This window comes from Desmodus rotundus, chromosome 2, assembly GCF_022682495.2.
Source record: "Desmodus rotundus isolate HL8 chromosome 2, HLdesRot8A.1, whole genome shotgun sequence".
NCBI lineage: Eukaryota > Metazoa > Chordata > Mammalia > Chiroptera > Phyllostomidae > Desmodus > Desmodus rotundus.
The window spans coordinates 24,310,163-24,382,251 of record NC_071388.1 but is presented as its reverse complement, the minus strand read 5'-3'; positions in this window follow the sequence as shown (position 1 = coordinate 24,382,251).

Here is a 72,089-nt window from a genome sequence, read left to right as displayed (position 1 = left end):
TGTAAAATTAATTGCATCAATTAATAAATTCAGTTTTTAATAACTGTGTGCTAAATGAAATGTCCTTTAAAAGCTGACACTACCCACATCATTATTGTCACCCAGGCCTTGAGATCTGGACCATATTTTCAACTGCCCCTGGACATTTCAACTCAGACGCTCTTTCAGGATGACAGAAAGAAGGGAGAAATGGTAAATTAGGAAAGGGTGAAACAGATAATAGAATAAAGCAGCTTGTGGTGGCTCCACAGGTTCACAAATTTCAAGTTGCTATGAATAAGTCTATATGTTTTGTTTTTTTGAAAACCATATGAAAAGCATTCAAGACTTTTCTCTTAAAAAGCAGGGGAGAGGGCTGCAAATGTATAGATTAAAAATGCCAGCAGTGGTTTTTTGGTAGGACAGTAGGGTTTAATGAGTGTGCTTTCATTTACTTTTTCTCAGAAAGTATTTATTACACTTAAATTTTCTTTTTATTGGTCTTCAGGAACATATACATTATCATCATTTGTTCTTATAAGTCCTCTCTCTCTTGTCTACTTGTTCCTGTTCTCTTTTACTCACATTCCTTTCCCAGGGGAAACCACGGTACTATGTGGTAAACGTGTATTATTGCTTTGATATATGTACGTTTAATTACATAAATGGTATTGTGCTATTTCTTTCATGTCATTTTTACTTTTTATCATTCAGAACTATATTAAGATCTCTCTATAATGTTATGTGAAAATGTTGTATGTTGCTTTTAAAACCTTCATAGTGTTTCAAATTTATCACTTCTACAATAAAAAAAACTTAAAAATAGCTTTTAAGAGCTTTCTTTTTAAAGACAATTTGGGGAAACTGGAGTAAAATCAGTGAGAATAGATAACAATTGAAGCCCATTGCATCAGACAGTTTTTTAAATTCTGTCATATATTTATGAACCACTTCTCCACACAAGGAATTAGAGACCCATAGGCAATTGTGGTTTGTTTTACTTTTTTATTTTTATTCGTTTTTTCATTGTTATTCAAGTACAGTTGTGTTTTATCTTAACAAATTGTTTGGGTTGTTCTCCGCTTTTATACAGATCTTGTAGTAACCTGGTCGTTGATGCCCCGGTAGCAAATGTTCCTCCTGGGGAAATTCCACAAATTTTACAAAAAACTTTGGAGAAAAATTATAAAGATCTGAGCAAACATCACATGGGCCAATTCAGTTAAATGCTCAGTCCAGCGTTTTTATTAAACAAACCCACTGAAGGATAGTTTAATTATTTGTGATGTTATGCTGATATCAGATAAATTCCTAAACCACAATATTTTCACTGGTCTATTGGTCATGTAAGATCATGTCCTAATGGAAATTCCAGGCCTCCCTTCTCTTAGTTTAAAAGCTCCACTTAGTTAAACACCTAGAGAAGGAATTTTTTCCTCCTCTCTGAACTGATCAAATGCACTCCTTGTTTCAGCAGGGCAGGATCCTGGGCTGAAACACCTACATTAGGGTGCAGACCCAAGGTATTACGTCAGAGTCAGTCAGACTCAGAAGAAGTTGAGCATCATAAAGCTAGAGAAGGAAGACATGAAAGAGTCAAGTCAGACCACAAAACTGGGATCAGAAACACTGTTTTATGTGAAATTAAAAAAATGCAGCAGAGTACATTTAACCCAGCCCCAAACTGGCATCTTAGTCTCTCTTTTGCCCTTCTTCCTGCATCTCTCCACCTTGAGAGTGTATAATTATTTATATGAGTTTACACGTGTACTTTTGAATGTTGTATATATTTAAAATGTTTATTAATTAGTTTCTCTAATTCCTTATGTGGATAAATGCCTAGGCTTATATTTTTGTCAATGATAAAGAACTTCATTTTTTGGAAAAATTTTTATATTTATTTTCTTTTTTCTTTTTTTTCATGATAACTATAACCCTTTAGAAGTTAGAATTTCTTTCATTTAAAACTTTGTCCCCCAGTGAGGAGAGGGGATTACAGGAACTACTATAAAGGACACATGGACCAAATTAAGGGGGAGGGTGGATGTGGGGGAGGGAGGGGGGTTCAGCTGGGGTGGGGTGGAGGGATGGGGAGAAAAGGCACACAACTGTAATTGAATAACAATAAAAAATTAAAAAAAAAACAAAACAAAACTTTGTCCCCAGCATCTAATTTTTTATAGAGAATGAAATAAATATTTAGGCTGCAAATCACAAATGACCATCTCCTACCTTCAACCTGCACACGAAATTATCAAACAGAATTCATGTGAAAGGAACTAACAATTCAAGTCATTTACATCTAAAAGATTAGAATAGCCAACATCTATTGGATCCTAACAATATGCCAGACACTCTTCTATGGTCTTCACATGCCGTTCACTTATTTAATTCTTACACAACACTAGGAGAGGCGTTCTTGTATTATCCCACTTTACAGGTGAGGCTAAGTACCTTGCCTAAGGTCACCCAGGTCATTCAGTGGGGGATTAGGGTTTGACCAGAGCCCATTTTCTTAACATTACACTTAAGAATGTAAAGGATTCTGTCACAGAAAAACGCTGTGGAGTTGTTATTTCCAGTGAAATTTCCTCTATATCAAGGTGAACTTTACTTCATAACTTTAAGAATGACTAGTGTCTTTCATTATAAAAAGCGGTTAATAGTTTTGCACAAAATATAGTAGAGTGAAACACATGATATACCATGCATGTGAGAACAATATACCTCTCACTGATAAAAATGACAAATTTGGACACTAGAATAAAATGAAACTTTGTAATAGAAATCCTGGAGAGGTTTAGAGGTTGAGGACTAATGAGAAGCAATATTAATCCTATGATGTAAATTTTCTCATGATTTCTAAAACAGGCCAAAAAAAGGATGTTAATCCCAAGAACTAGATTTTTTTCACTTCATATACTGACTGATTGATAGGGAATGAGGATAAAGTAAATCCAATTCTCATCCTCTCTCAGCTGTTTATTATAACCTAAAAACTTCAAGTTTCACTGTTAACGAGGAAACATCAATATAGCTTCTGCTATGGACAGTTTCGAGTTTGGCTCCCAGTGGCTATTTCTCTTTCTAGTAACAACATTCTGGTATGCCTGTGGGAAACACTTTTGTGTCCTTTCATGGGACTCGGGTGGGATTTACCCTACCTGCAGTATCCAGGGGTGGGTACATAGTCAAGTCCTGGCCAATTAGCATAATCCACTTGAAAGTTCACAGTAACTGGTTCAAGGATGGGATATGATTCAAGACAAACCAGTCAGAACCAAAAGACATCAGCCCTAGAACTTCTGCTAGAATTCCAGAGAAACATGCTCTCCTTCCACTGATTTTGCTAATCTAGGTAAAATGCAAGTCAGGAAAATATTTGCTCTCTCTTAAGGAGAATCTGATTGAGAATAAAAACAACACAGAAGAAAGCAGGACTGGGGAAAGTATAAACAGACTCCTGGCAACATCATCTGAGTACATAAATCCAGTCACACCTGAACTCAGATACTCCTGGACTCTTCAGGTGTAGGACATAGATCCACATGCATGCAAAACATATGTGTGCACTCATACATTTTTTTTCTGCACAAGCTAGTTCAATTTGACTTTCTCTTGCAATAGACGTTTTCCTTCTAAATTTATTGTGTTAAAATCATTAAAATTATGGCATGAAAAATAAGACATGGGGCTGTAGGGGAGAAAAAGTAATATTTCCTCTACCATCTTACGTTCTCTGGCTAGGGCCATGTAAATTAGACTGACAAAAGACAGATCACAAAAGAAAAAAGAAACAGATTTTTATTAACACCATGCCTTTATGTGGGAGCACTCAGTGATGAGTAACTCCAAGGTATGGTTAGTTACTAGGGCTTACATAGCATCTTAGCAAAGAACGATAATTATTTATAGAAGTGACAAGACAGAAGAAGAAGACATTGAGCCTCTGGGAACGAGAAATTATGGGATGGCAAATATATGAGGAAACTGACAGAAGATAAGGGCTAGTTAATAAGGTTTGTTTGTGTAGACTGTTTCTGGTGTCATCTCATCTCCAGTGACAAGGTGGTTATCTCGTTCCTGGAGGGGAATGGAGGTGAGGAGACACCTTTACAAGGGGGATTTATGTTCTGCTTTCAGGGCGATGCAGGACAGTAGACAACTCATCCTGTGTATCTTCCTCAATTGCCTTCACTACAAAATAATCCTAAACCAGAATGGCATAGTTTGGGTTGGCATACACTGAACCCCTTCAAGGTAAAAGAGGGGGTGCACAGTGAAGGACCCAGGTCAAAACTCAGTTTGAAACCCAAGAAAATCATGCTGCCAACTATTTCTGCCTTCTCTCCTCAGATGTTTATGCAAACAAAAGTGTTTACAAGGAACAGCAACAGCAGCCCTGCCAGGGGAAAGTAATTACTCAAGGACAGAGCAGCGTATCAGTGATGGTAAGGACAGGGGAAGCCCTGAATGATTCGGATGTGGAAGATGAGCTATTCAGTGTATAAGACCATGATTTCAGAACACCTCAAATATTAGCTGGCAGAACCAACTCCATTTTTGCTAGACTGTCTCCTTGATTTAATGCCCAAGTCAAATAAGCTCCTCTCTATTTCTCATAGATGGTTCTGCTGTAGGAGGTTGGATCTTCTCTGACATAAATTTCGAAAGCGAGTAGATCCCACAGGTTTACATAGGCTGTACTACCTGCAGACACCATGCTGCTGTCCACTCTGCCTCAGTGCTGCTTTTAGAGTTGTAAATAATCACCCACGATAAACTGCAAGAGGAAGGGTCCCTAAATGATTCTATCCCACCAAAAGCAGAACTTGTGGAATCGGTGCAATGCTACTAACTTCACAGGTCTACAATCTCTCTAGTAACTATGAGAAATAATAACTAGCTGGGGTGGATAGAAGAAATGGAATCATTACCTCTACAGAAAACGCTTTTTTTTCTTTTTTATTGTTATTCAGTTACAATTGTCTGCATTTTCTCCCCATCCCTCCACCCTACCCCAGCCAATCCTACCTCCCTCCTCCACCTTTTGTTTCAAAATTTAAAGGAGCAAATTCCTTCTGTGAACTCAGTAAATACCATCTCCAGAGGGCCAAAAATCACTTCCTTTGGTCCACAGAAAATGGTAGTACTCTATCAAAATGTTGAACAACCCCATAATTCTAGATATAAAACAAAGCCCACAAAATGGAGTTAAACACAGCTATCTCCTTAGCCTGGTACTTCACATAGAGTCTACTAAGGTCCCCATGGTCTGCCTTCTACCTCCCTCCCAAATCAATGGTTGAGGGAATTGTCTGCATTTTCCATTTTTACCTCTTCCAATCTATTTCTTCATTGATATTTCCTAATTTTGAACTGTTTTCCAGGTCATCACTTCAATTTCCAAATCATTTACAATCTTTAGAATTCTTATTTGGAAAGTGGTTGGGTATATTAATCACCCCTTTATGTCTTTATCTCTGCTTTATGCAGCCTTGAAAGAGAGCTGGTGAACTTTACATTCATTACACTTACTCCTGCCCTAAATGCCTTTAACCTTTTACTAATATCTGAACATGTCTGACTAGGAGAAATTGAGAAATAATAGCCAGAGTCTTTATAGCATGGTACAGATTTACAACATTTCTTGAAGTGTGGTCCTCTCTCCTGAATCAGAATTACATAAAAAACCTTGAGGTTTGGGGGGGCGTTTTTGTTTTTAAAAAGCAGATTTTTGGAACTCACACCAGATATTCTGAGGTCTGACCCTCTGGAAGTAAGGTACAAGAATCTATAAATCAAACCAACAGAATGTGATTTCAATGTACTCTAAAGCCTGAGAACAAGAGGCCTGTGTGTTGAAAGGGATTAAAAACTAATAAAATGATCCTCTACTTAAAGAATCAAGCAATGTTCAGGTATCAATCACAAGAAACTAAGTTACGCTGTGGTTACAACTAGTCTTCATATCCTAGAGACTTGAAACAAACCCTTATGCTTTGCTCACATTATATGTTCAGCAAGCATTAATGGTGGTTCACGGAAAGAGGGAGAGGGGGCTCTGCTCTTTATCTTCTCACTCGTACCCAGGCTGATGGAGCCTCCACCATCTGGAGTGTCCCTGGTTGCAGCAGCAAAGGCAAGACAATGCTAGAGGTCTCCCACAAGCAATGAAATGCTCTGGTTGGAAATGACACACATCACTTTTGTCCACTACTCCTTGGCCAATACTGGTCTCATGGTGCCACCAAACTGCAAAATGGGTTGGGAAGTACACAATTCCCACATATCCAAAACATGAAAAGAACTAGATATGGATGAGTTAAGCATTTGAGATATCTCCCAAAGGAAAGCATCTTATTTTATTTTTTTTTTTAAAGAAGATAAAAAGTGAGGGTCAGAGAAGTTAAGTGACTTTTGCAAATCTATACTGAAGTCAATACTGGAAACATTCCTCCTCTCCAAATTCTCTCCACCAGTTCAAGGAAGTAAGATGCCCTTACAATCCTTCCTGTTTCAGCAGAGTTTTGGTGAAGTGCCACTTATCACAAGGGACAGACAGTATTGGACTTTAAATGTCATCATTTTCTTTGTGGAGCAGATTGCCTAATGTATAAACACAGAAAAGAAACCAATTTGCACCCTTTTCTCTGAATTAATCATCATAGGAACACAATACATGGATGTGCCCTGCTCAACTGTACTGTATGAAGACTTCAATTAAACTGTTACTTGAGCACCTACTATGTGCCAAGAAGAATGCTAGGCACCTTCTAACTGCATCAGCAGAAGTCTGTCCCACAGATCATCTAATCCAGTTCTTCAGAGAGAAAAGTTGTTCTTGCTTCTCTATTTACCTGCCCCACTGCCATTTTGCTGCTGCCTGGACGCTTGGCCCCAGACACAGCCATCAGGGTTCACAACTACCATAACACCATGTAACCACAGAACCAACTCAACCTCTCTGAAAGCATCAGCTAGAGTTGTATCATCTCCACTTCTGGTGAGCTTCCTGGAATGTAATTCCTCAGCACAAAACGAAGGACGCACAGAGTGCACTTGTGACTCTCTGCCATGTTGGGATTTTTTCCATATAGTTTCTGAGATAGATGAGAGACTAGGACAGATAACAGCTGTGAGGGAGTAAGTGACTTCTAGTTCCATACAGAATAGGTCAAAAGATAGTTGCTGCAGGTTGCAAATGGCAACCCAGGTTTGGCTCCTTCAGATTTATGTATTTTTTTAATGATGAAAAGTATTCTTAATTTTTCCAGTGATTACCACAAGTAAAAGAGTTCTTAAGTTATCTCATTATAGCTATTATCCTTTTCCTTTGAGCACAAACACATCCTTCTTTGTCAGCAGCAGTTTGCTGGTTCGATCTGAGCTCATTTCTTCCCCTGCAAGATCCCATGCTTTTCATTATTATATCAAATGGCTTTTGATGGAAAAATCGACATTACGCATCACTCTAGTAATATCACTGGTAACAAAATTACCAAACAATCACATATCAGGTAAACAATTCTATCTATAAACTCGAAAGCTGCCATCCTGACAGTCACCTCTAAGGGTAAATTTTTAGCATTATTCCATCATGTTTGTCATCATTATTATTTCTTGCTATCAACCCAAGTTCCTGTGATTTGGATTCTAGTACACTTTCAAACCACAGTCAAGCCTTGCTATTGTACTGTCCTTGAGAGCCCAGGACAAGCAATAGTGTTTTAGCTGTGGTGTTCTCAATATTTCCTCTAAGAATTTCCCTCCCTAAAGTCCTTTATAGGAAAGCCTCATGCCTTCCCACAGGGCTCTGCAGCATGGCTCCAGTGAATTTAAAGTAAGTAGCGTGCGATGCGTGCTGCACTTCCTTTTACTTCTAAGACCATTTGACTTATTTCCTTTCTAATATGCTTGTCATTGTAACAGGGACTAGTACTTAAGTGAAAATGGAAATAAATAAATAAATAAACTGAAGCATTTTTATTGATTTTTTTTTGACCTGGGTCCTCAGTCAAAATGCAGGTCTAATGAATGGCTTCTCAATATGCCTTTTGACCCCTGTGTTTTCTCCTCTACCCCCATTCCATGAATCCAGGCTCCTTACTTTTCTCTTCCATTAAAAGACTATTATCTATTCCATGTATTTCTGTAAATAGAGGAGTCAGCAAAATCTCTCAACATAGTTTCATTTGCTTTCCATTAAATTTAGACATGAGATAAACCTTATTATGACTTTGACCTGAAACCACCATGGAACCTGGAAACAAATTTTTAAATTTCTGTTTGTTCTGATATCTATGTTGGTTCCAATTGAAAGACCTAAATTTAATTTTTTCCAAGGAAAAAATTTTTTTCACCAAGTTTTATTCTTAAAGCCCCTCAAAATTTTTAATAGATTTATGAGCAGGAGAGGGCAGTGGAGAGTGGTTAATGATCAAAAACAACAATTCCAGGGTTAAGACAACTAAAACTACATATTCCTTCTCCTACTGCCCACCTCTAATGTGGGGGAAAAAGGCTTCAGGGCAAAATCACAGAATGTGAGAGTGGGTGAGACCTTCAGAAACAGCTGAACCAGTCTCATTTAGCAGATGAGAAAACTGTGGCTCATAATGGACTGGTGTCTTAACAGTAATAAACAACAAAGAAAGAAAGCTAATATTGAGCATTTACTGTTACAAGATGAATACTTTGCCTACATTATCTCCCTAAGCTTCAAAAGAGCTATTAGAAGCAAGTCCTATTATGAACTCCATTTTAAAGATGGAAAACTTGAGCCATAAAGAGGTTAAATAACTTCCCAAGATCGCATTTCTAATAAGTAAGTGGTAGAATTAGGGTTCTGCTTCCAGAGCCAGTGCCCTACTTGCAGTCCCTGACACTGTCGGCCGCCTTCCTGACAGTCCCCAAAGTAAGAGGTGGTAACCTGCCCTTCTTCCTTCCTTTGAAATTAGTGTAAGTGGTGCGTTTCCAGCCTTAATCATAGGCAGTCTGTGAGGTCGGAACTATTCTCATAATACTAAGATGTCATTTGCCTTTTGCACTCAATTCTCTAACAAGTGTACACTGAAGCTTTCCAGGGCCAACTTGATGTTTGAGATCACAACAAACTCAGTTCAGAGGTTGATCTGAGAGTCTAACTATTTTCTATTAAGCCAGAAATTAAAGATATTTCCACAAAAAAGCAAAATGATGCCACTCTTCTTATTTTGTTTTTAAAAGTGTAATTATTTTTGTTAAAAAATATGTAATTTATTTTAATAAGTAATGAGTTTATATGTTATTTTAAGTGAATTCATAAATTTTTAAATTTCTAACATGATAAATCTCAATAGATACAACACATAAACCAAAGCTCTTTGGGGTCCTCGATTTTTTAAGAGCCTAAATGGGTGCTGAGGATTAAGTTTGAAAACTACTGTTTTAGAGGATCTGCCACTACCCTTAGATCTGCTAGGGCCTGGGATCTCCGTCCCTCCAGCACCAGCCTAGACCAACAAGCCAGGGCTTCAACAATCCCGGTGCCAAAGGACAAGGAAGGAACAAGGAGCAGAAGTAATCCAGCCAGGTGTGAACAGTATCATGACCTTCATGACCTTCCCTTACATCCACCTGTTGGCTTGTTGGGGGGTGGGGGGTGAAGTCCTCACTTCTGGATTCCCTCAGCACCTCTGGTTATTGGATGGTAAAACCCTCAAGAACAAGGGGTCCACGATTTGTTCCTATCTGTGTTTTCTCTTTAATGGTAATTAATAAATAGTCCCCACAGAGGTATGCTGACACAAAGTACCTAGCCTAATCTATCCCCTCTCTCACTCCTCACCCCTACACCCCCAATACACATTCATACATCACCTTTCTCAACTGAGATGTACTGCCTGTCTCCTTCACTTCTGATTTCCAGGAAGAAAAACCAAAGAGGGATTGTAGCTGAGGAGCACTTCCCTTTTCCCTGTGAACTGAACGCTATATTATCAAGGACAGGAACTGAGTTCCCTGATACAGACTAGAGTACATAAAAAGTACATCTGGAGCTGCTTTCTACAACTCAAAAAGAAGAATTGGAATTTGCCAACCAGTTCCTACATATATCAGATTTGAGCCTCTTACATCCTTATGCATATTTAAAGAGTTCCATTTACAAACACTGGCAATGTGGGGACAACGTCACTAATTCTGTAGTGCCTCCGCAATTCTTTCCCTAGTCCCTTTCATCATGCATCCTTTCACTTTTCATCAAAGTAATTGTATCTGCAGCAATTTTGCAGGTATCCACACTAGGTGAATAGTGATAGTGGCAGTATCAAGTGATTAATGTGTGCCTGGCCATGTGCTGGGTGCCTGACATGTGTGATGTCATTTATTCATATTAATTCTACAAGATAGCTATGACTATTATGAAAACTGAAGCTTACAGAGTGAAGCTACTTGTCCAAATTCACCCAGCTGGCTAGAGAGAGAGCCAGGAGGACCTGAACTCATTCATGAATAAGCACTCACAGAGAAGTTGATTCTAACGTATGTCATCAGAGGGGTACCAATGCAAAAGAGATAATTAAGATGACATCAACCTTGAAAAGCAACTCTTTTGAGCGATGACCATGATTCCTGAAAACTTTGCAAAAAGTGTCACTGATAAATCTCTGATTGCATTTTCTCCTTAGTGGGTTTTTTTGTGCTTCTGCCCATTTTTCACTAGCACTGCTTCATATTTCTTGATTAGAACAGCACCAGATACTGTAATATCACTTTAAGTTCCACTCAATGCTCCCTCCTTGGCCTTAACTCAATGGAAGAATGATTTACTAGCACATGAAGCATGTGTTCCTGTATATCAATGCCACCCTCACTCGCTCCCAGAAAGATTTAGTAGACACTATATATTAGAATAGCAATTATCACACATGTGAGAACATTAAGCATTTTACATTTTCCAAATGATACATGAATAATTTGAGCCCTGTGTACACACAGCCCTTATAAATCAAACATTTAATTTTCAAACACTTTTGAAAGCTATAAAGGCATCTCTTCTTAACTTTAAAACGGCCCACGAACTTTCCTCCTGTGCTTTGATTTATCCCTCTATGGACATACTACTAATTCCTGATCCACAAACAATTGTGCAAGCACCCCAATTTTTTCATAAATGAGATTTCTTTTAAATCACACCATAAAGTAAGAAAGCACTCAATACTACTAAAGCAGTGAAATTATTTATTAACACCAAAAAGTGAGTCTGCTTTCCTTTCCAGACAAAAAGAAGAGGTGCTGGGCTGACTGCAAAAAACTGGATAATGGAGACTGGCCATCAGCTTTATTTCATGGGTGTAGTTCCTCAAGTTAAAATATAATTAAAGCAAAATGAAACAAATGAAACATAATCTTTAATAGTGCCCAATTTAAGAAATGGATGATTAAATTTGTAGTTTCTAATAACAACATAGCCATGTAGGTTAGAGTTTTTAATTTTATCTGCTTATTCTGATACTCAGCAGAGAAGCTCCCCATCAGGTGACTGGGCTTGCAATCAGCGCTGATGCTACTGTGGTCTTTAGTCCTTCTCCAAAAGACACATATGCCTGGGCATGAATCATTAACAAGAAAGACATAAAAGAGGTCAATTCTGGTGGCTTCTATCTCGTGACCAAGAGTCACAGATTAATCAACACATTTGTTTGGCCAAAAAGAAAGTAAAAGATATCACAAAAATGTCCGTTATCCAAACACTGACTTCTGATTAAGTATATTATTGTACCAAAACACACATCCAGGTGAGCAAAGCAAAGTCAAGAATCAGGTAGGACTTACATGTTTAATCAACTCTATTAAATAGATGAGAACCTAGGTGAAATTGAACAGCCAGGCTTTGTTCAATTTCAACACAGGAAAGCAGTATTATGGGGAAACTGAACTCTGACAAAATGGAAGGTTTGCGTTTCTTGGGGAAAAATAAATGAAAACCAGTCATATAGTTTAACAAAATAATATCCACTTTACCATAAAATGCTGGAGCATAAACAATCACAGATGTTGTCTTGAAAGAAGGCTATTAAACACAACTGTAAAGAGGCTTTTCCCCCCTATTAAGTTCATATAAGAAATTGCCACAAACATCAAAGTAAAAATCATCCCACATCCACTTCAGTAGTCCAAATTTCAATAACTTATTTTAATAAGTTCAATTTTCACAACCTAGGTGTGGCGTGTGCTTAAGCTGCTTTCAAAACCTGAACAAATAAAACACGGGACTTTAGCAAGTCGGGAGTTCCTCAACCAGAATTGTCTCAACGTAAGAGAAAAATTACCTTAAGGAACTCAATGTTCTTTCAAATCCTGGTTTAAAGGTTTCACCTGATGCAGAATGTGACCTCCAAACTAACAACCCTGGGATGACCATCCTGTAATGTGTTCCATCTACAATCAGCTCACAATTGGTGACAGCCGAGGAGGAAAACTCCATCCCTCGGAGCAATCGATCTCCTTGCCCTGACCATTCAGGAAGAACCCGGACTCCACATCTGCTATCCTAGATTGCCAAATCCACTCAAAAATTTGATACACATTTATTACACATTTGTCTAACTGGAACTGGTGCCTCTGGGTGGCCACACAGTGAGTAGTTGAGCTGGAAACCAGAGCACATTGCTGATGCCAGGATGAACCACCACTCCTGAGGATCTGGTGGGAAGAGCAAGCAAACAGGAAGAAGCAAGTCCATTCCTTCACGCTCTTACCTTTCACTCTCCCCTCCTGTGTCCTATTGGTGGAACCAAATAGGAAGACAGCTACAAAAGAGAAATCTAGTTTGCATACTGCCAGCCTGTCACAAGGCAGGATAGAGAAGGATGGGTTTGGAGCTGAAAGAAGATATCTTCATAATCAGCACACGTGGCTAGGATAGTGATACTGGATAGATCACAGCAGGCTGAGTTCACTGAAAAAGATCTCATGGAGGAGATGGCTACCATGTGACTCTGGAAGGATAATTTAGAAAGGCAGCTAATTTAGAAAGGTGGAAGAGAAGAAAAAGGGCAGGCACCATAAGGGTAAATCAGAAAACACACCAGCAGCCAAGTAGACCATTTGGATAAGACTAGTTTTCATGTAAGGTACAAATGGGTATTTGTATTTTCCTCTAAATGTCAACTATTAATTTATCTTTGTATGCTGTATTAGCAAATCAACAATAATTAATTAGTGCTTATTATGGGGTTCGTGACCTCTATACAAAACAAGAGAAAAGAAGGTATAAGAAGATGCTTACAATCTCAATGGCAGAAAAGATATGGAACAAGATGGCATATAACTAACTAGCAGGTTGTATTTTCGAAAAATGGCTGCACCTGTATTTCCCACCCATATGCTCTTAGGTATTATGGCCTCAACACATCCTCATCGAGAACTAGAATCTATCTCTCCACCCTTGAATCTGGTTGGGCCTAGTGACTGCTTTGACCAACCAACCACAGCAGAAGTGATGTTGTGTCAGTTTCAAGGTTAGCCCTTAACTGGCCTAAGAGCTTCTGCTTCCCACTGCTTAGAAGCCAGTCACCAAGTAAGAATAGCAATCACCACGAAACTGCTCTTCTGTGAAGTCCAAGCTGTGTTGGAGAGACCCAGGAGGATGAGATGATGTGGGAAAAAAGGCAGGCTAAGAAGCACTGAGGCATTAGACATGTGGGTGAAGAAGCTGTACTGGAAGTAGACCTTACCCCAGCAATGAGATGAACCACTCGGCTGAATCCTTCCCATATTCCTAAGCCCACAAAACTATAAACTAAATAAACTAAATAAAATGAATGTTTTAAGCCCCTAAATTTTGGGGTGGTTTTACAGCAACAGAAAGCTGAACAATGGCCAAGTGCTAAATGGTAGAAATGGCAATGTCTTCTTATATCTACAAAATATAAGCACTAATTTGTAACTAATTTATAAAGAAAAAAATAAAAAGACTCCCCCTTTTCAAAAACAATCTTTGTCCAGACTAAAGTATCGTATCCAGGGTTGTAATAGTTGGCAAATAATTTTTCAGTTTAAGTATGGAAATGATAGAACTCTATATTCAAAGTGATGGAAAAGACTTCTTTCTAATGGAAAAGCCACTCACAGGCAACTGTGTAGTTTTCTTCCCCTTCCAATTTGATCATTTTGTATAGGAAACAGCCAGGCAGACAAGGAGAGCCCAACAAAGATCTAGTGAGCAGGGCCAGGTGGGTCTGGTAAGGAAGGCCATGCTTCTATTTCTTCCAACAGTCTAAGTAAAGTGAACAAGCCAGCTGTAGACTTGTACCGATCACAGAGAGAAATGGTGCCTGAGGCAGCCCCCTGGAAGGGTTTAACATCAAGCTGGTCTGGAGTCCTAGATTAGGCAGCACACCCCAAGGAGGCTGCCTCCAAGAAAAGATTTAGCAGGAACTGGAAAAATATCTTCTTCCCATGCCTCAGGTGAGTACAGGGTTACATTGACTGAAACTGATAATGATTGAGATTTAATAAGTTGCCTAATAATATCCACGTGTTTCTTAAATCTGCTCTAAAGTGTACCTTGTTAGTAGGCAGCATGCATGTGATTAAGGCCACAGCTTTGGGGCCAAGTGGCCTAGATTTAAATTCCAGATCTGCCACTTGCTAACCAGGACTTTGGGCACCTTGACCATCCTAAATTCCACAGCTCTGCTGGCCAACGCGATAGCCAGTAGCCACATGTGGCTATTGAGCACTAGAAAGGTGGTTATTCTGAGTGAAGATGTGCCAGAATTGTAAAATACACATGGGCTTCAAAGACTTAGTACAAAAAAAGTAAGATATTTTATTAATATTTTATATTGAATACATATTAACATAATATTTTAGATATGTTATAAAATATACCATAAAATTAATTTTACCTGGTGTTTTTACTTTTTTCAAATTAATAAAATTTGAAATTCTATATACCATATTTCTATTGGACGGTGCTGATTTAGAGGGGTAATATTAAATTCAGCTCCTAGGGTTGCTGAAGTGATCCAACAATTAAGTGATCCAGGTTAAGCACCCAGAACAGTGTTTGACCTGTAGAAAGTTGTTCTTTCATGTGTTTGTTCATTCACCTATTCCGTTACTCATTCATCCAACAAACATTTACAAGGGGGGACCCCCCAAAAACAGAATTATCTTCAGGAGGGTGGGCTCCTTGTAGTACAGGCTTCCTCTGCTAGATGAGTGTTCAAGGAACCCATCTGTATCAGTACCAACTGGTGTTGTTGAGAGAGACTGCATTCAGCTTCAGTGAATTTTTTTCAAAGACTCTTTCGAGGCGTTTGCCCATTTCATGCTAATGCACCTGCCCACGCTGGGCTGAGTGTTCCGCAGTTTTTGACAAAAACGGCATAACCCTCATGTGCCAAGCTCCCCATTCACCTGATCTTGCCCCAAGCAACATTTTTTTGTTTCCCTGGATAAAATAAGTCCTCAAAGGGAAACATTTTGCTGATGTGGAAGAGATGAAACTAAAAATGGTAGAAGCACTAAAAGGCATCAAAATCGACCAGTTCAAAAACTGTTTAAACAGTGAAAAAAACATTTTAATAGGTACACTGTATCAAATGGAGAGTATTTTGGAGGTGACTGAAGTTTAAACATGTAAGAATAAATACATATTTTTTATAAATAAATTCTGGGGTTTTTTGGCTCCTCCCTCATATTCAACAACTAGTATGTGCCAGGCACTTTTCTAAGTACTCAGATTACAGCATTGAGAACAGACAAAAAGAAAAAGCCTCTATCTCAAAGGCAGTGGTAATAATCTATTTAAATTTGATAATAATTCACATAACTAACATATATGTTCAGTGATGCTAATATAAGTAATTCTAATGCCCATTGTTCTCTGGTATCATTTAGTGGAACATGGATGCCGCTGTCTCTTGCTATTAACTTTCTCTGTGAAGAACCCAGCTGTTGGAAATATGAGGTCATAAGAAGGTATATTCACTGGGGGCAGAAGGAGGTCCAACTGCGGTACACTCTCAAGCCCTGACCTTGGAAAGTTCAAGCTACAAATAGATTGCAAAATCCAAGAGGAGTTGAGAGAAAGAGAGATCAAAGGGGACAGAGAGCTGGGAAAAGAAATCAAGGAAAAGATGGATGTAAACTCAGGTCCTGCAGGATTCCTGAAGCTAAAATGACCCCAAGAGAAAAGCTGTATCTCAGGCATTCTAAGATTTATAACAGAACAGCATCCAGGAGAGGTTCAGTATTTCCATGTTCAATCTCTGGGTCATATGCATAGGTGTCTGGGAAATTGATTTTTCCTGTCAGATGCCTGCTGGCACCTGGAAGACAGCCTATAGCATGACTCGGAAAACAAATACCCAAGCCTTAGCAACATAAAGCATGCCAGGACAGAGCCATCTGCCTTATTGACTTGGACCTCTCCAACTAGCTCATTTAAGCTTTGTCTATAATGGTGTCCCCAGTCCCCAAAGGTCCCTTCTCTTTTGTTTTCCACACTGCAGCCACAGTAACAGAAACCTGGTCATGTTATCCACCTAATTATAATCCTTTATCACTTCCTACTGCCCACAGAAAAAAGACAAAATCTTTCTTGAGGCTTACATGGCTTTGCCCACTTCATTTCCTCCTCTCTTTCTCTCTGTACATCAGCCACCCTGATCTTTCACTTTCCCTTCCTCACCTTGCTTCCTCCAGCCACAGGACATTTGCTCATGCTCTTCCCTCTGTCATCTCACTCCTCTACCCCAACCAAGGCAATCCTTTCATCTCTCAGCTCAGTTATTACTTCCCCAGAAAAGCAATCCCCCTCCATCATATGTATGCATGGCGCCATGTCCATTCGCCCATGGCTTTGATCTCAGTGTAATTTACAATCATTGGCCAAATTATTTGAGCAGTAACACGTCCCCCTCTGCATTGACTGCAGGCCCTGAAGGTAGAATCTTTGTCCTTTTGGCTCACCATTTGGCTCACTAACATCTAGCACATGGCTTGGCACATGGTAGGAACATAGCAAGTATCTGCTCATTTCATTTATTCCACAGATATTTTGCGTGAAGATTAAATAAGTGTGTGTGTATACATATATGTATGTGTGTGTATATATATAAAAGTGTGTGTGTGTGTATAAAATTCACAGGCCATGGCACACAGTAAGTGCTATGCAAGCAATTGTTCCTATTAGTAGAGTTAGCTATGCTAGGCAGGGCTTTTCTTCCATAACTATAACTGTGACTATGGATTTTGTTCTACTTAACTCTTGAAGTTTCTAGGTATGACATTTCAGTTACAGGCCTTTAACACCATCCTTGTACCATATGGAATCTGAGGTTTACAGACTGCACCTCCAAATGAATTCCCAGGATGTCTCCCATTTCACTTCCATTAATATTTCAGGAAGGGGAGGGTCAATGTCAGCTATCAAGATGGTAGTTGTCAGGAACCAAACAATTCTACTCATTAAGATTTAGCACAGAACATGGATGTAAAATACCAGTGATTACTTTTGTAAATTTGGTATAGTAGGAAAAAGCACAGAATTTCAGGACAATAGAGATGAAGAAGCAGAGATTCAGTGATGTTGTGAATGATGACAATAATTCGAATCATTAATTGAGAGCTGAAAACAAGCTAAATGCTTACATGTACCATTTCATTTAATCTTATTGACAATTAGGCATTACAACCTTGTTTTACAGGTGAATCTTAAGAATAATTGAACATTAAGAATAAAAAACAAATATTTCTATAAGAAAAATATACAATGGCCAATAATATGCACATGAAAAGATGCTTGACCTCATTAATCATTAGAGCAAGGCAAATCAAAACCACAATGAAAGACCAATTAACATCCATATGGATGGATACATTACATTTTTTTAATGGAAAATAAGTTTTGGCAAGAATGTGGAGAAATCAGAATATTCATACATTGCTGTTGGGAATGTAAAATGGTGCAAGCCATTCTGGAAAAGTCTGGCAGTTTCCCAAATATTAAAAAGAGAGTTATCACATGACCCAGCAATTCCATTCCTAATTATATGCCCAATTGAAATAAAAAATATGTCCACACAAAAACTTGTATGAGAATATTTTTAGCAACATTATTCACAGTAGCCAAAAGACAGAAACAACCCCAATAATCCATCAACTAATAATAGAAAAACAAAATGTTATGCTGATGTTATAACGGAATAGTATACAGCTATAAAAGTGAACAAAGTGCTGACACCTGCTGCAACACAGATAAACCTTGAAAACATTATGCCAAGTAAAAGCAGCCAGACACAAAAAAACACATATTGTGTGATTCCAGCCATATTAAGCACCCAAAACAGAAATATCTACAAAGACAGAAGGTAGATTAGTGATTGCTTAGAGCTTGGAAAGAAATTAAAATATGCTAAAGTTGACTGTAGTGATGGTTGCACATATCTATAAATATATCAAAAAAGAATGAACTGGAAATTTAAATGGGTGGGTTGCATGTTATGTGAGTTATATCTCAATAAATCTGTTTTAAAAAAGTGTTTTAGGTAAAAGGACCAATAAGGCTAGAATACCCCATCAATTGATAGGTTTTTTTCTAGCTAAAAATAAATAATTCTTATTTTATAAAGTTAATTAAGTTGATAAACTAAGTTTTGTTAATCACTTTATTATGTTAATTAGGTTTTATAAATCTCTCCCCTCATTGTTCACATCAGTCCCACAACCGGCTGTTATTTCAGTGGTACTTCAGCATCTTGAGAACAAATTAGAGCTATTGTTTCCTAACCTTTTATGCTGTGAAAGAGTTCCTGTTTTGTTTTAATTTTGTCCATTGTTTTTTTCTACATAGCCTGGATTGTTTCAGCAACGACTAAAATGGGCTTTTTAAAAAGAGTTTTCCAAACTAATGCTAACCTGTGCACGGTGGGTATTTACATAAAAACCTTTATCTTCATAGTTCCTTTGGAAGGTTCCTTTGCCAAGCCCTGGGCTGGGCACTGGGGATCCTGATGAGTAAGAGGAGGTTTCTGCTAGTAAGGATCCATCATCAAAGCTCCCTCCTCTAGAAAGGCAGATGTTTAGGATCAGCCTTCGCATCTGGGGGCCAGCATGCTACTACTGTAGCAGGCAGTGAGGTAGTTGCTCAGTGGCCTCCTGAAAACTCTGAGCATCAGGCTTGTGTGAGCTTCCCTACTCCATATGTATTGTCACAAGTTGATGCCAGGAGAGTAACGTTATCCTGACTCCACAGGAAGAGGATGACTGATGTTCCATGTTTGTGTCTTTTCCTGGAATTGGCCCTATGTATCTTTTCCCTTGGCCATATTTAATCTGTAATCTCCCTGTAAAAAACCACCAGTGTGGCTTCAGTGCGTTCTGGTGTGCCTCTAGAAAGTTATCAAATAGAGGGTGATTTTCAAACAGCCTTTAAACTCACAATTAATTCCAGAAATGAAAGTGGCCTTGAGCGAACTTTGTTCCCTCTGACTCTGCAGTTAGCTAAGTTGTATAGCAGATCAGGTCATGGTCAGTGCTATCAACTGATTTGAATTAGGTAGACTTGACTTAATGCCCTAGCTCTCTCATCACTGAATACCCCTCTATTCTCTCTCCTTTCCCATACCCTCCTTCTCAATTCCACTTCCAACTTTATTGGCATCTTTCTTCTCCCCATTTATCAAAACCTATTCTGGAAAAGACAAAGGGAATCTGTTTATACAAATGTGTATAAATTGATAACAGCTCACAGAATATAAACGGACCAACTAGACAGACCAGGTGGTGTAAACAATAGTTACCCTTATCCCCAAGACTTTTGCATTTTAATTGGTAGGCAGTAAATAGTACCCAAGTGCCTGGGTTTGAATTTGTCTTTGACAGCTACCGGCTGTGTGATCTTGGGCAAATTAGTTAATGTCTCTAAGACTCAGTTCCCCTTTTTTGAAATAGGGAACTAATAATAGTGTCTGCCCCCTGGGGTTGTCAGAGTTAAGTAAACATTTAAATACCTAAAATAGTGCCTGAAAAACAATAAGCACTTAAACAGTGACTATTGCAATCATTTTTATCCAGAATCCTATTGTAAGGCAGTTTCTCATATTATCATTCTAGGAACTTCTAAATCAGAAGCACCTGGGATCTACCCATTGATCAGTCTTAGCATCCCTAATAATGGAATAATAGGACATTATGTGCCTCATTATATGGTACAATATATGCTACAATAAGAAGTAGATAACTCCAATTATTAAAAAATTATAGCCAAATTTTAAAGAAATTAAAACTGAATCTAATCAAGCCTCTATATCTAACTTCCATTTATAGGTAACACAGGGGTTAAAACAAATTCTGTAACTCCACGAATGGACTCAGCCAAATTAAGAATGTGAGACATTCTTACAGGCTTGACCTTCAGCAGCTTTAGCATCACCTGTTAGACATGTTAGACATGTAGACTCCCAGGCCTATGTCAGATCTACTGAGTCAGCATCTGGATTTAAGCAAGATCCCCAGGTGATTCATATGCATATGACAGTGGAGAAGGTCTGTTCCCTTCACAAATCAACATCTTAAAAAATGGGGACTCGTATGAAGAGATTTATGACAGAGCATCCAACTGCAAAGTATGACCCTTGTTTGGATAGATTTAAACCAACCACAGAAACACATTATTGAGATAACCTAGAAAATTTGAAAATGGACTGAGTATTAATTGACATTATACAATTATTAATTTTGTTGGTTGTAACATGCCATAGTGATATGTTGAAGCAAAAATATTATTGGGTATGCATACTTAAATATTTACTCATGAAACAAACTGATGTATGGATTCACCTGCCAGAGGTCAAGGAGCTTGGGGGACTGAGTAAAAGAGGTGAAGGGACTGAAAAGCACAAATTGGTAGTTACAAAATAGTCATGGGGATGTATGTAAAGCATAGTCGATAATATTATAGTAACTACATATGGTGCCAGTTGGGTACTGGAAATACCAAAGAGAATACTATGTAAAACATAATATGATTTTCTAACCACTAAGCTGTACACCTGAAACCAATACAAAATAAAATTGAAATTAAAAAATATATAGGGGAAAACATTTAATGGGGACATAGATAAAATGAAAAATATTGATAGTTGATGGAACTGGGTAACGGATACATGGAGGTTCATTACTAAGTTTTACTTTTGTGGTTACTTGAAAATTTCTATAATAAAAAATTTAATAAATAAACAACATCCATTAAAAAATAATCACCTAGGATGTCTGTTTAATATTCATATTTCTGGACCATCAACAAAACAAAAAGGCAACCAACCAAATGCAAGAAGATATTTGCAAACAACAGTTCCAACAAAAGGGTTAATGTCCAAAATACATAAAGAACTCATACAACTCAACAACAAAGAAACAAACAATCCAATTAAAAAATGGGCAAATGACTTGAACAGACACTTCTCCCAAGAAGACATGCAAATGGCCAATATATATATGAAAAATTGCTCAACTTAACTATCCATTAGGGAAATGCACATCAAAACTGCAATGATATACCACCTCACATCTGTTAGAATGACTGTTATCAATACGAGAAGTAATAACAAGTGTTGGAGAGGTTGTGGAGGAAAAAGAACCTTCATTCACTGTTGGTAGGAATGTAAACTAGTACAGTCACTATGGAAAACAGTATAGAGGTTCTTCAAAAAAATGAAGACTGGAGTTATCATACAACCCAATAACACCTCTCCTGGGTATCTACCCAAATTATCTCAAAACATTTATTTATAAAGACATATGTACCCCAATGTTTACTGCAGAATTTTGGCAGTGGCCAAGACATGGAGACAATCAAAGTGTCTTTTGATAGAGGACTGGATAAATGCTATTAACATCTCGACTGGTAGAGGAAGATGTGGTACACATACACATGGAACACTACTCGGCCACAAGAAAAGATGAAATACTGCCATTTGTGACAACATGGATGGATCTTAAGAATCATGCTAGCAAAATAAATCAGAAAAAAACAGTAAAGAACCATATGATTTCATTCATATTTGGGATATAAAACTTAAAGCAACAAACAAGACAAACCAAACAGAAGTTCAGAGACAAAGACAACAGTAGGGTGGTTACCAGAGGAAAACACGGGTATAAGGGAGGTAGTAAAGGGTTAACAGGGTCAAATACATGATAACAAAGGGAGACTTGACTTTGGGTAGTAAACAATGCAATATACAGATGATGTATTATACAATTGTACACTTGAAACCTATGTCATTTTATTGACTAATGTCAGCCCAATAAATTTAATTTAAAAATTTTTTGAAAGAAATACAAATAGTCAATTAAAGAATCAGATTTCCAGGCTTCCCCATCCATGATTATTGAATCCAAATCTCAAGCGTGAGCCCAGGCATGTGAGATTCCAAGATGCTAGGATTCTACGTGAGGGCAGTATGTGCCATGACACCCCATGGGCAATTTCCCACCCTGTTTAGGAAGAAAACAGTGCAGTCTATGAACCTTGGCTTTACAGGCCCACAAAACCATCATTAATTTACATGAATTACAGGGGAGTCCAGCCAAGATGGAGGCATAGGCAAAAATGCTTCGCTTCCTCACACGACCAAAAAAAAGGATAACAATTAATTTAAAAACAAAACACAACCAGAACTGCCACAAAATCAAATTGCATGGAAGTCCAACAACCAAGGAGTTAAAGATACACTCATCCAGACTGGCAGGAGGGGTGGATACTGGGGCAGAGAGGACACCCAGCAAGGCTAGGTGACAGAGCTGAGAGTGGGAGGGAGGTTGGGCGGCAGCATAGGTGATCCCACATTTGTGTGTGGATAAGCCAGGAAGAACAACGAAACAACAAGGGAGTGAGACAGACTGCTGAAACTTTCAGCACGGGGAAACGAAAGACTTAATCCTCTGGATGTAAAAACCTGTGCAGGTTGCGATGGTGGGAGAAACTCCCAGTCTCACAGGAGACTCCACTGGAGAGGCCCATAGGGTCCTATAACATACACACCCACCTGAGAATCAGCACCTGAAAGGGCCCAATCTGCTCATAGGGACTGAGGGAAGTGATGGAAAGTGGGGCAAGAGCTGAGCAAACAGCATTGTTCCCTCTCGGACCCCTCCCCCACATACAGTGCCACAACACAGCAAAGAGGGTTGCCCCTCCCTGGTGAATACCTAAGGCTCTGCCCCTTACAACATAAGAGGTGCGCTGAGACAAAAAATATGGCTCAAATGAAAGAACGGATCAAAACTCCAGAAAAAGAACTAAGCAACGAGGAGATAGACAACCTATCTGATTCAAAACACTGGTAATCAGGATGCTCACAGAATTGATTGAGCTTGGTAACAAAATGAAGGAAGAAATGAAGGCTATACAAAGTGAAATAAAGGAAAATATACAGGGAATCAACACTGAAGGGAAGGAAACCAAGACTCAAATCAACAATTTGGAACAGAAGGAAGAAATAAACATTCAACCAGAACAGAATGAAGAAACAAGAATTCGTAAGAATGAGGAGAGTCTTAGGAACATCTGGGACAACTTTAAACATTCCAACATCTGAATCATAGGGGTGCCAGAAGGAGAAGAGGAAGAACAAGAAATGGAAAACTTATTTGAAAAAGTAATGAAGGAAAACTTCCACAATTTGACGATGGAAATAGATTTCCAAGAATTCCAGGAAGCCCAGAGAGTCCCAAAGAAATTGGACCTAAAGAGGAACACACCAAAACACATCATAATTAAGTTACCCAAGATTGAAAATAAGGAGAGACTCTTAAACAGCAAGAGAAAAAGAGACAGTTACCTACAAAGGAGTTCCCATAAGACTATCAGCTGATTTTTCAAAAGAGACCTTACAGGCAAGAAGGGGCTGGAAAGAAGTATTCAAAGTCATGAAAGGCAAGGACCTACATCCAAGATTACTGTATCCAGCAAAGCTATCATTTAGAATGGGAGGGCAGATAAAGTGCTTCCCAGATAAGGTAAAGTTAACAGAGTTCATCATCACCAAGCCCTTATTATATGACATGTTAAAGGGACTTATCTAAGAAATAGAACAAAATCAAAAACTATGAACAGTAAAATGACAACAAACTCACACAACTATCAACAACAAACCTAAAAAACAAAAACAAACTAACCAAACAACTAGAACAGGAACAGTATCACAGAAATGGAGATCACATGGAGAGTTATTAGTGGGAAGGGGGATGGAGAGAATGGGGGGAAAAGGTACAGGGAATAAGAAGCACAATAGGTAGACACAAAATAGACATGGGGAGGTTAAGAATAGGAAATAGAGAAGTCAAAGAACTCATATGTACAACCCATGGACATGAACTAAGGGTTGGGGGAATGTTGGAGGGTTGGGGGTGTGGGGAGGAGGGCAATAAAAGAGAGACAAAAATGGGACAACAGTGATATCATAATCAATAAAATATACTTTAAAATTTTACATGAATTAGGAATCAGGTCTCTGTTACTCAATTTGATTAATGTTTTTCCTGAAGTGAAGGAGGACAGAAGAAAGGAGAGGAAGTGAGTGGAAAAGAGAAGAAAAAGAAAAAAAAAAAAAACAGCAATACAGTACCTCCTTCTTTATCCTCTAGGCTTCATACTCACCACCATCAATGATGGCAATTAGTCTACCATCTGCCTGTCCTCACCCTAACACTGACAGCACCAGGTCCCCAGCCACCAAGAGGAGAAATCAGCAGGAATGGTAGAGTTAGGGAGAAATTCTGAGGGGAGAGTTTAGGAGCCACTACAATGGGAGAGGATGGATCCACCCTTAAAAATACAGAGTCCGGAAGTATCTCTCATCTCAGCTACATTTGAATGTTCAGGTAAACATTCTAAGTGAAATTTCTTTCTCTGTTGTTATTGTTTGTTTTACTGTTGTTCAAGTATAGTTGTCTCCATTTTCACCCCACCTTGGCCCTCCACCCCACTCATCCTCACCTCCCACCCTCGAACCTACCCCCTTGGGCTTTGTCCATGTGCCCTTTATACATGTTTCTTGATGGATCTTCCCCTATTCTCCCCCATTATCCCTCACCCCTCTCCCACCAGTAAATGAGTGGGTAACAAAAATTATGGTACATTTACACAATGGAATAGTATGCAGCAGAAGTAAAGGAGCTCCTACCCTTCACAACAGCATGGATGGAACTAGAGAGCATTATGCTGAGTGAAATAAGCCAGACAGTGAAAGACAAATACCATGTGATTTCACCTATAAGTGGAACCTAATCAACAAAACAAACAAGTAAGCAAAATATAGCCAGAGACATTGGATCTAAATGAAATTTCAAGTAGGATTCTAAGTGAAATTCCAAACACTGATTTGCAACTTTAATGTAATGACTATTGCCTTTCATAAGGATGTCCTTTTTGAAATCACAGTTACAGACACTTGTTATTTTCAAGGTACAAACATAATAATTCACTCAGGCCACTGCTGGCTGTACCCATCAGCAGAAGAGATTTACAGAAGCTTCGCCACAGTAAATACACCAGGTCAGACTTGAGAGGCTTCAGGATGGTTTCAAGATGAAAATTGTGTAGGTAAAGTGAGACCTGAAAGGATAAATAACCCCCCAGGTGATCTCCAAAAAGAGTAAAACTTGAATGTTTATGTCTTTACTGTTAAATTTTAACCTTTTTGGCTTTACTTCTAAATGGACTACTTGAATCCTAAAACTGTTTTTGGATTTAAACTTACTCTTTCAACCAACATGACAAGTGATAACTCTTTAATTCATTTTTAAGTGAATTTTTTATGCAACAGCAAGAAGAAAACAAAGGGAAAAATGAAACTAACTCCTTGTTTTCCAAGAAAGTGAGTGGCCAAGTGTGGCAGTAGTTCATAACTCTCAAGAGCATCAGGCCTGTCACCTGTGACCATCAATCTATTTTTATTCATCACCTGAGCCCAAGCCAAGAAGATAAGAAATGCCAATTAGACCTTGCTTTTCCCTCTAAGGCCTCTATGGATCTGAAGGCTCCATCTTACTCAACAACTATAATTTATCTTCCTTTTTTTTCAGCCCTCTGTTGATATACAAGTATTGATTAACTAGACAAGCTGAAAGGAAGGAGAGGAGGCAGAGCCTTTCCTGCTCAAGAGTGGTTCATTTACTAGATGACAGCTGCTCACTAGCTTCTCAGGGTGAGTGCGAGTTGGCAGGATGATCCCATATTTATTGTGAGACTGAGGAATGCTATTAACATCTAGACTGATTTAAAGCAGGAAGAGGAGCCTCTGAGAGTTTTAGGTAATAGTTTCCCATTGCCTGGAAGGTCAAGACCCAACCAGTTAGCATATCTTACAGCTGGCTCCTCGCAAACGGCCCTGACTCAGTGCCAACCTTTCCCCTACCAAATCCACCCAGCCTACGCCAAACTCTTACCTCTGTAACTCCATGCACTCCTTTGTCCCACCCTGGAATTCTCTATGATACCCAACACATCTTCCAAGGCCCAGATCCAGCATTATTTCCTCAGGGAAGGAAGCATGCCCTCCTCTTTGCACTCATAGACTTTTTAAAAGATTTTCTTTATTTATTTTTAGAGAGAGAGGAAGACAAGAAGAAGAGAGGGAGAGAAACATCAATGTGTGGTGGCCTCTCACATACCCCCTACTGGGGGCCTGGCCCACAGTCCAGGTGTGTGCCCTGGCTAGGAATTGAACCGGCAACCCTTTGGTTTGCAGGCCAATCCACTGAGCCACAGCAGCCAGGATCTCATAGACTTTTCTATATGCCTCTCCAAAAGCTCATGTAGCTTCTTACCACAATTGTCCATTTATACATATATGTGAACATCAATGTGTTAACCTGTTTTAATAAGGAAATGGAAATGTTCTGTTTTCTTTCCCTCTTTTGATGCAAAGAATGAAAGGAAACACATCCCCTCACTCTCTGAGAGATTTGAAGATTTTATTCCTGACCTCCAGAAACTTTGGGAAAAAATTGAGGTAGGTGAAAACTTGCCAAGAGGTTCCGTTATAAAAGAAAATAAAAGAGAATTTATGTAGAAAAATACAGAGGGTGGGTGAAACTAAAGAGGACTAGGGAAAAGGGCAATCAGTGAAGGGATGGAAGTGAAAAGAGATGGGGGTCCCAGAGGGTTAAGAACTGATAGAAGCCATGTTAGAAATGACTCCTTGCCCAAGGACAGCTCAGCTTTCACCTTCAAGGAGAGCCTTCTGTCTCCTGCACCCAAGGTCTATGCCATATGATCCCCCTTCTCCACTGGAGGATAACCCTCTCCCCTCCTCTCCTGCCTCACTACAACTTGTGATTGCACTCACCCTTGACTGATGAATACTCTCCACACCACCAGATGTTACTTGGTTCTCATCTCATCCAACCTCTCCACACTCCATGAAATCCATAAGGCCAAAAGGGCAAGGATTCATGAACACTCAGTGGTGGGGAAAGCCCAGACTTATCATAGGGAGTAGGGAACATTCATCATCTGAGAAACTAGAGACCTATTAAGTAAGACCGAAGTTGGTGATGGCCCTGTATCTATGTCCATCTCCCTAATTTGACTGAGAGCTCAAAGACCAAGTCATCATTGGTTCCCTAGGAAAAATCTGGAATGTAATCAAATTCATAGTAAAAGTTAGTTAAATGAATATCTAAGAGCAAATCTCCTGTTGCTCCCTTTAAGATATGCCCTTTGTAATAGGTGAAAGTTTGAAAAAGTTTTGTTACCACTTTTTTTTTTAACTAAACATTTATTTATTGAGCACCTACCATTTGCAAGCCACTGTGACAGGTAGAGAGAAGAGGAAGAGTACTATAGGAATGAACAAATAGAAAAATAATATTTAATGTGAGGTGACCCAAAACATGAAAGTAATAATTTTTACAGATGCCAACGTTCATAGCCAAAATGTTAAATGTTAACATAATTCAGTTTCAGTCATAAATTTGTACATATCATCACTTTGTAACAGACACCAAAAAGTGAAGTTTTTAACAGGTATCCCCCTAAGTTTCTCTCAATAGTATCCTAGGCTGTCTAACGTAGAAAAAGACTTGTGACACCACCAACTCTGGGCTCGTGGACATTGAGGAAGGGGGCTCAACATCAGCATGTTGCACATGATAAAATAGTCTGGGGCTTATATCTGCGTCAGAGTACAGAGTTCATGGTTAGATATATAAGTACCCGGAAGAGAATGATGAAGCCTTCTGCTGGTTTCCTTTAAAAACAGGATTTAACTTTGTTATCTGACAATTTAAAACAACTAACATATCAAACTGGGATATTAGGTGTGATCAAATAAATCAAACATACAGGTAACTAACAACCTATGGCTACATCTAAGAGAAAGGTGTACAGTTTAAGGTCTCGAGTTTAAACTCACAGTGAGACTACTCAGATCAACTCAGGAGGACTCATCTCTTTCCTGCTTTCTTTCACTCTAATCCTTTCCCTCTCTCTTCTTCTACCAGACCCCCTTTCGCCTTTACTGTCTTAACCTCATGTATTCTTTCCACTTGCAAGTCTCTAGCTATGAACTAAACTTATGCTCCAAGAAGAAAATGCATTTACACATTCCTACACAGGAAAAATTGTTTTATTTTTTCCTTTCACTTTACCCCTTGATGTTGTACTGGAAGTTTGTTAATATCCATATACCTTCTGTGGCCAGTTTGGCTCCCACATCAGTCCACACAGAGGCAAAGGGTACTCTCCCTGGATGGCCTCCTGCAGGATTTGGGAAAAGCTTCACTGCATTATTATGAGCATACTTCTTGTGCTACCTGTTCTCCTGGACAAAGCCTTCTTAATGTAGCTGTAATGGGGCAATGCACTTAGATGGTACACACCTTGGAACACATTAAAGCTCAGCTTGCAGACATCAGAACCAGCAGCCAATTGACACAAAGAAATTCATTTATTCAAATGAAAACATCAGTTGATCTATAATATTGATGTTAAGTCCACAAGACAGCTGGTTAAGTCAATCTCTTTCACTTTCCAACTAATAATTTAGCAGAAGCAGTCATATCAATAATTAGTGAATCAGGTCTTTGAAAGACCTAAGTAACAGGCAAGCTGCAATGCAAAGCATGTAAACTAAAAAACATTATCATTTGGGAACTAAAATAAAATTACACTTTTTTCTAAAATGCTTGAAACTCCACCTCAGAATAAATCGGTGGTCCTGACATCAAAGTAAACACAAGTCATTGTATAAGAGATTTTGGAGTAGATTCCAGCACTGCGAAAATAATGGGAGCTTATAAAGGAGTCAAACATTACAGTGTTGAAATGTTAGTCTTAGAAAACACCTCCTTGAATCCAAAGCTACCATGCAAACTCCATTGGAGGAGTCATCCACTTATATCAGTTAAAGCCATATACTAAATTATAACTTGTAATTCTCCTTTAACCAATGCTGGACCAAAAACAAAACAAAACACACACACACACACACACACATACACTCATTTTATCTGTATTTCTTTCCTCTAAAAGGGAATTGTAATTTCTGATTTTATATAAGGATTATTTGGACCACGTATTAGTATTAAATTTGCCCATCTCCTCCCCTAGAGGTTTGGATTCAGTTAGTTTGAAGTAGAGTTCAAAAATCATTCTTTCTTTTTTTATATTTTCAAATAATTTTAAACCTGCTGAAAAGGTGTGAAAATAATGCACCCTGCTTGACAAGTATTATACTCTTAGACAATCATAATACAATTATTGAAACCAGGAAATTAACATTTATGCAATTCTTTTAATTAAGCAGAGGGTTGAGTTGTGGCCCCAAAAGACAGCTCCAAGTCTGGACCCCTGGCACCTGTGAATGTGATGTTATTTGGAAAAATGGTCTTTCTAGCTATAATTAACTGAAGGGTCTCAAAATGAGGTCATCTTGGATTAACCAGGTGGACCCTAAATTCAATAACGAGTGTTCTATAAGAAGACACAAGTGGAAGAGGAGAAATGCAGTGCAGAAGTTAAGTAGAGAAAGAGGCAAAGATATGAGTTTTGTTGCCACAAACCAAGGGACACCAGGAGCCAAAAGAAGCTAGAAGAGGCAAAGAAGAATCCTCCCCTAGAATCTTCTGGAAGGAATCAACCCTGCCAACACCTTCAGTTTGGACTTCTGGCCCCCAGAACTGTGAGAGAAAATTTTATGTTGTTTTTACCACCCAGTTTGTGGTACTTTGTTATGGCATCCCTAGAAAACTAATACATCCAGGTAACCAATAATAAATTAAACAAATATTCTTTATCATTTCTGACTACAATCACCTCTGCTTACTGTCAATAATTGCAAAACTATGTTTTACTTTGGCCTATGTATTACAACTACACACTTTCCCCCTCTGTCCTGACCTTACTATTTCTCAAATAGCCTTTAAGAAATCTGAAATTTCTAAATTCTGGGAAAGAGAGTTTCAAAGATATGTAATTGATCAAGAAGGATCCAGTACTCTTCATAAGTAAATTTATTGATTATGGGCACCATATTTTGTGATTATTAAGTTTTGACATGGAAAATGAAGCTTAATTGCTACTGCCAAGGAACTAGGAAAAGCTTTTTTACATAAACAGTAACACAGATGGATTTTAATATGTTAAATAATTTAAGAAAATTTAAATGTGCATGGCATTCTCCTCAACATCTTCCTTTTGGATATTAAGTTAATGTAATATTTTTTACAATGATTTAACTTTTGAATTGCCTAATGGTAGGTGAAGAGTAGATCTTAAGCTTGATATATTTAAACTACATGTTTGGCATAAACAAGCAACTTGAAGTATACTTGCTAAATGATCTGAAGTATGTGGATACTAGAATTGCATGTGATTGGCATCCACTTTTGACATTTCATTGTATGGCTAGCAATGTGTCTCAATGTCATTTGATATAGATTATTGATCAAAGCAAATAAATGCTGTTAAATGATTCTCTTTTAGACATCCTTTGAATCTATCATTTCACCCCTCAACTAAAAGATGAGTTTTGTTCAAGTAAAATCTTTTAACGTTTTCTGTGAAACATAAGAATATGTATTTATCCCTACCAAGTAAATACGCACTGACCCATAGGCCTAGCAATTTAAATAAATCATTCTTTGTCAAATTAAACATTCCAGTGGGAACCCAAAGTGGTTCATAGCCCCTTTCAAGAATAATAAATAGCTACCATATTCCTTTTGTATGTGTGAATGGAGCCCATTGGTATTTGCCTAATGTTGCCAAGTTTGGAAACACTCTGATGAAGTCTCAACAAAGACCTGGAAAACTCACTGGCAGGTCAGAACACTTAAACTGCTTTCAACCTTTCCTTCCACTATAAAGGATCTTCCAATATGATTGACCCTTAGTGATCTTCCTGACACTCCGGTGGGGCAAATAGAAATTTCCACTTAATTCCTCTGTAGATCCAGCAATCTGAGAAATCTAACCAACATCTCTGTCATATAATGCCAAGTAGACCTGCTTTCATTATGAAGTGCAACTGATTTCTCCACATTTCTCTTCACACAGCTCAAAAGAATTAATGTGCATCAGTTAATGTATCCCCATCTATCTCAAGATCTGCATTATAACTCCAATGAAACATAACACAACCAATTACAAGTCAGGTTTTAAAAATCAAAACATGAGGATTACAAATGTAAATGTCATTTCCCTTCTCAATAAATATATTCTGCAGCTGCTTAGAAAATATGGAAAGTTAAATCTGAAAAACAACCCAGATATGCTTCTAAATATTAAAGAAAGAATATCCTTCTATGTCCAAGGATAGGAAGATTCAAAACTGTCAAGATGTCAGCTCTTGCCAACTTGATCTATAAATTCAATGCAAATCCAATAAAAAATTCCAGTAAGTTATTTTGTGGATATTGACAAATTTATTCTAAAATTTATATGGAGAGGCAAAAGACTCAGAACAGCCAACACATACTGAAAAAAAAAAACCAAAGTTGGAAGACTGGCTTTTATTCAATTTCAAGATTTACTATAAATCTATAGTAATAAAGACAATGTGGTATTGATGAAGAAACAGAAAAAAAGATTAATAAACAGAATAGAACCCAGAAATAGAACCCCCCACACAAATATAGTCAACTGATCTTTGATAAATGGATAAAAGACACTCTTTTTAACAAGTTGTGCTGGAACAAGTGGGCATCCACATGCACCCTTCACAAAAACTAGCTCAAAATGGATCATAGACCTAAATGTAAAGTGCAAAATGAATCAGAGACCTAGACAAAAACATAGGAGAAAACCTATATGATTTGGGGTATGGCCATGACTTTTCAGATATCACACCAAAGGCATCATTCATGAAATAAATAATTGTTAAGATGGACTTCATTAAAATTAAAAACTTCTGCCCTGGCTGGTGTGGCTCAGTGGATTGAGTACTGTACTGCAAACCAAAGGGTCACTAGTTCAATTCCCGGTCAGGGCACATGCCTGGGTTACAGGCCAGTTCCCCACTGGAGGGCTTGCAGGAGGCAACCACACATTGATGTTTCTCTCCCTTTCTTTTCCCTCCCCACCCCTTGGTCTAAAAATAAATAAATAAATTCTTTTAAACAAAAACTTCTTCTCTGTGAAAAAATAACATCAAAAGAATAACTGGACAAGTCACAGACTGGGAAAAAATATTTATAACATACAACTTCCTGTCAAAATGGTGGAATAGGTAAACATAGCTTGCCTCTTTGCACAATCACATCAACATTAGAGTTAAATATAGAACAACCATCACTCAGAACTGTCAGAAACTGAGTTGAATTGAAGTCTGACAACTACAGATTTAAAGAAACCACATCAATCCAGACTGGTAGGAGGGGCAGAGATATGAAGCAGGCTGGTCCCACATCCACATATGTTGGATAAAAATTTGGGAGGGATATCTTGGGAGCAAGGAGTCCCAGCCCCACACCAGGTCCCCCCAGCCCAAGGTTCCTGTGTCAGGAAGATAAGTCCTCATAACTTCTGATTGCAAATACCAGCAAGGAATGAGTTCATGGAAGAAACCTCTGGAGTCCCAAGAAGTTCTCCTCAAAGAACCCATACATGGACTTACTCAGATTCACTCCCTCTGAGCTCCAGCACCAGGGTAGCAGCTTGAAAGGCATCTCTGGCATTCAGGGAGGAACTGAAGTATCTGCCATCAAGGCAGGAGCTGAGGGACAGTATTCTCCAGACAGAAATGTGGGTAAAGGCTACTGTCCCTTTTCTGAGCCCTCCCCCCACAGAACCACAGAGCTGGCAGTCAGATGCCACATCTGAGACTCCATCAACCTGGCTAACACTGTTTGCCCTACTCTGAAGATCCCCTGAGACTCCATCCCACCCAAATTACCGATCCACCCAAACTGTTAGCTGTGGCTTTTCCATATGAATGGCTTGTCTTGGCTCATGTTTCACAACTTTCTAAATCAAATCAAACAAGCAACAGCTGGCTTCAGTGATCCCCCAGCCCCTGTATCTCTTGCTAAGGGGCCCCAGGCCCAGCACTAGCAGCAGCCAGCCTAGATTTACAGCTTGGCTTTGCCTGGAAGTCTTTAGCCCAGCCCAGGACAAGTAGCAAACATCTCTGATTGCTTTATAGCTGATGGAGAGTGGCCTTGGGCAAAACACAGGTAGGGGTTGGTATCAGCCTGCACCACCTAGGAAACCCCAGAGCCTGCACAATCAGTGGACAGCTACAGACCATGCTGTAGCACCACCACCCTGCCCCTGCATAGCTGATCCTCCAGAGAGGGCAGAGGTCGGTGGTCAGTGGTCACAGCCAGTCCTTGCAGCTGACTAGCCTGGGTGAATCCCTTCCATTGACAAGCCAACAGAAATCAAGGCTCAGCAACAAAAGGAGGGTGTACTCAATGCACATGAAGGTTGCACCTCAAGTACCCTGCTTGGGTGATAGGGAAGGATGTGCTACTGGACACCACAGAACACCTTCTACATTAGGCCATGTAACCAAGACAGGGAGTCATCGCAGCTCTGCCTAATATATAGAAAAAAAACATAGGGAGGCTGCCAAAATGAGGAGACAAAGAAACATGGCCCAAATGAAAGAACAGATCAAAATGCCAGAAAAAGAGCTAAATGAAATGCAGGAAAGCAATCTAACAGATACAGAGTTCAAAACACTGGTTATAAGGATGCTCAAGGAATTTAGTGAGGACCTCAACAGCATAAAAAAATCCAGTCAGAAATGAAGGATACGCTAGTGAAATAAATAACAATTTACAGAGAAACAACAATAGAGTGCATGAAGCCGAGAATCAAATCAATGATTTGGAACATATAGAAGCAAAAACAACCAATCAGAATGACAATAAGAAAAAGAATCCCCCCAAAATGAGCATAGTGTAAGCAGCCTCTGGGACACTTCAAGTGTTCCATCATTTGCTTCCTAGAAGTGCCAGAAGGTGAAGAGAAAGAGCAAGAAATTGGAAATCTATTTGAAAAAAATGATGAAAGAAAACTTCCCTAATTTGGTGAAGGAAATAAGACATGCAGGTCCAGGAAGTACAGAATCCCAAACAAGATGGATGCAAAGAGGCCCACTCTAAGAAAAATCATAACTAAAATGCCAAAGGTGAAAGATAAAGAGAGAATCTTAAAAGCAGAAAGAGAAAAGAAGTTAGTTATACCTACAGGAGAGTTCCCATAAGACTGTCAGCTGATTTCTCAAAAGAAACTTTGTAGGCTAGAAGGGGTTGGCAAGAAATAGTCAAAGTCATGAAAAGCAGGGACCTACAGCCAAGACTGCTCTAACCAGCAGAGAGATCATTTAGAGTCAAAGGGCCCTTTGAGTCTGTGATATACAGATTCACAGACAAGAAAAAACTAAAGGAGTTAATCATCACCAAATCATTATTACATAAAATGTTAAAGGGACTCATTAAAAAAAATAAAAACAATGAACAATAAATGGCAATAAATATATATCTATTTAACAATCGAATCTAAAGAACAAACTAAGCAAACAGGAAGAACAGAGACAGAACCATGGATATGGAGAGCATTTTGATGGTTGTTAGATGTGAGGGGATTGTGGGGGAATGGGTGAAGACATGATGGGACTAAGAATTACAAATTGGTATTTGCAGAATAGCCATGGGGATGTAAAGTACAGTAAAGGAAACAGAGTAGCCAAAGAACTTATATGCATGGCCCATGGACATGAACAAATGGTGTGTGGTTTGCCTGGGGAGTGGCGGTGCTGGGTGGAGGGACATAGTGGGAAAATTGGGACAACTGTAGTATCATAATCAATAAAATATAATTAAAATTAAAAAATAAAATATTTACAACATATATATCTAATAAAGGACTGTTATGTAAAATATACAGAGAATTCAAACTGAACAGAAGAAAACAGCCTGACTTTAAAAAAATGAGCCAAAGACCTTAATAGACACCTCACCAAAGAAGATACACAGATAGCCAGTAAGCATATAAAAGATGTGCTACATCATATATCACCAGGGAAATGTAAATTAAAAACAACACTGAGATACCACGACACACCTATTAGAAGGCCAATATCCAGAATACTGACAACACCTAATGCTGGCAAGGATGCAGAAAAACAGGAACTCTCATTCAGTGCTGTTGGGAATGCAAAGTGATATAGCCCCCTTGAAAGACAGTTTGGCAGTTTCTTACAAAACTCAGCAAAGTCTTACCATATGACCCAGCAATCACACTCCTTGGTCTTTGCCCAGAGAAGTTGAAAATGAATATCCACATAAAAACCTGCACACACGGAGGTTTGTAGCAGCTTTATTCCAAAATGCCAACACTTGGAAGCAACCAAGATGTACCTCAGTAGGAGAGTGGATAAATAAAACTGTGGAAACTGCAGACAATAAAATATTATTTATCACTAAAACAAAATGAGCTACCAGGTCATGAAAGGACATGGAGGAACCTTAAATGTATATTACTAAATGAAAGAAGTCAATCTGAAAAAGCAACATAATGTATGATTCCAACTATATGACATTCTGGAAAAGACAAAACTGTGCAGACAGTAAAAGATCAGTAGTTTCTAGGGGTTGGTGGAGGAGTGGGGAATGAACAGGCACAACAAAGAGGACTTCTATGGCAGTGAAAATATTCTGAATGATAATGATGTATATATGTCATTATACGTTTATCAAAACCCACAGAATGTATGACAAAAAGAGGGAATTGTAATGTAAACTATTGACTTTGGGTGATTATAATGTGTCAATGTAGTTTCATCAATTGCAACAAATGTACCACTCTGGTGAGGGATGTTGATAATGGTGAAAGTTATGCATGTGTGGGAAGAGACGGTATATGGGAAATCTCTGTATCTTTCTTAATTCTTAAATTTTTCTATGAAGCTAAAACTACTCTAAAAATACAGTCATAACTTTTTTAAGTAAAAGATATCCTGATTTCATATTTCTAAATCTTCCCATCAAACTGCTTCTCCTCCAGGGGCCTCCATTTCAGTAAATAGCTCCTCCACCCAACCTATTACTCAAGCCCACAATCTAGAGTCCTCTATGATCCATCATCTCCTCCAATCCCCAAATGCCCATTTTCTCAACCAGTCTTAGAGACACTTCCTCCAAAATATGTTTCTAATTCCCCCATTTTCTCCACCTTCACCTCTCTCACCCCAACACCATCATCCATTGCTTAATTTACAGTATTAGCCTCCTAATTGGTTACTCTTACCTTACCCAATTTATTCTCCACACCTCCATTAACAAAACCTTTGAAAAATGTAAACTTTAGTCCATGCTGGAACCTTTCAGGAGCTTTTCACTGTACTTAAGATAAAATCACAATGAGATATCACTTCACAGCAGCTAAAATGGCTATTATTAAAAATACGAGACATTAATAAGTGTTGGGGAGAATGTGGTAAAAAGGGAACCATTGTGCACTGTTGGAAACGTAAACAGCCACACCTGAGGCAGGCAGGCAGTTATAAAGGAGGAAATTACAAAGGCATATGCAGCAAAGGCAAAATATGTTAAGGAAAGCTAAGCCAGACATCCTAGGCCAGACAGTCTGAATTCCTGAAATAGTCACTTCAGTCCCCATCCAAGTAGCTGGACTTGAGGCAGGAGACTTGGAGACAGTAGATAAAATAAAAATGAGGGAGTCTGGGAGGCTGACATCAAAGTAAGTAGCTGACATTGACACTTACCAACATCCCAAATTCTGAAAATAGTCTTGTAATAACATAATAATATTTACAATGAGGAGTCCCCAACCCCTGGGCCACAGACCAGTAGCGGTCCATGGACTGTTAGGAACTGCCCAGCAGGAGGTGAGCGGCAAGCAAGCTAAGCTACATGCTTACATTACCACCCGAGCTCTGCCTCCTGTCTCTCCTCCCACCCCATGGAAAAATTGTCTTCCATGAAACCAGTGCCTGGTGCCCAAAAGGTTGAGGACTGCTATTTAAAACAACAGCAGGGCCTACACACTTTTATCCTGAACAACCTATACTACAACTTAGCATTATTATAATCAGATTGTAATAAGTCAGCATTGCAGTTTCCACCCCCTAAGGAGGCAATCAGGGAGAACTATGGGTAATCCCATGCACTGTAGCAGAAAAATTATATTTTTCTCCTAAATATAGGAGTTCTCCTAAAACTCCTAAAGCAAGTGCAATAAAAAGTAAATTAAGAATAGGGAAGTAAAAATGCCTTATAAAATTATAGCCCCTTGGACAACAGGGGGCCTTTCTCCATTCATAGGATTGGCCCACTCCCATGTTCTGTGGTGTACTGTCCTCGATAAAGCTTGATTGCTTCACATTACCCGGTTTGTGGGATTTGTCCAAGTCTTTGTGATCACCAAGAACCTGGTTCCCTATGCACACCTATGACACGCCCACTATGGAAAAACAGTATGGAGATTTCTCAAAAAATTAAAAATGCAACTAATAGAACTACCATGGGATCCAGCGATCTCACTTCTGGAGACTGTATATATGTAATGAGATCAGTGTCGTTGAGAGATATCTGCACCACCATGGTGATAGCAGCACTATTCACAATGGCCAAGACATGGAAACAAACTTAAGTGCCCCCCAAATGGACACACAAATGGATAAGGCAAGTGTGGCGTATGTATACACATGCAACGGAATGTTACCTGGCCATAAAAAGTAATCCTGCCGTTTGCCACAACATGGACAGACCTTCAGGGCATTATGCCAAGTGAATTAAGTCAAAGAGAGAAAGGCAAATACTCAAGAATCTCTCTTACATGTGGAATCCAAAAAAGCCAAACTCATAGAAACAGAGTAGAATGGTGGTTACCAGGGGTTGGGGGTGGAGGAAATGGGGAAACGTTGGTCAAATGGTACTAACCTCCAGATATAAGGTGAATAAGCTCGGGGGATCTAACATATAGCATGGTGACTACAGTTAACAACACTGTTATACACTTGAAAATTGCTAAGAGAGTAGATCCTAAATGTTCTCACCACACACATACATACAGACATATAAAAAAGGTAGCTGCGTGAGGTGATGGATATGTTAACTAAACTTATTGTGGTAATCATTTCACAACATACACATGTATCACATCATCATGTACACCTTAAATGTATATAATGTTATATGTCAATTATATCTCCATAAAACTGAAAAAAAAAATTCAAATCCTTCCTTTGCCTACAAAGCTCTGCATCACATGATCCTGCTTACCTCTCCAGACTTCTACCACCTACCACCTGCTCTCTCTGCTGCATGCCACTTGCAACCTCGGGACCTTTACAATTTCCCCCTGCCTAGAACATTCTCTCTTCACCTCACTCCACTTACTCATCCTTTAGGTCTCAGCTTATCCAACTCTCATAGAAGCCTTCTCTGTCCCCTAATCTAAGTTCTCCTTCCATTATAATTTCTTACTGTACTGTTTCAATTTCCTTCCTAGACTTATTTCTGCAAATATGTGTTTAGTATTTATCCTCCCTCTAGAATCCATGCTTTGTGGAGGCAAGAGTGTCTGTATTGTTCACTGTTCTCTCCCCAGCACCTAGCCCTAGCCTGGCATAGAAGGTACTCAGTATATACGAGCTCTGTCCAGAAAAGGTCCAGTCATTGTTAATATAACAAGAATAGTTTGCATGACATTGATGTGACCTGGCAGCCAAGGAGAGTGGACTGGAAGGTGCATGCATGAACAATGACAACTTCACTGTACTAGTCAGTGAGGGTGGTAGATGCTGTTGAGTGAGCATGGCCATTGCATTCAAAATAACTGAGAAAGTAGAGCAATGAATGTGCATCAAATTTTGCATTAAGCTTGAACATTCTTCAGCAGAAACTACTGGGATGATCCAGAAGGCCACAGCTATGGGCAACTGGTGATTGGCAGCTTTATCACAACATACCCGCCCATACATCATGTCTCGTGCAGAAATTTTTGGCGAAACATCAAATCACCCAGATGACTCAGACCCCCTATAGCCCAGATTTGGTGCCCTGTGACCTCTGCCTTTTCCCAAAATTAAAATCACCTTTGAAAGAGAAGAGATTTTAGACTGTCAGTGAGATTCAAGAAACTATGATAGGGCAGCTGATGGTGATTGGGAGAACGATGTGAAGTCCCAAGGTGCCTACTTTGAAGGTGACTGAGGCATCGCTGTCCTAAGTAGAATGTTTCTTGTATCTTGTATCTTCTTCAGTAAATGTCTCTATTTTTCACATTACATGGCTGGATATCTTCTGGACAGACCTCGTATATTTCTTCAGTATAAATAGACATTTCTTAATATATAAACAGCAAGAATCTCTACCTTCGTATCAATAAGAAATATTACTTTTCTTCCTATGATATCCAAAATTAGTAAGTTGTATATCCTAAAAATTACTCTTTTACCCCCACTATCTCCTGCATGAAACCTTGCGGGGAGCACTTTAACTTTCACATACCTAGCAGCAAACACAAAACAGAAAGTGTAATCTGAGAGGAAAGAAAGTGTGAATTGATCTGGGTCTATCTTATGACAAGTTTCTGGCTAAAATATGGAATGCAGAGTCTAGAGTCTTTAAACTCCTACTTTAATTACCTATATCCAGATAATTTGTGTTAAAAGAAAAATTTAATAATAATATATTTGTATGCCATTTTATAGTTAAGCATGTGTTGACATATTAAACAAGTAATTTCACAAACCAACTACATCTATAATTGTAAAGTCTATATATGCTAGGAATAAGATTTAGAAGTGCAGTAAAAAATGATAACCCTTATTCATTCACTATTCATTCAACATTCATTTATTGAATATTTCTTGAATGCCAGAGAAGCAGCTCTGTGCTGAAGGTACAAGAATATATAAAGACAAGGAACTCAGCCTTCTCAATGGAGTCCTCACATTACTATGGAGGGCTCAGGGCAGATACTGTATTTGTAAATCACATGTAAGAGGCCCAGGCAGTAATGTCTAATTCCAAATTAAGATTCACTGCCCATTACTCAACTAGTCTCATTGTGCTAGGTGTGTGAACTTCATTCTGCAGTTGAAATATTGGGCTCTGTCAAAGGTATCCCCTCTAAGCAGCTAACAAGGTGCAAATTCTAATCTTGATAGGCTTAAGGGGTGAAAAAGGTAACTTTTCCTTTCTGTGATAAGGGAATAGCAAAGAAAACTCTCCATAGGGAGCAGATGAAAATAACTCTACAGTCATGGAATGTAATATTAAATACACGTATAAAGCAGCTTAAGCTTCATTCTCTACCTTGCCAGCCCAGGAATGGCAAAATGTAAGATAGGAACTTGAGGGGCGGGAGGAGGGTTGTATGCCAGTGACTAAGTCCCCTGAAAGCTGCAAGTGCTTTTCACCAAAGCTGATTCTTTGTAGCTGTTTTAGCTGATGCTAATGAAACTCCTTTCTGGCTAATAGGCCATCTGCTCCATTGCATTTCCTGGAGAGGGAGCACATGCATTCTCCCCGAATCTAGCCTCTGCTAGCTCCAGGGAGATAATGGTTCTTCTGGAGCTGACAGTTTAAGCACAGCCTCTGGCTCCAACATTTTTCTGCTTGTCTCTGAGAGAAGCACGGAGAGGTGTAGAGGAGTCGGTGAGAGGTCACTGCTTCATCTGGGGAGATCACTCAGGAGCACGGGGACTTCCCAACATTAGGAAACATGTGCAGCCCCGTCCCTCCAGGCACAGTGGGGTGGGAGGTAGTGAGGTGCCTGTTCCTGAAAGAGGAATGAGCTGGAGATGGTAGTTTACAGAGGGGCTGTGGGTGGCACTCAAAAGTCAGAAACCTTTGGCTTCAACAAAGAACTTGAACGTATCTGATACCATTCTTGCAGGGTTTTCCAAAATGACTTCCATTGAGATTTTATACTAAAAAGACAATGGTTACATCAATAAATGTTATAGTAGAAAAAGAAAGGGGGAGGGGACAAGAACGGGGAGGAGAGAAGCCTTTGTGGTTAAAAATATTTGGGAAACACTGGGGTTAGCAGAACTTCTTAAAGCCTTTGAATTGTTTTTATGCACCAGAATGCTTTTAAAGAAATGATAATATTCAACTTTTCCCTAGTCTATTTAATCACTTTTTGCAAGACATCTATAGAAGTTGGTATGCTGTTGTCTATGAGCGGGAATACTTAGCCAACAATGTCTTAAAGAATATAGAACTTTAAATACCTCACATATCACACTGTGCAGAGGAAGGCTTTCCTTGTTTGTTCCAGGGACTCAAGGAGGTCACACTGCTCGGCGTGAAGCTCAGTGATTCTGTTAGCCTTTCCCCATGGTGGCAGAAAACTAGAGCAGCATCAAGCATCACACCCCAAGAGCAGAAAAGTATCTCCCCTCACTGGCTTGTCTCTCCTTTTACCTGGGAAGAAAATCTTCCCCAGAGGCCACTAGCTGATGTCCCTTTACATCTCATTAGCTGGAACTAGGTCACACAACCAACCCCTAACTGCAAAGGAAGCTGAGAAATTGGGTAATTCTGGTTTTCTCAGCCTCTGTAGTAGGACATGAGCAAGGAAAAGGAGATTGCAAATAACCGTTGAGCACTGAGCACCCAACCAGTGGCCACAGCATATGCACACATGGAGGCCATCATGCGAAGATGAAGGCAGAGATTGGGGTGATGAAGCAGAAGCAAAGGAATGCGCATGGTTGCCAGTGAACCACCAGGCACTAGATGAGAGAGACGGAACAGATTCTTCCTCACATCTCTCAGAAAGAGCCAACCCTGCCAGCATCTTGATCTGGGGCATCTAACCTCCAGAACAGTAAGACAATACATTTCTGTTTTTCTTTCTTTCTTAATATATTTTATTGATTATGCTATTACAGTTGTCCCATTTTTTTCTCCCTTTATTCCCCTCCACTCCGTACCCCTTTTTCCCACCATCATTCCCCTACATTAGTTCATGTCCATGGGTCATACACATAAATTCTTTGACTTCTCCATTTTCCATACTATTCTTAACTTCCCCCTATTTTGTACCTACCATTTATTCTTCTTATTCCCTGTACCTTTCCCTCTATTCTCCCCCCTCAGCCTTCCCACTGATAACCCTCCATGTGATCTCCATTTCTGTGAATCGGTTCCTGTTCCAGTTGCTTGCTTAGTTCATTTTTGGTCTTTTTAGGTTTTGTTGTTGACAGTTGTGAGTTTGTTGTCATTTTACCATTCATATTTTTTACCTTCTTTTTCTTAGACAAATCCCCTTAACATGTCATATAATAAGGGCTTGGTGATGATGAACTCCTTTAACTTGACCTTATCTGGGAAACACTTTGAGCTTTGCTGGATAGAGTAATCTTGGATGTAGGTCCTTGCCTTTAATGACTTTGAATACTTCTTTCCAGCCCCTCCTTACCTGCAAGGTTTCTTTTGAGAAATCAGCTGATAGTCTAATGGGAATTCTTTTGTGGGTAATGCTCTCCCTTTCCCTTGCTGCTTTTAAGATTCTCTCCTTATCTTTAATATTGCGTAACGTAATTATGATGTACCTTGGTTTGTGCTTCCTTGCGTCCAGCTTCTTTGGGACTCTCTGGGATTCCTAGAATTACTGGAAGTCTATTTCCTTTGCCAGATTGGGGAAGTTCTCCTTCATTATATTTTCAAGTAAGTTTTGAATTTCTTGCTCTTCCTCTTCTCCTTCTGGCACCCCTATGATTCAGATGTTGGAACGTTTAAAGATGTCCCAGACGTTCCTAAACCTCTCATTTTTTTTTTGAATTCTTGTTTCTTCACTCTATTCTGGTTGAATATTTATTTCTTCCTTCTGCTCCAAATGGTTCATTTGAGTCCCAATTTCCTTCCAGTCACTGTTGGTTCCCTGTACATTTTCCTTCATTTCACTTTCTATAGCCTTCACTTTTTCCTCTATTTTGTGACCATACTCAACCAATTCTGTGAACATCCTGGTTACCAGTGTTTTGAACTCTGCATCTGATAGGTTGGCTATCTCTTCATTGCTTAGTCATATTTTTTCTGGAGCTTTGATCTGTTCTTTCATTTGGGCCATATTTTTTTTGTCTCAGCATGCCTGTTATTTAGTAAGGGGCAGAGCCTTAGGTATTCACCAGAACAGGGCAACCTACGTCACTGTGTTGTGGCGCTCTATGTGGAGGAGGGGTCTGAGAGGGAACAATGTCACTTGCTCAGCTCTCGGCCAGCTTTCAGTCACTTCCTCTACTACCCACAAGCAAATTTGGCCCCTTCTGGTGCTGATTCCAGGGTGGGTGGTTTTGTGCACATTCTAGGATCCTGTGGGTCTCTCCAACAAACTCTCCTGTGAGGCTGGGAGTTTCTCCTGCAGCCTCAACCCGCACAGGTTTTTTCAGTTAGAGATTTTGAGGCTTTATTTCCCCTGGAACCCGGGGTTGCACGGTCTGTCTCACTCCCCAGTTATTCCTGCCGGTGTATCCACATGCAAATTTGGGACCACCCAATCTGCCAGCTGCCACCTTGCCTGCCCCAGTCCTCCAGCCACCGCCTTGCCACAAATCTTCCCCACCCTGGCTGCTTGTCTCTGCCCCACCTACCAATCTGGATGAATGTTTCCTCTTTAACTCCTTGGTTGTTGGGACTTCCATACAGTTCGATTTTCTGGCAGTTCTGGTTATTTTTTGTTTTTAAATTTGTTGTTGTCCTTCTTTTAGTTGTGTGAGGAGGTAAAGTGTATCTACCTATGCCTCCATCTTGGCTGGAAGTCCTAAATTTCTGTTTTTCAAGCCATCCAGTCTCTGGTGCCTTGTTATAGCTGCCCTAGCAAACTCATGCAAGTCCCACTCTTCTAAACACAGGCACCTCTCCTCTGGGTGACCAGAGAACCTCCTGTGTCTCAGGGCTTACTAGCCTATGAGAACACTGAAGGAGCTCTTGCTGACACACTATAAGTGAGAGGAGGACCACGCCCCTCATGTGAGCACCTCTCCTGCTACATTGCCAACAGCAACACACTGGCTACTGCTGAAGAGAAGTCTCCACTTGATACTGACAAGACAGCAACTCCCACAATTCAGCCATTCAGGCAAAGAATGTGTTCACCCAACTGGATACAGGCCCAGAGCACTTACTCAATCTCCATAAATGGACTGACTGCCCAAGGGAAGCCTGGGAGAGATCAGGATCAACTTAAATCAACTCTGATCCACACATCTCTCTGTGCTCAGACCTTTCATCCCCACCTCTCCCATTTCACATCCTCTCCTTTCACTCCTCCATATGCTTCAAAGAGGTCCAGCATTCCAGTTGTCTTGGGGAAGCTCCAGTCCCAAGACAGTAATCCGGTCAGTTTTCATGAGATAATACGAGATTGGCCTTTGAAAGTGCTGAAATGCTGGTTTGGGTTGACTCTCACTTATGGGGGACATGTGACTTACAATGCGTCACAGCATACCTGTGAACCTGAGCCGCATCTGTGGGCCCCTTCTATGGTTCTCACCTGTGTATGTTCTGACCAGGATACCATTTCCAGTCTACAGCACCCAAGGATGGTGGAGGTGTTAGCAGGGATCTTCTATCCTGTGTGACCCCTGCTGCTGGCTAGCAGGGTGGCCATTCCAACGCCTACCACCATTCCCACTGGCTCTGCACCACCTGCCAGGCGACTAGTCCTTCAGAGATGGCTGTGTCCATCTCTGAGGGTTTTCAAGACAGTTACGCTACAAGGCTAATGGGCCCTTCTGATCTGTGTCCTCACTTGACCTCACTGACATATCAACTTGGTGCTAAGCTGTGCCAGAAGAGAAACAAACATTCCTTGCTCACTTGGGACCCTCTTCTCACTCTTCCCACAGGACCCAGCCTTATCCTCTCCACTGATGGAGGCTTCAGACAGCTTGCAATGGGCCACAGCAACGTGAGAAATAACAGCATGCTACCTTTTCCTCATTGTGGGAGAAATGAAACAAGCCAGGAACAGCATATTTAACAACAACGAGCACAAAGAGATGGTTTCTAAATGCAAACAGGAAGAGCTGGGGCCTGGATGCTCTACTGAGCCTTCACTGGCACTGACTGGACAATAAACCGATACCTAAGTCAGCACCACCTCTAAGCCATCCTCCATGGGCCCATGAATTTTGTAAGACATTTTAAATTTACTTGTTTATATAGTCAGGAGCCCAACAAAATATATTTTCTCAGGTCTCCACACACCCTAGGCTGGCCCTGAACTCTGTGGAACATTGTCAAAGTGGTGGACCTGATGTTTCTGTGTTGCTGGCTTTGGAGCCCAGAAGGCCCAACCATCCCCAAACAAAGTCCACCCACTAAGAACCTTACTGTTCATTAAATGTTCATCCAAACCTCCACCTTTTAAGTCCTACCTAGTCCTCTGAAGTGGGGAAAGTTTCATTACCACCTCATTACCCATATCTTGAGCCATCCTGCTACTCAAGTCTTTCCAAAAATCCTGTGCCAAAATCAAATTCATGTTTCACCCTAGGTCACATCACAAAAGATTCAAAAATACTAAATCCATTCTAAGGAGGAGCCTACCAAATATATACACACACCAACACACTTACACACTGGATGCTGAAGCAGACCAACTTATGTCATTTAAACTGTACTTTTATACCAACTAATAAATATTTTTTCATCATACAAAAATAACTCCATTTTATTCTGTCAAAATGTCTCTTTATTAGGTTATGGTTAATGGTTTAAGGAATAATATGCACTGAAACAAGTCAGTGCATTTTACAGCTATCAAACAGAAGCACAAAGACACTATCTTCAGGGTGTCGATGTCATTATCCTGAGGTCTGCCTTCCTTGTGGAACTGATCGGTGCAAGAAAGTAATTAAGTATCTCTTTTTCCTTTTGGTATTGTTGCCAAGTTCTCAACTTCCTAGGTGTCAGATCTGAGCTTCTGGCCTTTGTGCAAGAGGAGCAGTTACAAGGATACAGGCACAAAGGGAGGTGCCACCACTTAGCGCTTAATAAGGAATCTCTCTTTGTCCTTTTGTAACTCTCAGAAGTTAAAAGGTGCCTGCTTCGGGAAGAGTGGCCAAATTGAGCTCATGTTTATTAATTAGCTCATTATATTTGTTGCAGGAAATAAGCTTGTTAAGGAAAAGATTTAGTCTTTTTATAGCCCAGAATTAACCTTTTTTGAAGTCAATTTTCATGGAGATCAGGCAAACAATATTTCCATCAGATCACCAGAATTATAAAGGTATTTTATAAATCCAATTGGGAAGGAAACTCAAAGACTGGGAATACAAACCATGTACAGCACTCATCTCTATTTCTAAACTGCTGGTAGCATTTGCACTGAATCTGAGATGATTCAAGACCAAGCTCAGAGATCACTTGCACAGCTGCACAAACCACAGCAGAATTAGAACACTGCTTCCAATACACACCACATTGTTGTTTTTGTATTTTGTTTGCCTGGAGCCACTAGAAGAGTTCATATCACAATACTCGGAGGTCCTTACACTTCTCTTTGGGGCCAGTTTTCCCAGGAGTTCTTCCCCTGCACACAGTCAGAAACATGTGACAAATTTGCAAAGAAATTAAAGGACTTGAGATTTGGGATGTCCTAAACCATGTTCCCTGTGGTGTAATCCCTTGCACACTTGGAGTGCATATTCTCTGACAGCCCACCTGAGTTCGGGGCAAAAGAGAACATGGGTAAGTGGAGTCAGAAAGTCTCAAGTTCAAATCCACTATTTATGAAGCAAAGTCTCTTGGGCAGTTTCATAAGCTCCCACTGAAATGAGGATAAAAAGGTAGTTATAAAGATTGAATGACATATTTGTATGTGAAAGGTGTAGAACTTGGTATTTCATAAGTAGAAAGCACCCTTAAGATGCAAACTCTTTTGTCTTTGTGACTGTTTATCATCAGAACATGAAAGGAATGGAGTTGTCTCTTGTAGCCTTGAATTTGGCCGCCCTGAGATTTACAGCTTCTGCGAAAGCAATAAACTACCAGCTCTAAGGTAGGCTTGGTTATAAGGATACCTGTTTCTCCACCCTCCCTCCCTTCTCCCTTCAGCTTTTGGCTCTTCACTCAATAATACTGTATGAAGCATTTTTATGTGCCAAGTACTGGAAGATATAATTTAGTAAGTAAGAAAGGTATGAGATTATGCTATCATTATAATAATAGCCACTTTTGTTTAGTGCTTACTGTGTGCCAGGCAAAGCTTTATTTTTATTATCTCATTTATGATGATGAGATAATAATAACTCTTTGAGAAGGTTACTATTTTTATTTCAGATTTTACACATAAGAAAAATGATGCTCAGAGAGACCAGGTAATTGGTGAAAATGTTGTAAAAGGCAAAACAGCAGGCTTCAAGCTTTTCAACTATGTGTTATTTTGGCCTCCCAAGAAGTTACTATAACATAACAAAAAGATGGCTAACTCTTTAATAATTAGGAAAAGGTAAATTAAAACAAAATGAGTCTCATTTTATTACATATTAGATAGCAAAACTTTAAAAGCAGGGTAAACCAAGCACTGGCAGGACTGTGGGGCACTGAAGGCCTGTGATCTGCAGTTGTGAGTACAGACTGGTACAGCCACACAGGACAGCCGGCTGCTGCTCCTTGCTCATGTGAAGAACACACAAACACGGTGGCCCAGCAGGCCTGTTCCTGGGCATCTGTCCCAAGAAATCCTCCCACATATCCATAAGGCAGAGTTTCTCAGTCTCAGCACTATTTACATTCGGGACCAAATAATTCTTCGTTGTGGGGCTGTCCTATGTATTGCAGGATGTTTAGCCACTGCCCTGGACCCTGCTGGCCTCTACCCACTAGGTGCAAGTAGCATCCTCACCCAGTTACGACAACCAAACATGTCTCCAGACGTTTCCAAACGTCCCAGGAGGTGCCAAATCATCCCCAGTTGAGAACCACTGTCATGAGGACACATGCCTGAGAATGTTCACTGCAGGACCATTTGTGGAAAGAGGAGCTGGGGCCACCCTGTTGTCTGTCATTAGAGAGATGAATAGGTGAACTGTGAGGAATGCCCAGCATGGAAGAGTGTGTAGCTGTCAAATGCAATAAATTAAGTGTACACCATGGCAACATGAATGGTGCTTCAAAATTCAGTCCTGAGAAAAAGGAAAGAAATGATGAGACATAGAACACAGTGTCATTTATGCAATTTAAAAATATATGCTCACATAACAAGACATTTTGCAAGAATACATATGAACAAGAGGATGTACACTAGAACACATGCAATGCTTGCTGGAGGGGTAGGGGCAGGGCACGGGAGGTAGAAGAACAAAAAGACACAAAGCAAGAGGGTGGCCTCACTTGGACTAATAATACAGGGTGTGAGGAGTATGATAAACTCTGTTCTTATAAGACAAAACAAAACAAAACAGCTACCATGTGCCTGGTACAGTTAATAATGCTCCAGCCATTGAGGTAGGAACCACTGCAGGTGGGAGTGGGCAAGGAAGAGGTAGCAACTTCAGCTGACCCATGGAGGATGCTAACAAGCCAAGATGAGGGCAGTGACATTTCAGAACGCTTAGTGGTGGGTTAGCACCCATTGATCCCATTTACATACCTCATGGATGTTGAGGAAACTCTAAATTTCCTCACCATGCATTCTGAAATCTGGAGCAGTTAAGTATTTGTCTCTGACTCCAAAGGCCATTCTGTTTGCATTAAACAGAGAGCTGTTCTCTTTGGATCACAGATTTCTGGACTGGGCTTATTTTTACATAGGATCCAAAATGCCTCAGGTTGGCAGGAGCTTCACATCCCTCTCCAAAAGTCCCAGTGAGTGCGTTTCATTATGTCTAGAATCTATGTCTCCTCTACTTTCCCACCAGCACTACCCTGGTCTAAGCCACCAGGACTTCTTAGCAGGACAACAGCTTTCCATAGACATCTCTTCAGTCCTGTTCATCCACTTAGGTCTATCTAGAACACCAATGTGATCACGTGACTCCCTAATGCTCTCAAATTGAGTCCAAATTTCTAAATATACTTTTATGGTTTGGCCTAGGGGCTTCCAAGACTTTTGTGATCTGGCCCAAAAAATAGTGGGATTTGGTTAGCTGAACTTTTATTCCACACCCTGCACTAAACATTCTATTATTCTTCATCTAGGAGAACTCACAAGCTTTTAAAATATGGCTGGTTACCCCGTTAGCTCCCAAGAATTATCCTGGTTTTATTTTCTAATTAGGGGGAACAACGCCAGATTATTTTAAGTAAATAAAACAATAGGAAAAAAACATTGGAGCAGGTGTCACTCACAGATTAATAGTAGTAGCATTTGTGGCTTCAGAAGAAAGCATTAATTTGTCGATCAGTAAACAAACACTTCGTGTGTACTATATCCTAGATACTGAAAGGGAGCATAACTTAGCTCCTGCCTTCAGGGGTCTCACAGTCCTGCAGGGAGACAGGTACTGTAATGCAGTGGGGTATCGGCTACAAATGGGAGAAATACAGGTTATGACAGGGGAAGGTGGAAAGAGCACAAGTCAAGAAAGGCTTCTCAAAGGACTGTAAGTCTAAACTAAGGTCAGAAAGTTGAACATTAAGTCAAAGTGTTAGGTTTAAGGCATTGTGGGTTGGGAGGAGTCAGGGAAAGCCTTTACAGGCAGAAGAAATGGCCAGCCCAGAGGCTCCGGATGAGGGAGCCGGGCTTCCAGGGAAGTGAGACACTTTAAACAAAACTATGAAGCTACTTTTGATTATTGATCAGAAAACCACTTTGGGTTTGGCCATGTGACTGGCTTTGGCCAATGAAATGTTAGTGAATGTGACATAAGTATAGGCCTTAGATGTAGTTGTACACGTCTGCTTGGTTCTTGAGCACCAGTGAAAAACCATGAGAATCTGCTGCCCTTCAACCTGTTCTCTGGACCAACACACATGGAACAGGCCTGACCATAACCTGCAACCGGGAGCTAAAATCAGTTGAGCCTGGCCTCCATTAGCCATGCCACATATGCCTGCAGACTCATGAGCATGAGAATAAATGCTTTTTATTATAAATTTTCAGTGCATTTTGGGGAGGTTTGTTATATAGCATTGTTGTATCAACTGCTATTTAGTTTCCTATGCTGAGTAATAAATTACTTAGTGCTTAAAACAACACACATCTATTACCTCACAGTTTCTGTGGATCAGAAATCCAGATATGGCTCAGATGGGGTTCTTTGCTTAGTGTCTTACAAGGCTGTTAGTCAAAGTGTCAGACAAGGCTGGATTCTCATCACAAGCTTGACTGAGGAAAGGTCTATTTCCAAGCTTCCTCAGCTTGTTCACAGAATTAATTTCCCTGTGGCTGTAGGATTTCTTGTAGCTTGTTTTTTCAAAGCTAGCCACAGAAAAAGAAAGACTCTAGAGAAGTTTACCAGCAAGATGTAACCTTACTACAAGTGTTTTAAAACTATCACAAGTATTTTAATGTCATCACAAGAGGAGTAATATCCTATCACTTTTTCATATTTCATTGTCCCACCCACAACACAAGAAGAAGAGATTATAGAAGGGCGTGAACACCAAGAAGCAGGGATCATCAAAGTCAACCTACAGTTTGTCCATAATAGACCAACGTCAGTCATTATTATGCTCCTTCCTTCCAGACCAATGATTCAACCACAAATTAGTGATTCATGTAACTACTAGATGCCTTGTATCTGTCTGCTTTTCTACAAGTCACACCTCACACTCACATTTCCATTGCTTGGGCCCAAAGGAAAGGAAGTTGGAGATAGGAGAAGACGTATACATTTATGGAGTATCTGTCAGAGATTTTAAAAATGGGGACTGTCATTTTTGGAAATCTGTCAGCTTGAGAGAACTTCAAGATTATTCAATCTACATGTCTGGGTTTATGGATGAGGAGATGAAGGCTAAGAAAGTTGATGTGCCGTGGCCCAGGCCACTCAAAGGTGGTTAGCGGCAGGTATTCAGACGCCTGACCAATGCTCCTTCTGCTTGTTCTCTCTGCTCCTCCTCAAGGGTCTCCCAGAAGTCCTCCAAGTTAGTTCAAGCATAATGATCACAAGGGACTCTTGTCAAAAACCTACATTTCTGGACCCCACTCCAGACTTGATAAATCTGAACCTCCAAGGTAGAGGAGCCCATGAATTTGTATTGCAGCCAAGTTTCTCCAGGTGATTCCAATTAAGCAAATTGGACTCTCACTTCATCCCATTATTTGTCCCAGAGCATCTCCTCTGTGCCAAGTTCTGGGCAAGATGCTGGGAATACAGCCATAATGAAGACAGACATTGTCCCTACTCTCATGATGATTGCCACCTAGAAAGGAAAAGAGACTCTGACCAAAGAATTATAAATATGAAGAGTGTTGAGTAAGTATAAAATACCAGGAGGGGTCAGGAAAGCAGCTAGCCTGATCTGGGGAACCTGGGGAAATTACATTAAGCGGGACTCTGCAAAAAGGGTATGAGAGTAGGGGACAGGGAGAACAGGATAAGAGTATTCCAGGGAGGATACAACAGGTCCAAACGACCTCAGGCAAGAGCACAAAGTTAAGACTCCAGCAGGATGTGGGTGGTAACTCGAAAGAAGACAGCCCAGACATGCCTCCCTACAGGCCTTCCATCTACAAAGAGTCCCAGGAGGTAAGGAAGTCTGCACCCCAGGAAGTGGGCAGCCCCTGATGTGTGTCAGGGCTCATGGTTTGTAAACCTCTCCAATGCACTGATTTACTGTCAGCAGCAACACCATGACAGATGATGTTTTTATTTCAAATGTTCACAGTGCTCTATTTGACACGGCCTTGGGGAGTTTAACAAAGAAAAGCATTTGCTAAGACGTTTTGACTGAGAAGACACTGTCAAACAAAAAGAAGGAAGAAAGAAAAATAGCCACAAGAGCAGCCGTAGCTTAACAAAGTGAATGGCAGTGGGAGAAGGCAATTTTGTGTGGCCAGGATAGGGCAACAAAGACTTAAGGGATTTCTTTATGTGATGCTCTGAGTTCACACGCCTGAACTCTGGACCTGCTCACACAGATGGTTTCCTGCAAGAGAGATACGAGTGGTCTCGAGTGGGACAGAAGAAGCAATTACATTCCTGGGCAAACTGGGTGAAGAATTATATATCTGTCATTATTCAGACTTCGTAGTCCTCAAGAAGAGATTTTTTTTTTCTTTTCCAAACTAAGCGGGGCCTTGTCCATAGAAAAAGCACAGAGAGGTTTTTGGATTTCATGAGCAAACCCAAATTATTAGCAAATGTTACCTGAGATAGGACTGAGATCGGAAAAGGTGAGAGGGAATGGAAGGGAAGGGGGAATTTTACTATTGATTTTACATAATTCATCATTGTTTAAATTTCATGAACATGCCATGTTATATAATTTAAATGTTTTAATTTGAAAAGAAGTGCAAACTTATTTACTAAAACCCAACCTAAGCAATTTGTTCAATTGTTCAAAATTTACTCTGTGCTTCAAAGATATGTGTAATTAACTTAAATCTACATGTGCCCCCCAGGGTAAGCCTGGCTTCACATTTAAATATAGCGGGAAGCCTAGTCCCAGAAGCCACGATGATCAGTGGGATTCTGGAAGTTGGACAGAAGCATGGGGTGTCTCTCCCAGAGCCCCCTTGTCAGCACGGCCCCCTCTCCTTTCCCTCCTTTTAAACCTCCATCCCGCATTGCCTCATTTCCTCAACCACCCTTTCTTTTAGACCCCTTAGCTGTTTCTTTTCTCCATGGGCAGTTGAAGTTGACTTGCTGTTCGGCACGTCCCACCCATTACCACAACCACATCACATAGGCCAGGAGCCACGCAGGCCTCCACAGGACGCAGGACCTGGAGAGAAAGACTGCCGAGAATCTGACACTTATGTGTGTTCATCCCTGTCACATATGATCCTGGACATCTGAGAAATCCCAAGATTAAAAAACAAAGATTTTAAACATAATTTAGAAAAAAAAAAGGCTCTTGCTTTCAAAAAAGCCTTGCATTTTGAAGAGAGAGATGAGGCATGAACATAATCGTTTTAAGGCAACATGGTGTGTAGAAAATGCTACAAGAGAGAAAAAAAGGAAGAGGGATAAGAAATCAGATGAATTTTTTAGTAGTCTTCTACTTTTGAATGGATGCCCTGCACCACTGAGGACACGTCTGGGACCCCTTAGAAACCAGGGAGCAACAGTGTTGTGAGGGTCATTGTGAGTTTGTTCCATGACAATGAATGGATTTTTACCCTCCCCCTGACCTGTTGAGAGGATGGATGTCTTAGGCAGAGAGAAACCCTATTTCCAGAGTTGCTGCACTTTGTGAAATGTTTCCCCATAGGATGCAATGCTTAATCAATACTTAATATAGCTGACTGCCATGGTTAATATGTGGCTAGGGTTAAGCAGGGTTCTGTGGGTCATTTAGGAGGCATTTTGGTGTAGTTCTGGAGTGTATAATACTAGGAGTAAACAAACCCCTTTGAATGTTTGATGAACACTGTGGGCCTTCTGCCCAGAAAAATGAGTACACAAGGTGACAAAATTTTGCCTACAATTTTAGGGACAGTGAACCTCTGCATCCCATCTATTGACTTTCCAGGAGTCCATGGGCTCCAGGACAAAACAAGCTTCAGAGTCAGACATACACCTGAGTCCTGGCTCTCCCACCTCCAGGGTAGGGACTTGGACAACCTCTCTGACTTTGGGAAGTCTCCTCTACAAACTCAAGGTGGTTATAGACCCCAGAGTTGTTGTAAGGACAAATTAAAATGGAACTGATATATAAAGTGCTGACACATACATAGTAAGTAATCAACAAATGCAAGTTTCTATGTAATGACTGTATTATTGAATTCTAGAAATGTATTCTTGAATTTCAAGTAACTGACTTCACAATCTCACTTACAAATTATGAAAATAGAAAAGAAATTCAATTTCACTACAACTAAGAAGTTTCAAACTCGCATCTTAAACATACACACCACTTGAATCACGGTGAAAGTACAAACTAAATCCAGCAGAGGGGGTGCATTTTAGGTAAGGTATAAATTAATGAGGACTTGCATAAATCAAAGCTTGCATAATTCACAACTAATTTTCCCACTGGAAAAAAATATAAAGTATGAAGGTACTCGTACATAAATCTACAACCACTGTAGCATATTTTGCTCTAATGCAGTCTTTTATTTCCTCATTATCTATAATATTTCATAAAGTGCTCTCTCTGAAATTAACAGCATAGTGTATCATAGCATGTATTTGTTTCAACAGTGCTTTATCGCACTTACCCTTTTTATTCAGTTACTGGTTTTTCAGGCATATTTTTAGAACTAGCACCAGTACCAGTACCACCCATTAATGAATATATGTATGAGACTATTTCATTATTACAAAAAAGCACTCAGTTATACCAACAGCAAATATTCAGATAAAGGCACAACAGTAACCAAAGTCCCTTGCAGAAGTTCCAATTCTGACGAAGCCTGGGGGGACTGCCACCTACAGAGCTGGAGACCACCATGAAGCAAAATGGAAACACAGCTACCGTTTCACTCAAGCTGCCATTTTAGCATTGAAATTACACAATTCTTGATCTTTTTATTTGAAATACTTGTATTATTTAGTTTGTACATAAGATTTTATTACTATTTCATAGACATGCTTTTATATGTACATAAAATGTGACTATGCAGAATCTGAAATAAGAACAAAGGAAATAGAACCCTACAGCCTATCTCACAGCTTTAATGAGTGAGTCTATCAGCAGCAAGACTGTATCTCTTATACCTGCCGGCTCTGATACCCCAGGCATTATCTGCATTGGCATTTAAGAGTAAAATTTGCCCTGGCTCATGTGGCTTAGTGGATTGAGCACCGGCCTGTGAACCAAAGGGTTGCCAGTTTGATTCCCAGTCAGGATACATGCCTGGGTTGCAAGCCAGGTCTCCAGTAGGGGGCTCATGAGAGGCAATTACACACTGATGTTTCTCACTCTCCCTTTCTCCCTCCCATCTCCTCTCAATAAATAAATAAAACTTTTTTTTTTTAAAAAAAAGCAAAAACCAACAGACAACTCCAGTTGCACAGCAGAAGAAACGGTCTCTGACCTTATTTCACAGGGTTCATTAGTGCTTAGAATCCTGAGAATCTAGAACTCATGACCGTATGCAGAGACAGCTGGAATACTTCCATAAGGGCCAGCTTCGTAGTAAACAAGGCTCAGCTGAGGAAGGGGAAAAGCAGGAGAAGAGTGGTCGGTAGAAAAAAGAAACATACTTGAAATGCTTCCCAGTAGTGTGTCTACAACTTCTGTCTGGCCAAGGCAAACTGAAACACTTACAACAGGGTATTGAAGGGTTGTACCAATGTCAATTTCCTGATTATGACATTGTTCTACAGGTGTGCAATATGTTATTTACCATTGGGGGATACTGGGTAAAGAGTATGAGGAGGAATTTTCTGTATTATTTCTTACAACTGCATGTGAATCCACAATTATCCCCCGCAAAAAAGAAGTGGTATTGAAATGAAGAAGCTAATCAGCTATTTGGTCAAGGATTTAGCTACAAGGATGTCCATCACAGTGCTGTTTATATTAGCAAAATATTGCACAAACTACCTAAATCTCTAATTACAAAGTATTTGTTCATTATAAAAAACTGTCATATGTATTAATATATACAAAAGATACTATGAAACCATTAAAATGGCTTTATAGGAAAGCACACACAATTTAAGAAAATGTTCACAATATGTTTTCACAGGATCAGACTATAAAACAGTATGACCTCAGTTTTGTAAATTATAAGAAAGGACTGACAGGATAAAAATCCATAATGTTGGTAATGGGTGATTAGATTAGGAATGATTTTCTCTTTTCTGTTTTGCACTTGCTAGAATTTCTTCCATGAATACAATTCTCCTGTGTAGAGATAGTTACTAAGCTCCTGTGGCACGTGAGGTGCTGCAGGACACAGGGCAAGTAAGAGACAGGTAGGCCCCTATCTTCCTGGAGCTTCCTGGCTCACACAGATAGATACAACCAAACTTCACCCCTGAGAAGCCTTGTCCTGGATCCAAACAGTCTCTTTCAGAAAGCTTTCAGTCCACACAGCCCAGCCTCTCAGTGACTGAACCATGATCTTTGACTTAGGCTCCAATCTCTGTACATAGTTTCCTCTTCTTAGAAGATAAGAAAAATGGAGACTGGGCATTTGTAAAGTATTTACGGGCTTTGCTTGCACAGCATCATGGAGCCCTACCACAGCCATAGGAAGGAGAGTTTTTCATGAGCATTTTACAGAGGAGTGAAACAGAAACACAGAGTAACTCGACAATGTGTCCACGGACATAGAGCTGATACAAGAACCATCATTCAAACTCAGGCCAGACTCCAAAGTTCATGCTTTTTCTATACATATAAATAAGCTACTTGCCCATTTACCTGTCAGAAGGTCTCTTCGGGTTTCCTTCTAAGCCTTCGCACTTGTGTTTGGCCACATTTATAACCTCTGGGATGCCAAACTCCAGACCTAAAGATTCAGACTCCCTGGGAAGAACTGCTGAGATTGGAGGTGGACCCAGGCAAAAGGGATTTAAACTGATTGGCTGCCAGCAGCTGGAGATACTGAACAGCAGTTTCAGAAGCAAGGTCAGGAAGCAGCCTCCCACCCCAGCTGCTCCCAAGGTTACATGCACCAAATGGCATCAGGAACAGTCTGTGAATTCCTTCTCTGCTCAGGTGAAGAGCTTCAAATACTTTTGCTTCTCTGACACTGCTCGGCTAAAGGTTCCTTTTTACTCTTAGGATTAAAGAGGTCCTTGCCAGAGTGTATGTTGCAAACCTCTCTGGGAAGAATTGTGCTGTCTGCCCTGATCTTTTATCTCCTATACTTACTACCAGTCTTGATAAATAAAAACCCTCAGCAAAGCCCTGTGTGAAAGTCCAGAAGCCAGTACATCGAGCAAAACTGAACCCACAAATACCAGTTCAGTGGGTAAAAGTAAAATGCAGAATACATAAAGTGTAATCCTATCTGTAGTTAAAGATAAAATATTTTTGTTAATGTATAAACATGTTTGTCTTTCTAAAACTCACTATGAAAAGCTTCAAACATCACAAAAATAGAATAATACACCCGACCCCTCCACACCTACCTTCAGTGATGTTGAGACTGACTAATCAGTGGGTTCAGGTGTTGTCAGACTGACTCACCCATCCTGAAGTTCTGCATTTGCCTTGAACTCAGTGGTTTTACCACCCATTGATGGGCATGGTCTAGATCCACTTATTAATGGTTTCAGAATTCCCTCTGCATTTTAGCTGAAATCCTTCCATAAGAAACGTTTCCTCCTTAACAATGATTGGCTTCAAGCACAGTGCATACAAGGATAGCAGGATAAATGTTGGATTCGTTTCTCCTTACTCATTATTTACTGTTACAGATTAATGAGTTGGTGCCCTAGCAACCTTCAATGGTGACCCATGAGTCTTAGTTTTATTTTATTTTTAGTGTCACTATAAGTCCATGGGTTTATTCATAAATTATGTATTTATTTAACTATAGTGTTACAATCATTCTTTCAATGAGATATATATGCAAAAATATAGAAGTTAATGAAGTAAAAACCATACCAATCCCTCTTCCCAGAGGTGATCATACAGAATCCTTACAGTGAAGTTCTCATCACTAAGGGTAGTATGAGTGAGTCTGTTTCCTGCAATTTAGGAAGCTTGGGAGAACCGCTCTCTTTAAGAGGCAAGATCTATTGTTTTTAACAACCTCCATACTGTTTTCCACAGTGGCTGTACCAATTTTCAATCTCACCAACAGTGCACAAGGGTTCCCTTTCCTCCACTTCTTGGCCAACACTTGCTGTTTGTTAATTTATAGATAGCCATTCTGACAGGTATGAGGTGACATCCCATTGTGGTTTTCATTTGCATTTCTCTGATGATAAGTGACATTGAGCATTTTTTCATATGTCTACTGGCCACATGTATGTCCTCTTTGGAGAAGTGTCTATTCAGGTGATCTGCTCATTTTTAAATGTGATTGTTTATTTTCTTGATGTTGAGTTGTGTGAGTTCTTTGTAAACTTTGGATATTAACCCCTTATAGGATGTATCATTGGTGAATATCTTCTCCCATTCAGGAGGGCTACCTTATGACCCAACAATTCCACTTCTGGGTATATATCCAAAGAAATCCAAAACACTAATTCAAAAAGAAGAGTGGAAGGACTGTCACGGGTGTAGAAGGGGCATGTGCAAACACACAGAGGGGAGAGCACCTGCCATGTGGGATAGAAACAAGCCTGCTGTGGCTGGAGCAGGGAGTTCAAGGAGAGTGGAAGAGGATACACTGCAGACAAAGGCTAGGGCCAGATCACCAAGGGCCTTATAATCCTCCATGCTAAGGAACTTGAACTTGAATGTTGAAGAGGAATCACTGGATGGTTTTCAAGCAAAGAGTGACTTGATAAACTTTGCATGTTAGTAGAAAGCACAATGGCTTTCTTAGGAAGCACAATGACAGAAGGAGCCTGGACATAGGGAGACCAGGTAGGAGGATGCCGTAATCAGTCAGGCAGGCTGCTTAGAGCCCTTTCTTCTGCTTCTTCCCACTGCAATATGAGAGAAGGCATCAGCATTTCTGAAAATAGTATTCTGAGAGTCTGAGAGCTCTTATTTTATTCATCCAGCAATATTCTTTTAAAAACATGTTTATTGAGCATCTATTATCTTCTGTAGCTGCAATATCCAATACAGTAGCCACTAGCTACATATGACTATTGAGCCCTAGAAATGTAGGTAGTCTGAACTGAGATGTGCTGTAAATATAAAATACAAATATAAAATACAGCAGATATTAAAGACTTAGTAAAAAAAAGAAAAATATAAAATCTCACATTAATCATTTTTACATTGATTACATGTTAAATACAGTCATACTTTGGTACCCATCAGCTTCAGAACTCTTCAAACCTAGCACTCCTCACCTTTTAACAAGAAAAAATGTTGCAGCACTCGGCACTTGCTCATCACCTGTTGCACTTGCTAGAACTTGTATGAGTCACAACGCCACCCCACAAGAGAAAATGCTTCTTCATCAATTGTCACTTGCTCGCCACTTGTTGGAATGAATGACAAGTACTGTATTTTAAATATATTGGGTTAAATAAAATATATTATGAAAGTTGCTATCACCTGCTTCTTTTTACTTTTTTTTCGAATGTGGCTACTAGAAAATATTAACATATATGTGGCTCATATTCATGGGTTGCATTGTATTTCTATTGGACAGAACTGTTCTTGGCACTGTTCTCAGCACCAAGAATATGGAGGAGTGCAACACCAAGTTCTGGCTCTTGGGAGAGCTTACATTCTAGTGGAATGTGATCACAAGTCAATCTCAAAAAAACTAAAACAAGCCTGTTGTTTATCATCTGTATAGCCAGTCCCTTTAACAGGAAGACGTGTCACACAACATGGGCACCTGAGCTTCTTCCTGTGATCACATCAGTACCAGGGAGCTTTACAGAGTCCCTCCTAACTCATGGATAGTGTCTTTGCACCCAGTGGAGGTGAAAGGACATCACAGCCCCTGTATAAACAAAGGCCTTACAGCTGTCCCTCTAGACACATGTGTTGGGATTACTAATAACCGAGCCATCCCATGACACATGAAGTGGAGGTCACAATGTCCAAAGAACCTGTAGTGTCAATGCCACATACATGTAATAAGTTGTGGCTATTACAGCAAAAAACATCACCCATCACATTAAATCAGTGCCACTAACTGATTATTATTGCTATTATAATTCTGTTTCTATTTGGTTTTGCTAGATTGTTTCAGTGTTATAGTAGTACAACAACTAAAAGTATGAGGAACTTGTAATAGGCTTTCTGTTTGAACATATTTAAGTAATATTATAATAAGGCTAATTTCATTAAACAATGGAGATAGGCTATAATATTTTTCCCTGAAAGGAATCCTTATACTACTCAAGTTTTAGCACTCCTGCCCTAGACCATGGCGCCCATCCTATTCACTGCACCACCCCCTGCCCTCCATCCATTCCCTCCCCCAAAACCAGGGGCTTCCAGTGCCCAACAATTTGCTACTTGTCAGCAGCACCTGAACAGCTTCTGTGAACAGCTGGCCCTTTCCTTTTCCTGGCCCCCAAAACAGCCATGGTACTTCAGGGGCCTATCACCAAGCCAGCCACAGCTCTCAGGGAGAGAAATACACACCCAGGAGCAATATTCAAAAACATTCAACAGTAGGTATGCCATGGCACTGCCCAATCAAAATGGATGCTACCTGTACCGAGTGAGTCCAGCCTTACCACTAAATGTTACTCTGCATGCCCCACTACCTCCCCATCCACCCCCAGCCCTGACTCCTCAGGTGAGGGAGGGCTCCCCAGAGTTCCCAACTGTCTTGCATGCCACCCTGACTCCTCAATTCTCTGCAGGGCTGCTCTAGGCATATTCATCTCTCTATCACCCCCATTTACGATTCCTACACCAGCACAGTGGGAGGGGGGAAGCACAAATCCTGCTGGATTTGGAGATAGCACAGCATAACAGTCAAAATGATCACCTCTGGAGCCAGACGATCTGAGTTTGAATCTGAGCTCTCACAACTAGCTGAGGTGCACATGGGCAGTTCTCTTTCCCTCCATTTCCTTTTCTGTAAACTAGGGATAATTATTAAACTATCAGTGGAATTTATATTACATGTAAAGAAAGGACTTGAACAGTGCTTAACACTCATTAATAGTTACTACCAGGATGCCAACAATCTCTCTCCCTTCCACAGTGAAAATAAGATGTGGACCTGTAGGCCGAAACCCTGCAGAAACTCCCACCCTCCCTGACTATAGCTTAGCACCCCCAGCTGCCTTCCATTTGGAAAGACTCCATCTCCAGGGAGTTGGTCCATACAGGCTCCTCCCACCTACAGCTACCATGGGGTCATTAGCAGATAAATAGAGTAGGAAGCGGCCACAGCAGGAGAAGCATTTGGCAGTGAAATGAGAGAATTGCTTTGGCACAAGTCAATATATCACCTGCAAATCCACACATACAGTCTTATTAATAAAACTCTAGAATTCCACAGCTTAATTTCAAAGGAGAGGGTACATGAGGTATTTCTAGGCACGAAGTTTTTCAGTCACTTTGTAAACAACACATTCACATTCTTAGAATGCATGAAGTAAAATACCACACTAAAGCACCCAAGTGGCCTTGGGCAATGCACAACATATTTGCCTCCTAGTTTATCATGTCCAGTGCAGTGGTTTTTACATTTTGGTGATTATCAAAATCACATGGGAAACAATAAAAATACAAAAGTCCCAGGTCCTACTCCACTGAGGCCAGGCCTTGGTGCGGTTTTTTTCATTAGCTCCTCAGGTGTTTCCCTGTAGCCACCAGCATGTCAGAACCACTGGCTGTAAAGCAAAGATAGCTACGCAAGGGTCACCAGCCCATTCCCATGCTGTAATCCAACACTTCAAGATGCCTTAACTGAATACCACTAATGCACAAGCTCATTTTTTCAATGCTTTAATTAATACAATTAATAAAGACATAAAAATACTAATCTTGTTTAACTAATGCTGTCTACACATACCCTGGCATTTTGAAAAGGTATTTGCATAAGTTTATTTTAGACTTGGGGATTCTTATAGCTTTCACACTGTCTCACTATTACTGAAAGAATGCTTTAAAATTATGATGTGAAGACAGTTGATTAACTTTTAATTGAAATGGCTCCAGGAAGAAAATTATAAATAGCTCATTCGTCTTCACTGTGTTGGCAGAAGACAAAGAATCGATGTACAAGAAAGCGCACTGAAACTCAGAGCAGAGAGTAGAGCCCCTTGAAGCAGAAATGCAAGACTTTCCAGAATAATGATCTAGTGCAGTCATTCCCAAAAAGTGAGTCCAGAGTTCTAGGAATGAATTATTTGGGTCCTAGTAAGCTTCTTTTAAATACCGTAAATGACCGACATAACACACTCTCAGATGCTACAACTGATTTGGGTTAGGAAGTTGCCAAGAATACATCTTAATATTACAGGCCATTAGGCAAAATCAAGAATATGATATAGGTACTTAGATACAAGAGAAAAGACAAATTTCTAAAACTATTTTATTGATAAAACTAAAAATATAATAATCACAACTGAGTGCTTTCTTTGCAATACAGGTATACTAGTGAGAAGATTGAAATTCTTTTTTAGGGGGATAACATTTTGCTTAATTGGGCTTCAGGGTTAATCTTCCATATTATTGTGGCAGAAATATCACCTAAAAGGAATCATCAAGACACAGTATCCCAAAAGTTACAGACTGAGAGAGCTGGAGGGGACTAACAGAGCAATTGTTTCAGTTCTGACAGAGAAAGTGACATTCCTGAGAACACATGCTCTGATCTCACAGCCACAGAGCAAAGAGAACCCCAGTCCTATGACTTTCGGTTGCACTGCGCCCCTTTACATGACTTGTTTTTCTGCTGGAACAGCTGACTCGGGGGCATATTCATCATGTGAAATGGAGTAGGTAACTTCCAGCATTAAAAAATCACATCCATTCTAAGTGATAGCTTTGCTGGATACAGTAATCTTGGATGTAGGTCCTTGTGTTTAATCTTGGGTAATGTAATTATGATGTGCCTTGGCGTGTTCCTCCTTGGGTCCAGCTTCTTTGGGACTCTCTGAGCTTCCTGGACTTCCCGGAAGTCTATTTCCTTTGCCAGATTAGGGAAGTTCTCCTTCATTATTTGTTCAAATAAGTTTTCAATTTTTTGTTCTTCCTCTTCTCCTTCTGGCACCCCTATAATTTGGATGTTGGAATGTTTCAAGGCGCTTCTCAGATAAGGTCAAGTTAAAGAAGTTCATCATCACCCAGCCCTTATTATATGAAATGTTAAAGGGAGTTACCTAAGAAAAAGAAGATAAATAGGAACAGTAAAAATGACAGCAAATTCACAGTTATTAACAGCCACACATAAAACAAAAACGAGAGCAAACTAGGCAAACAACTAGAACATGAGGGTTGTCATTAAGGGAGTGGGAGGGGGAGGGGGGGAAGGTACAGAGAATAAGTAGCATAGATGAGAGGTGGAAAATAGACAGGGGGAGGGTAAAAATAGTGTAGGAAATGTAGAAGCCAAAGAACTTATAAGTATGACCCATGGAGATGAACTATAGGGGGGGAATGTGTGAGGGAGGGGGGTGGGCAGGATGGAGTGGAGTGGGGGGTAAATGGGACAACTGTAATAGCATAATCAATAAATATATTTAAAAAAAATCACATCCAGAATAGCCTTTTTTTAAGAAGCCATATTCTGTTTGTTAATAAAATGATGGAAGTGACTGCACATGACTTCGGCCACTAATGCATAGGGCTGCTCATTATTGCCACATTGTTCTTGTTCATGCACATGACTGTCACCACCAGATTGGAAGCATCTTTTTCTTTAAAAGATTTTATTTATTTTATTTTTAGACAGAGGGTAGGGGAGGGAGAAAGAGAGGGAGAAAAACATCAATGTGTGGTTGCCTCTTACACACCCCTAACCAGGGACCCAGCTTGCAACCCAGGCATGCGCCCTGACTGGGAATCGAACCAGTGACCCTTTGGTTCGCAGGCTGGCACTCAATCCACTGAGCCACACCAGCCAGAACTGGATTGTAAGCATCTTGAGTACAAGGGCTATCTTACTTATCTTTCTGTCCTCAGCGCTTGGCATATAGTGAAAGATCAAATAAATGTTTAATTCATCAACTATTAAGTAACTAATGCCTCCTCTTCCACAAAAAATCTTTTCTACTCCTTCATTTTAATGAAGCATTGATCAGATCATTGCTTCTTGCTTAAAATTATTCAATGGCCTACACTGTACTTAGAATAAAATCCATACTCCTCATCCTGGCCTACAAGGCCCTTCTGGTCTGGCCACTGTCTTGTTTTCACTGTCTCCCATTCCAGCCACATTGATTCTTTTTCTATTCACCAGATGACCTAACTTTATTCCTGCTCTAGTGCTTTTGCAAAGTCTGCTCCCTTCACTTACAACTATCCCAATCATTACATGCCTTTTCTTCTGTTCCCCACCCCGACCCTGCACCTCTATCATTTATCACCACCCACATTTCCTCATTTATTTATGTGTCCTCATTTACACATACGTGAGCTCCAGGAGAGAAGAGGCCTTTGCTGTCTTGTTCACCGCCACCATACCTAGCCCCTCCATCAATGTCTGACACATAGAACACACTCAAAATTGTTCATTGAATAAATAAATTAATTCCTCCAGGATTCCTCAATCTTTTTTCCAACTATACTCATTTAATACAACAAATATTTGTTGAACAAATGAATTAAGACTGAATTTCTTCCTCTTGACTTCAGGGTGGGATTTTGGCTTGAATGAAATGTAGAAACATGGGCACAAGGACCTGGTAGGAAAGTCAGAAAGAACCAAAGACAAAACTGATGGCACTATTGTGCATAATGTAAGGTTGCTTAGCTTTCCAATTTGTTTTCATTTTAGCTTATGTCCCTTTAAACCAATGCCCCCAAAATTACAGCCTCTGACTGGCTGGCACATAAATTTCTGACTTTAAAACCACTTTATTTCAAGCTTGATGAATAGCTTTTGTCACTAGGTAGAGTAATTAAGGTGTGGTATTGGCCTTCGCTAGGCTAGGCTGACATTGCTTTCTTTTCATTGTTTTGTTACCTGCCTGTTGGATTTGGCAGAGCTCATAGAAAGGCTCGGGGCTGAGTTATGTACATTCTCTCCTGGCGGGAGCTTTGTCAGGAAAATATATCACACCCCTATACCAAGCTGCCTCTGTTTTCCAAGACCCAGAACAGGCACGCCCAGCACATGCCTCCAAGCTCCTCTCTTCATCTCCAGTGGCCACTCTGTCACTGGCGCAGTTTGCTGCCTAAGTGAAATGGATGGGCTCTTCCCTATTTGAGATATTCATGCTTAGTCTTACTCTCCACAAGTGGTACTTTATTAATAATTCAATATAAGTTTTAAGACAAATGCTTCAGACTGCTAAAACTGCCATCTTGTAGAGTAAAGAAAAGCTAAGGAGCTCGACGCACCTTGCAAAGCACAATCTGCATAGTGCATCCAAGAAATAGAAAGACAGAAAATCAAAGGGAATCACAGGTTATCACAGCCAGACCCTAACTTAAATATTCAACCATACCATTGTATGGATGGTGAGGCTGAGTCCCAGAGAGATGAAGTTACTTTGTAATAATCCCACAGCTAACCAGTGGTAAAAGACTATGTATATTCCTACCTGTTCATCTGAATGTTAAGAAGACCGAGGTTTAAAAACTTGTATCCAGCCAGATAGAAGAGTCCCACCTAGAACTAGTTTCGCTTCTCTGTTGGGTCCATAGATTCAAATAATTCCTTAGGTTCTAACCAACTGCATCATGATTCAGGACAGGAATAACACTGGAAAATTCTGTATTGACAATTATGCTTTAGGTGTCAGGCCTGTCTTTGTACACTGAGTTTCACATCCAGTATCTCCCTTGAGCCATCTTAAAAGGATCCTTTACCAACATCGGAATATCTCAGCAGGAAGGGGCTAAGTGGGTCATCCTGCTAGAAATTAGTCAAGGACATGTCACCTACATCACACTTTTGTGCATCCTGAGGTCTCTGGATGGGAGCAAGGTGAGAGGAAATTACCTGACATGCACACCAGCATCTGCCTCAGAGATGCAGTGAGAGCCAGATTACAACCTCAACTGAAAATAGTCTCCGCTCTTCCTCTTTCATTCTTCACTGTAGAGGGAAGAGAAGAATAGAGAATGAAAAAGCATACCACACCCCCTTCTCCACTATAAGTCCCTGAGTTTATGTTCTTAGCAGGAGAAGAGGAACAAGCTTGACAGTGAATTAGCCAATAAACTCTGTCTTTATATTGGCCTTGACTTGTCCATATCTGACTATGAAATTGTCCTAATGCCTAAAAGTGACTATAAAGCAATGGGTGCCACCTGAGATGTTGCCAAGAAATGTGAGAGGGGCAGTAATGTTTCAGAAATTATTACTGGGTTGGCCAAAAAGTCTGTTTAGTTTTTTCTGTAAAATAAATACGCATTTTTCATTTTCATCAAAAACTTTATTGATATGGATACTTTGAGTATGTCAGTGATCTCCCACTATTGGTTCTAGTGGGTAGAGGCCAAGGGTGCTGCTAAACATCTTCCAATGCATAACACAGCTCCACAGCAAAGAATCATTTAGCTAAAACATCAATCGTACCAAGAAACTTCACAAAACACTTTTGACATGTTTGATCAGTCACAACACCTTCTCCATACAATGAACAAATCTTTTTTTTCCATTTCAGTTGCATTTTTACCTTTCTTGAAATAATAAAGCATAACATGCCAAAAATGTTACAGATTTTCTTCCATCTTCAATATTAAAATGGCTACATTTACCAATTTTTATTTCTTTTAATGCACCCTGATATGACAGCTGTCACAATACAATCTAACAAAATTGTTTAGAATGAATCAATTGCCTATAACTTCTTAAAGACAACTAAGCACTACTAGAACCATCTTTTCAAATGAACTTTTTGGCCAGGTCAAACTTAAGTATGGGTGGAATTCAGGAAGTGTCAGTGTGGAAAGACCAGAAAGGTAGACATAGGAAAAATGTGAAGCTCGTAAAGAATGTACTCTGCTCTGTAAATAGCTTGGACTGTACCCTATGGCTATTCATGAATACTTAAAGCATCTTTCTTAGGTAAATGACATCAGCTTTACCTACAAATCAACACATATCTATTATGGACCTACAAGATGCCAGGCTCTACTCTAGGAACTGGGGATGCATCAGTGGGGGGGAAAAAAAAGAAACCAGACAAGCCCTGCCCTTGGGAAGTTTACATTCCAGTTGGAGAGAGGTAACAGATAATAAACAAACAAGTAAGTGTTTAATGTCTAGTATGTTAGAAACTGATTAAGTTTCTAGTAAGTTAGAAACTGACAGAAGAAAATAGACCCGGGTACAATGGAGTGGAAGTGCTGAAGCAGACAGAATGATGGGATCAAATTTCAGCATTAAATTAGGGGGCCAGTGAGGTAACACTGAAAAGGTGGCATTTCACCAAATACTCAAAGGAAGCAAGGGAGTTATTAAAAAAAAATTCAACCAAGTAAATTTGAAGCTCTAATTGGCTGTATTAAGCGATTCATGAACTGGACAGCATCTCATATAGCACGTAGGAGGGCACTCAGAGGGGCTGTACAAAATAAGAAGGGTTTTGTAGGAAGAAGGGTGAGGCAAGGGAGCTATTAACAAAAGAAAAGCTTATTCTTAGGCCAAGACATCTTTTCTTTGGAGGAAGAGAATGAGATTGGTTTTTATCATGTCAATTGCCTTTTCTTTCTATGGGTGATGGAGGGGGGCCCACAAAATAGATTGCCTTTGATCAGAAAACTTCAAACTAGTTAATAAAGATTATGTGTCTTGGAGAGGTTGAAACTACAATTAGATCAGGTATTAAATCTAAGTTTGGTATCATGGACTTTTAGCAAGCAACAGTGAGGCCATTTTGGGCCTGTAGATTTCTGTAACAGAGTTAAATATGGGGACATCCAAAGGAAGAGCATTCAAGGCAGAAGAGATGGTCAGTTCAAAGGCCAGAAGGCAGGATACTGCCCAATGAATTTTAAAAATATCATGGAGGCTAGTGTGGCTGGACCAGAGTGAGAGGAGAAAAGTAAAAGCGAGAGTCAGAAAGGGCCAGATCAAGTAGGGTCTCAAAGGCCCATGAACAACTTTGACTTTTATTCTCAATGGCCTAGGGAGACACTTTAGGATTTATAAATGCACAAGGGAGACATAGGAGAATATCTTGATCAGAATTATTTTTTTAAAGAATCACTCTAGTCAGAGAAAGACAAATACCATATGATCTCACTTGTATGTGAAATCTAATGAACAAAAATTAAGTGATGAACAAAATAGAAACGGAGGTAAGGATAAATGGAACAGACTGAGAGTAGTCAGAGAAGAAAAGGGCGGGGAGCTAGATGAAAGAAGGTAAAGGGATTAGCCAGAGAACATATATGCATAACCCATAGACACAGACAACAGTGTGGTGATGGCCAGAGGGGTGAGGCAGGGGCTTGGTGGAGGCAGTCAAAGCTGGGGCAGGGTGCAGGTAAGGTAAATGGGGACATCTGTAATAGGGTCAAAAATAAGAATAAAGTAAAAAAAGAAAAGGATCACTCTGGGTACTGGATTGAGAATAGACTGTGGTGTGAGAAGGGACAAGGTAGAAACAGAGAGAGAATTAGTAAGTAATTGCAATTATTCAGGAGATTATATATTTTAAATATCACTCTAGAGAGAATGGGGAGACAGGAGTAGATGGGAGTGTGACTGAAGAGATCAGGATCAGTTAGGAGTCTACTGCAACAGTCCAGCCACAAAGTGGCTAAGACCTTCAATAGTTCAGTTGGCAACAAGAATTGCACCCGGTGTTAGACCGGTGGAGTCAGACAGGACCTTGGTCATACAACACCAGCACTTGAGTCTAGCAAAGAATAATTCAGAATCAACTAATTATCACTCTAATTATAAGAGAAAGTTTATTTAGAAAGTCACAGAGGTAGAAGAAGTGAACTGAAGAAGGAATGGGCTAAGGAAAAAAGGTAGAGGCAAAAGAAGGGCCCTTGGAGCGTAGGAGAAAGCAAACTACATTTGAAAGGAAGATTTCAGTGGATGTGCTCTAGGGAGCAAGAGCATCCTGGGTTCGTCTTGAGGGTTTTAAAGGTGGAGATTTTAGGGGAGGTGTCAGGGTAGGATCTCCATAGAATATTCAACAGCTTTCCAGGTGGGTCCTTTCAGGATCATGGTCTCAACTGCTTGGTAGGCGCCAGGGAATGAAGTTATTAGTATGCGGCTGGTTCTGCTGTCAGCCATGGCATCACTTGCTTGGTTTTGCTGCTTTTTTGGGCCTGGAGCTGAAATATAACTGAGGCCTAGATGTTATCCCTAGTGGTTAATGCTTAAGGGAGTGGCTGTACAGGGACCCACATGGAAGTCACATGATGCCACTCTTTAGCCCCTTGTGCCTCCCCCAAGGGGGTCTACCACATGAATAGCAACATGCCAGGAGAGGAAAGGTCAGGGGTGGGTCCAAGCCATATGACCAATGATATGAAAGGTCAGGGGATCTAAATCACATGACCAGTGGTATGTTAGGGGTGGAATGGTTACCTTTGGGGCAAGGTACTTGTTTTCCCATTTTTGTCCAATGCTAGGCACCCAGGGCTTTCCGCTCTGGTGACGTTCTACACCTGGCCTATTGTCCTTGCTCTGCCGATGTCTGCCTACCTGCCGCAGTTCTGACTTGCATTTATACTAAAACACAATCAATTTTGCAGAAAGAATGAACAAACTGAAAGTACCAAAAATTAAGACCCAAGGAAAGGAAATTAACAGATATTCCATCAGAGGGTGTGTCTCAACTTTGCACACATTCAAAACAATTATGAGCATATTTAACCTGTGATTCTAACCCAGTGCCACATATATAAAAGATGCTCAAAAGTCTACTTTTGGAATTTCTTATGCCTGAAGAATTAACTGCTACTGGTTCTGCCCTTGCATAAACAATTAGATTACTTGGAAAAATATATAAAACAACTTTTCAGTAGGGAATAGATCAGGGCTATGATATCAAAGAGAAGGAAAAAGTGAGGAAAATGTTATGTTTGCCCAGGATTACTACCTGAAGATATTGTCAAGCTTCAACTCAGAGAGCAGGGACTCAAACAGAGCCTGACAATCTCATTTAAATGAGATTGAATAGGACTGACAATCTCATTTAGTTGAAGAGACAAAGATCAGAGCTTAAATCATCCATGGTGAATAGAATTTGTAGGTCAGAATATTGGAGAGGAGGGAACTAAACAGAGAGAAAGCTCCACAGATCTCCAAAGGGGTCCCCTCAAGTTTGTGGCTAAGGACTGACCTGCACTTGCCTAAGGTAAACCTCCATCAGGCTAGAGAAAGAACTACCTAAAAGCAATAACCTGAAAATTTCCAGGAAATCAGGCAGTAATGGGAATAGTTCACATTCCTATCACTCAAAGTTGATAAACTTCATAATATACAGAGCATTATGTAGAATCTTAAAGAGTCATGCCTTAGTACTGTGGGGTAAATTAGGCCAGGACTAGACTGCTCTGGATCTCCCATAAGAAAACTTAAAAACAAGCTTCAAAGGGATCAAACTGATCTGCAAGTGCAAAAACAAAGTCCAACATTCTTTAAAGGACTACAACAATATCTAGCATTAAACAAGGTAAATTTCAGGGTCTGGAATCCAATAAAAAATTACTAGGCATGTGATAAATAAGAAAAATATGACCTATGACAAAGGACCCTATCAATTAATTGAAACAGAACCAGAAATGAGAGAGTTGATGAAATTTTCAAAAGACCCTAAAAGCATCTCATTAATATGTTCAATGATGTAAAGAAAAACAAGACCACAATTAGCACAGAAACAGATGATATCATATAAAAACACTCAGATGAAAATTTTAGGTAATTAATAGAATATATGACACAAAAAGAATGCACTGGATAGGGTTAGCATCCAATGATAGACTAGAAAAGAATATATTAGTGACATATCAGTGAAAACATCAGAGAAAGTAATGGAAATTATCCAAAATAAAGTGTACATACACACATGCTCAGAAACAAAAGACTGAAGAACAAAAATGAACAGACTTCCAGTTTGAGGAAAAGATAGTAATTTACAGATTGAAGAGATTCAGAGAACCTCAAATAGGATAAACTCAAGAAATCATGCTCAGAAATCTCATAATCAAACTGCAATCAGAGAAAAATCACACATTACATATAAGAGACCTGTGAGTTGAATGACTACAGATTTTTCACCAGAAACTATAAAATTTAGAAGAGAACGAAACAACTTAAAGTAGCTGCATGTATAACTGTTAACCCTAAATTCTACCAGAAATATTGTTTAGGAATAAAGGCAAAATAAAATAATTTTTAGACAAAGGGAAACTAAGAATTTGCTGCCAGAATACTGCTTTAAAAAAAAAAGAAAGAAAGAAAAGAAATGCTTACGAAAGTTGTTCAGAATGAAGAAAAATAACGTCAAAGAAAAAGATGGAACTTCAAGCATGAAAGAATACTAACAAAAATGGTAATTATCTGGGTGAATATAACAGATTATTTTTATCTTCTTAAGTTCTTAAAAATTTCTGTGACTGATAAAAATAAAAATTATGTGGGAAATCCTAAAGAATCTACAAAAAAGTTACTAGTTTAACATTTGAAACTAAAATATAATTTGAAAATTATGATATCCCATATTAACCAATAAAGGATAAAAATCATATCATCATCTTACTAATGCAGAAAAAGCATTTGGTATAATTCAATGCTTATTAACAATTTTTTAAAAATTCTTGGAAGAGACTTGTTTAATCTCGTAAAAGAATTCTACAAAAATCTTATAGCTAATATCATACTTAATTATAACATTTAAATATCTTTCTATCCT